We start from the raw sequence: 56,045 nt of genomic DNA on the forward strand, positions 1-56,045 counted from the left end.
AATTATTTAAGAGTGTTTGTGTCCAAGCACATAGTATAAAATATCTACACAGTATATCATTAAATCTTCCTAATGAAGTCGTTTTATGCTCATGTGTCATAAATAAATGAACAAATTATAAACAGTTCAAGCTTAGGGAAAATTATCAGCATTCCAGTTAATAATTAATGGGTCCAGAATCAGGAAAATAAACCTAAATACGGTATAAGTAACTAAAGTATATTTAATAGAAAAATACATTAAAATACTGAAGACAAAGAATGTTGCTCCATAAGCTTGTAACGCAGCAATAATCAATTTATATAAATTATTCCCAATATTAATGAACGTGGAGAAATCAGTGAATAACACATTGAAAAATGAATGCCTAGGAGATGAAGTAAGACTTCGGTCTTTTCGTAATATTTAATAAATTCCTACTTTAAACTGATGAAAAAAATGAAGACAATTCCAAATATGACAAACGAAAAGAGACATACAAAGAGATATACGAGACATTTTTTAATTTCACAAAATGGTACATGTTAACTCTACTTTGGAAAACGCGGATCACTAAGTGATTTTGCGAAACAAGAAACAAAATCATCAACACAGAAATTATACCAAAAATGCAAAGGAGTCTTCCCACCTCCGCACAAAACAACAAAAGCACAAAAGTTGTTAGGCTGAGACACTTCAAAGTAAATTATTTTATTACCTCAAGAAAAAGATCATATAAAAGCTATTTATCAGTTCCAGGAAAGTTTCCAAAATGTTTAATCAAGTCAGCATAAAAATGATACCAAAATCTAGGAGAAAACGCATAATAAAATAAAATGCTGCAAAACACAGTTCATCCTCAGTTATATCAGTAAAATATCCTAAATAAAATACTTGCCAATAGAATGCAAAAACAGAGACAGAGTAAGAAAGGACACCGAGCAGGAGTCCATGAGGTTCACAGTAAGAAAACAAGCGGCCGAGCAGCCGGAGAGAAAGCAGCCCCGGGATTCGGCCACGTGACGTGCGGTGGACCCTGCGGCAGGGACCCGCCAAGCTGCCCACCCCTCAGCCGCCTCAGCCCCTCAGCCCCTCAGCCGCCTCAGCCCCTCAGCCGCCTCAGCCCCTCAGCCCCTCAGCCGCCTCAGCCCCTCAGCCCCTCAGCCGCCTCAGCCCCTCAGCCCCTCAGCCCCTCAGCCCCTCAGCCTCTCAGCCGCCCGCGCCGCCGCTAGCTCACCCTCCCGGCTGCCTTAGGGGTTGGCGCTGCCCAGCTGGCTCCAGCGCAGCCTCCTGCCGGTCTTCCCCATTGGCGGCTCCCGCCCCTGGCTCCTGGCCTCCGGCTACTACCTGCGCGCCGTAGGCAGGGCCAGTCCGGGGGAGCGGACCTCAAGAGGCGCGGCGGGATGGCGGGCGGTGTCCAAAAGCCTCTGAAAGTCGCAGCCGGGCGCGACGGGGAGGCCCCGATCTGTCCCATCCAAGGCCTCCAGGCGCCATCACCCAGGAAGAGTCCCGGGCGGGGGCACCGCTCCCTCCACGTTGTCGCGGGCTTCGGCCAGGCGGTGATCCGTGCCCAACGCCACCAAAGGGAAGCTTGTGCCCGAGAGTGGGGAAAAATGCATCCTTCACGGGGATCTGAAAACTCCAGGTCCTCCTGCCAGGAGCCCACGGCCTCGGATGGGGCCCAGACGCGCCGGCGCTGGGGAAGCGCCCCCTGCACCTGAGCCCAAAATTGTCCCCAACAAACCCCACACCCGCAGGGCTGACGTTTGGGCTCCGGGGTGCGGTGTCGATGAAATGGGCACCGCGTGCTTTCCATGCAAAAGACACTAAGTCTGGAGTTTATGAAATTATTGAAGGAAAGCCGCACCAGTGCCAAGAGATCATGGCCCAGAGCTGGCACAACTGATCAGACCAATGCTGAGCAAAAGGCCTGAAGAAGACCATCTGGAGAAGCATCCCCAAAGCACCAGCTCGCCTTCCTTTCCGAGGCCACAAAGGCGAGAACCTCCAGAAATAGCATGAAACACGGTGACTTGGTGACACCCAAGCCTGCTGCCACCGTGGTTTCCAGCAAGGCAGAATCAAGGCATGAAGTAATCCACCCCAACCATGCTCCTCTGAGGGCTGAGCAAGACATAGATAGTGGGTGAAGGCAAGTGTTTGTCCCAGGAAAGGCCCAGAGTGGTTGCCCCCTTGAGGTCACCCGGCAGTCTGAAGGCCCAGGGGACTTGAGCAATACCAAGAACTGGCCACGGTCAGCAGGGTAAATACTGACATCTTAGCTGCAGAAGGGAGGGATGCAGCGAGCGAGGGCAGAGGCTGCAGCGAGCTGAGATCGCACCACTGCACTCCAGCCTGGGCCCAAGAGCGAGACTCCGTCTCAAAAAAAAGAAAATGAAAGAAAAAGAAAAGAGGAAGAAAGCAAATTTATTGTCTTCAGTGGTTTGAAATAACAAAAGCTGATTGCCAAACACAGTATGTGAAATAACTCCTGCTTAAATTGTTTAAGAAAGAAATGATATAGGGCAAACACAATAAATTAGTCTTGTGTGACATTTTTTGAGTACCTGAAAATTCTTCTATTTAAAAAAGGAAATTTAAAAAAGGAAAAGGAGTTTTGATTCATCTTGGCCAGCATTTAAAACACGAGCATGGCACATATGGTCCTGAAGCCTCTTCCCAGTGAGGGTCTTCAGTGGCATTTACCGCAGTTGTCAGCTGATGCTGTGTCTCTCCTGGGCCTGGGTAACTTCAGGGACCTCCACTGACAGCTTCTCCTCTCCTCAGGCTGCCAGAAAAGTAACGGCCAACCAGGGAAATAGAAATTATCGTTTTAAACAATCTTGACAAATTGTAGAAATTTTATTGGTACTACTCACATCTCTAGGTTTTTGAGCATTTTTTTTCCATGGAGATTAGATTATAAACATTGCGTCTATACTTCTACATGTGTTCATGACCCAATTGGCCTCTTTGATACTTGAGTAGTAACACTATTCTGAGGAAGTGAAACTTAAAATATATTATAAATACATATATTCTTATCTATAATTTATTAATATACATGTTCAACAATCTGAAATCTTTAAATTTTGGCAAACTTCAATGCTGACCAGTATAACATTCAATGAAATAGCTTCTTTAATTTTTAATTACTTTCTATTTAGGGCTTGTTTGTTAATCTTTATGTTTTCATGCTGTTTTAGTATGTGAACATATTGTATATATACATATTTTTTGAGACATAGTTTTACTCTTGTTGCCCAGGCTGGAGTGCAATGGCGCGATCTTGGCTCACTGCAACCTCTGCCTCCCGAGTTCAAGCAATTCTCCTGCCTCAGCCTCCCAAGTAGCTGGGATTACAGGCATCCGCCACCATGCCCAGCTAATTTTGTATTTTTAGTAGAGATGGGGTTTCTCCATGTTGGTCAGGCTAGTCTCGAACTCCCGACCTCAGGTGATCCACCTGCCTCAGCCTCCCAAAGTGCTGGGATTACAGGCATGAGCCAACGTGCCCAGCCTCCACCACCTATCTTTATCCAGATGCACGTAACTGTTATCCTCTGCCTGTCCACTAATGTATATTAGGATTGTTGGAGAAAATAACTTGTTTCTTTAGCATCACAGGTCCACAAATTGAAAGTGTGCCCCCAGGAGCTGCACTAAATGATTTGTACCCATCTGCACCTGATTTAGAACATTTAGAAGGTAAGATTCTAAACTTCAAGTTTGTGACGTTTAGGGGCCATTTTGGACTTTGAGCTGATGAGATGATACGATTTAGATAATAATACTTTGGATTTGAGCTGATGATGAGATGAAATCTTTGGGAGGGAGTAAATGTATTTTGCCTTTAGGGAGAATATGAACATTTGAAATTTAGAGAGAACTGTATGGTAGGTGATATGAAGATTTCTTCTAAGATTTTCTTCCACGGTAAACAATTACCATGCTGTAGGGAAGGCTGCATGCCATAAAATGGTGGGCCACCTCTAGGATTTGAGAACAACTCTCCATTGACAGGCAAAAAGAAACCAGAATCTTCAGTCCTCTGACTATAGGAACTGAATTCTGACAAAAACCAATGAGCTTGGAAAATGGCCTGAAATAAAATAATAGCCCTGCATCCAACTTGGAAAGGAAAAAGTCCAATTTTCTCTGTTTGCAGATGATACAATCTTCTGCTTGGAGAAACCTAAAGACTCCACCTCACCCTCTCACGGGGAAACAGACCATCACAGTGCGACAATAGCCTGCAGGAGGGGTGCACAGAACCCTGGCAGCTCATCCTGGGGACGGTGCTCTAGTCTGGGAAAAGGCTTCTCAGGGAAAGGGGCCTGTTTTGTTTTTATTTTTTCATTGTAGGAAGAACGCACGGTTTAAGTATTCAACTTGATGAACTTTTACCCATGGGTGCACTCAGGCTCAGCCCCCAGACCAAGCTGGACAAGACCAAGTTCATGCCCAGCCCCTAGAGGGCTCTTTTGTCCCCTCCCATCCAATACTTCCCCCCAGAAGTAACCACTCTTCTCAACCCTTTTGCTGTAGATTAATTCTGCTTCTTTTTGCCTTCTATAGAGGCTTGCGGAAGGTGCTCTTTTGAGTCCGGCTTCTTCACTCAACAATGACATCTGTGAGATCCTCTCATATTGTTGTATGTGGTCATAGGTCATTCTTTTTCATTGCTGTATAATATTTCGTTGCATGAGTACACTGTCATTTGTTGATGTGTTCTGTTTATGGATACTTAGGTTGTGCTAGACAGTGATAGTTTTGGCTCAGTAGAAGTTACCTTGCTATCCAGAGGCAGAGGGGATAGGGAGGAACAATTGAGAAGGCAGGAACAACATGCACAAAGGCTTTTGGCAGGAGGGAGCCTGCCTGGGGCCCTGAAGGCTGGTGTGGCTTCCTGGCATCCCACTTCTAGGCCGCTGTATTCTGAGCACCTGCTGCCCTGGCCTGGTGTGTGGCCCTCCACACTCATTCCCACCTCCTCCTCCTGTGCCTTCCTGACCTGCAGAGGCTGGGAAGCTGAAGGGGAGTGATGTAGCCACAGAAGAAACATGTGGAACCACAGCAGCTGGAGGCGGTGAGAAACGGCATCCCCCCAGACCCTTTGTAGGAAGCAGGGCCCTGCCAACACTTTGATTGCAGATTTCTCACCTCTAGAACTGTGAGAAAATTAATTTCTATTGTTTTAAGCCACCAAGTTTTTGGTCATTTGTCACAGAGGCACAGGAAACTCATGTGTCTCATGCATTAGTAAGCAGCATGGTATTCTGGATCTACTGGAACCGTCTCGCAATGAGTTCAGACAATAATTACTAAAGGCAATTGGTGAAATTAAACATCTTTCCAGCCTGCTGGCCAAGGTGAGGAGAGACAGCTTTTTACTGGTATTTGCCCGTCCTTGTTCACATTTCTGCCCTTAACCTCTAAATTCACAGAGCACAGAGAAGCATTTGCTCATCTATTTCACTCATGAAGCCAGCATTCCAGCTTGAAGGCCTGTTAGATTGCAGACAGATTGGCACTGGGATACAAAAAGGAAACACCCAAATTTCTGGTGGTAGACGGTTCAAAGTATAGTTGAGATGCAGAGAATCAAAGCAGAGAGTACAATGCAGTGATAAAGAATATCAGCCAGGCACAGTGGCTCACACCTGTAATCCCAGGACTTTGGGAGGCCGAAGTAGGCAGATCACCTGAGGTCAGGAGTTCGAGACCAGCCTGGCCAACATGGCAAAACCCCATCTCTACTAAAAATACAAAAATTATCTGGGAATGGTGGCAGGTGCCTGTAATCCCAGCTACTTGGGAGGCTGAGGCAGGAGAATTGGTTGAACCTGGGAGGCACAGGTTGCAGTGAGCTGAGAAGATCATGCCACTGCACTTCAGCCTGGGTGACACAATGAGATTCCATCAAGAAAGAGAGAGAGAAAGGGAGAAAGGAAGAAAGGAAGAAAGGAAGAAAAGAAGAAAGAAAGAAAGAAAGAAAGAAAGAAAGAAAGAAAGAAAGAAAGAAAAGACAGAGAGAGAGAAGGAAGGAAGGAAGGAAGGAAGGAAGGAAGGAAGGAAAGAAAGAATATCATAGAGTTATGCCCAGACTCTAGTCTAGTGCAAAGCAGAACACCTAGTGTCATATGGTAGTGAGTAGTACAGGAGGACTTCCTGGAAGAAGTGACAACTGAGCTGAATTCTGAAGACTGAGTGGGAGGTTGCCAGGTCTATTGGCATGCTTTTAGCTGCTAGTAACAGACAATTAAAATCACTCCCAATTTTCCCTCCAAAACATTGCCACTATTTTGGAGTTTTCTTCCAGATATATGTGTGTGTATGTGTATCTCGTAAGTTTAAAAAGTTTTAGAATAGACCAGGTGCGGTGGCTCACGCCTGTAATCCCAGCAATTTGGGAGGCCATGGAGGTTGGATCACCTGAGGTCAGGAGTTTGAGACCAGCCTGACCAACATAGTGAAACCCTGTTGTCTACTAAAAATGCAAAAATTAGCCAGGTGTGATGGCGGGTGCCTGTAATCTCAGCTACTTGGGAGGCTGAGGCAGGAGAATTGCTGGAACCTGGGAGGTGGAGGTTGCAGTGAGCCGAGATCACTCCATTGCACTCCAGCCCAGGCAACAATAGCGAGACTCCATCTCAAACAACAACAAAAAAATTTAGAATAATCTTGTACATGTTATTAACTTTCATTTTGCATTTAACTTTTTTAAAATGATTAAACTTGTCTCAGCATATTCTCATCATTAAATATTATTTAAAACTTTATTTTAAGGTTAGATAGTATTTTATCATATAAATAATTCACATTTACTAGTCCCCTGTTGTTGAACATATATGTATTATTGAACATTTATGTTCTTTCCAGTCTTTCAATATTGTAAATACGTTTTTTCATCTCTTTCTTATTACTGATTTAGGAAAAATTCCTAGATATTGAATTACTGAGTCAGAGCACAAACTTTTTTTTTTTTTTATTGAGACGGAGTCTCGCTCTGTCGCCCAGGCTGGAGTGCAGTGGCGCAATCTCGGCTCACTGCAAGCTCCGCCTCCCAGGTTCATGCCATTCTCCTGCCTCAGCCTCGCATAAACATTTTAAAGACTTCTAACATATCCAGCCAGACTGCCCTTCAGAAATATTACACCAATTTGTTCCAGCAGTCATGAGAACACTCACTTCCCTGAGCTCTTGCCAGCACTTGATATTACATTGTTATTGCATTTCAATCTGTTAATCATTTCTTTTTCTTTCTTTTTACCCTTTTTGCTTGGAACTATCTTCCCAGCCCAAGATTCAATAAACAATAACTTTTCTCATTTAAAAAAAAATTATCTAATCAGTCTAGAATTTTGGTTTTTGATATAAGAATCGTGATGATTGTATGATATTCTGCCCACCAACCAGAGCAGTGCTGGAGAGGTGCAGAGATGGCCTCCTGTTTCCTGTTTCCTCCAAGTTCTGGGTCTGTGATTTAGGGATCTGCTGCTGAGAGAGGTTCAAAACATCTTCCCACCTTATTTCATGGACTGTCATTGTTTCAAGAAGCAAATTATACCATCAGCTCCAGGAAGGTTTTTCTCCACTGCTTTATCTGTCTTAAGATCAGTCCATTGCAACCTGATTCTGCATTCTGCCATCTGATGGGCTTCGTGGTGGGTCATGTGAGGAGTTTCTATCTTTGTCTGTGTTCTAAATTTGCAGGTATTTTATTTAAAGTATGGAAGCAATTTTATTAGAAGTTACTAGCCAAGCTTTGTATTAGGTTTTAATATCTTGTAGAATAAGATTACTTTCCCTTTTTTTGCTTTAAGATTCCTCATTACTCTTTTGTATAATGTTTAATCTTCCATGTGGCCCTTTTTGAAGTTCTTCCCCAGTCCCTCATCTGTCTCTCTGGTATTTTGATTGGCATTTGCATTATATATATTAAGGAAAAGTAATTTGGTATTTTTAAAATTTCTTATTTTTTCCTGATCATAAAATTATATGTTCTTTACAGAAGATTTAGAAAATACGGAAAAGTATAAAAAAGAAAAGTATTACCTTTAATCTCACCACTTAAAGGAAAAAAACTGCAAACATTTTGCTGTATGTCCTTTCAGACTTTTTCTTAGTTTATACATGTTTGAGCATGCATAAAACTTGCATTGATATGATTATGATATTTCATCTTTCTATCCAGAAGAATAGAGTATGTCTTTCCACATTCCATTACAAAGAACCAGTTGGATTCATTTATTTATTCCACTGCTAATCTGTTTTTATTAATTCTTGTATTCTACTTTTTGGACATTTCTTTGATTTCTCACTAGTTTCTTGAGTAAAATTCTTTGTTCATTTCACTTTCTTGATTGATAATGAAAGCATTTAAAGATATGAATTTGACCTTTCTTGTAGCTTTGGCTAAATAGAGACAATAAAATCTAGAAACTTCTGAAATAAATTAAACCTAATTTAGAGAAAAAAGGAAAGTGTGCATTTTCTGTAGAGTACAAGGCACAACATATATATTTAAAATTAGGCTGTTATTAATATTATAAAATCAAGTTATACACATATTCCATATATTATTGTATGCTACCTAGAATTATCAAATACTAACAGCAGGACAAAAAAGTCCTCACTAGTAATTTTAGGTGAGAGTTTGAGGTAAAGATGTGCACATGATATCACATAGGGTTGCTTTCATATCTGTCAAGACCCTAGGTCTGTGATTTTGTGCTTTCTTATATCTACAGAGACTGCTGTGTAATTGCAGTGAAGTTTTAACATACTAATCTTCCTGCCCTTTTACATTACCATAGAAAAAGCAAAACCCAGACCTAATCAAACTGATAGCTTATTGTATCTCTACCTCAGAATATCAACTAATCCACCAGCAACCATGATGATATGGTTTGACTCTGTGTTTCCACCCAAATCTCATCTCAAATTGTAATCCCCATGTGTCAAAGGAGGAACCTGGTGGGAGGTGACTGCATCATGGGGGCAGTTTTGCCTATGCTATTCTTGTGATAGTGAGCGAGTTCTCACAAGATCTGTTGGTTTTATAAGTGGCAGTTTCCCCTGCTCTCCCCTCTCCTCATGACTTGTGAAGAAGTTGCTGCTTCCCGTTTGCCTTCCACCATGATTGTAAGTTTCCTGGGGCCTCCCCAGGCATGCAGTATTGTAAGTCGATTAAGCCTCTTTTGTTTACAAATTACTCAGTCTCAGATATTCTTTATAGCAGTGTGAAAATGTACTAATACAGGAAATTGGTACCAAGAGTTTGGGGCACTGCTATAAAGATACTTGAAAATGTGGAAGCAACTTTGGAACTGGGTAATGGGCAGAGGTTGGAACAGTTTGGACGGCTCAGAAAAAGACAGGAAGATGTGGGAACATCTGGAGCTTGCTAGAGACTTGTTGAATGGTTTTGACCAAAATGCTGATAGTGATGTGGACAGTGAAGTCCAGGCTTAGGTGGTCTCAGATGGAGATGAGGAACTTATTGGGAACTAGAGCAAAGATCACTCTTGCTATGCTTTAGCAAAGAGACTAGTGGCATTTTGCTCCTGACCTAGAGATCTGGGTGAACTTGACAGAGATGATTTAGGATATCCGGCAGAATAAATTTCTAAGCAGTAAAGTGTTCAAGAAGTGACAGCATGAAAGTTTGGAAAATTTGCAGCCTGACCATGTGGTAGAAAAGGAAAACGCTTCTCTGGAAAGAAATTCAAGCCGGCTGCAGAAACTTGCATAAGTAACAAGGAGTCAAATGTTAATTGCCAAGACAATGGAGAAATGTCTCCAGGGCATGTCAGAGATCTTCACAGCAACACCTCCCATCACCCAGAGGCTTAGCAGGGAAACATGGTTTTGTGGACCAGGCCCAGGGCTGCTCCTCTGTGCAGCCTTGGGACATGGTACCCTGCATCCCAGCTGCTGCAGCTCCGGTCGTGGTTAAAGAGGCCAAGGACAACTTGGGCTGTTGCTTCAGAGGGTGCAAGCCCCAAGTCTTGGCAGCTTCCATGTGGTGTTGGGTCTGCAGGTGCACAGAAGAGTTGAGTTTTGGGAGCCTCTGCCTAGATTTCAGAGGATGTATGGAAGCACCTAGATGTCCAGGCAAAAGTCTGCTGCAGGGGCAGAGTCCTCATGGAGAACCTCTGCTAGGGCAACACAGAAGTGAAATGTGGGGTTGGAGCCCCCATACAGGGTCCCTGCTGGGGGATGGCCTAGTGGAGCTGTGAGAAGAGGGCCACCATCCTCCAGACTTCCGAATGGTAGATCCATCAACAGCTGTACCATGTGCCTGGAAAAGCTGCAGGCACTCAATGCCAGCCTGTAAAAACAGCCAAAGTGGCTATACCCAGCAGTGCCACAGGGGCGGAGCTGCCCAAGGCCTTGGGAGCCCATATCAGAATGCCCTGGATGTGAGATATGTTGTCAAAGAAGAGCATGTTGGAGCTTTAAGATTTAATGACTCCTCTACCAGATTTTGGACTTGCATGAGGCCTGTTGGTCCCTTTGTTTTGGCCAATTTTTCCCGTTTGGAATGGGAACATTTACCCAATGCCTGTAGCCACATTGTATCTTGGAAGTCACTAACTTGCTTTTGATTTTACAGGCTCATAGGTGGAAGGGACATGCCTTGTCTCAAATGAGACTTTGAACTTGGATTTTGGGTTAATGCTGGAATGAGTTAAGACTTTGGGGGACTGTTGGGAAGGCATAATTGGTTTTGAAATGTGAAAAGGGCTTGAGATTTAGGAGGGGCCAGTGGCAGAATGATATGGTTTGGCTCTGTGTCCCCACCCAAATCTCATCTTGAATTTTAATCCCCATGTGTCGAGGGAGGGACCTGGTGGGAGGTGATTGGATCATGGGGGTGGTTTGCTTCATGCTATTCTCATGATAGTGAGTTTTCATGAGATCTGATGATTTTATAAGTGGCAGTTTCCCCTCCTCTCCCCTCTCTCCGGCTGCCTTGTGAATAAATTACCTGCTTCCCCTTTGCCTTCCATCATGATTGTAAGTTTCCTGAGGCCTTCCCAGCCATGCAAAACTGTGAGCCAATTAAACCTCTTTTGTTTATAAATCACCCAGTCTCAGGCATTCTTTAGTGCAGTGTGAAAATGAACTAATATACATGAATTCAAATGATAATACTTAAGAGACTCATGTCCAAAGGGTAACAGGAGCAGTTTTAGAACAAAACTAAAATGAAGGATCTAAAGTGCTGTACTGGGTTCTCTTGACTTAGCCAGTGAGCAATGTGATGATCTTGGGCAGGCCCCTTTACATTCTGCAATGTGGAAATGAAATGTGATGGTGGATGGAAACTCATCTTGAACCTAATTCCATGGGAAGCATTTAACATTTAACATTTCATCATGACATATGTTTGTTGTAGGCATTTGGTACATACCTTTTATTACCTCATGCAGGTATTTTGCTAAAAGGGGTTTGGTTTGTTCATGGTTTTTGGTTTTTTGTTTGCTTGTTTTTTAGAGAGACAGGGTCTCGTTCTGTCACCTAGGCTGGAATTCAGTGTTGCAATCCTCACCCACTGCAGCCTTGAACTCCTGGGTTCAAGCGATCCTCCCACCTCAGCCTCCTGAGTAGCTGGGACTACAGGCACATACCACCATGCCTGGTAAATTTAAAAAAAATTTTTTTTTAAGAGATGGGGTCTCACTATATTGCTCAAGCTGGTCTCAAACTGTTGGCCTCTAGCAATCCTCCCACCTTGGGCTCCCAAAGCACTCGGATTACAGGTGTGAGCCACTGTACCCAGGCAAAAGATAACTTTTGAACACCAACTGAGGATGTTACTTACAATGAATCTTATCCTCATTCTCATTTACTTATTTGGATAGAGTTTCCTGAAATTTGTCTCACTATCATCTAGGATCCGTTTTCTTTCTCTAACTGGGAGATTGTGTCTGGTTTGGAAACTGCAAGCCCAGTTTAGGAAAAGGGAAATAGAACTTCACTATGTTGGTGACAAAAAGCCATTCCAGAGTTCTATGTGGACATAATCTTTTGGAAGGCATGATCAATATAGGGAGTTCCATATGATTACAAAAGTAGTTGGGAGGGGTCAAATATGTGCTCCCAAGAATGGTAAAATATGCTGCATCACAGAACCAATATAAGTTAGCCAAAAATATATATATTTTTAATTTTTTTAAAAAGGCAGAATTGAAGTACCTGAAAAGAGACTTTAAGAGAGACAGTCCTAGGTCTGGGGGATTGTCCTCAGGTGGAGTTTTCAAGATAGGCCGATGAAAATATAAATTTTTCTCTTTACAAAGAGCAGAGTTTTTACTTGGAAATGGAGATAGAACTACTCCATAAGCGTTCATAAGATATCATAAATCCCTGAATCCTAAGGTCCATTTGGTCCAACAGAAAAATAGCGAGTCACAACAAAACTCTTCTTACCCAGAGAGACCAGGTTCCTGTAGTTTCCCAATATCACACCCTTGTGCAGATTCCTTTTGAGGAATCCATTAAGTTCCACACTTCCCAGATGAAGTCATCCCTGAATGTCACTGATTCCTAAGTATTCCATAACACATTGTGATGATACGAATCTATTCATTACCTGGCCCAATGGGAGGAAAAATAAATGTAATGAAAGGAATATTCATGTAAACACAAAATGCTCATGTGGAAGAGAGCTTGCAGGTCATGCAATCAAATTCCCAAGAGGACATTTAAAAATTCTAAGCAAGGATTCATCTAATCTCTGCCTGAACTTCTCCAAAGAATTCAAATTCATTATTTCACAAGGTAGCCTACTCTATTTTCTAAAGCTGTTCATTGTTAGCATAAAGTTTTACAATCTGAATCAAAATCTATCTTCAAGTAACTTTTAACCATTGGTTTATTATTTGAAGCCAAAAAGCATTAGTTTATTCCTTAACAGAAGAGTTCTTTAAGAGTTTAAAAATTATTAAATATAAAATGCACACAAAATTGCCTATAACAAATATCACTACAAATTGAACAACAGTGTACTCCTACCAAAATTAAGAAATAAAACATTACCAATACTTTTGAAGTCGCCTGTGTGTCTGTCTTTCCTGGACTTTATCCCTGTAGAAGTAATAATCTACCCTAAATATTGTGTTAAACATTTTCTTTTTTTTTTTTATAGTTTAACGAAACGTGTGTGTTTCTCTAAACTTTCCTAGTGGCTTATTTTACATTCTGTTGTTTGTTGATAATGTTTTTAATTCTATCATGTCTTTAAACATTTTAAATATAATAATTTTAAATTTTTAATCAAATGAGCTCTGCCTCTGAAGTTTTGGGGGATATATTTCTGCTGTTTATTGTTTGTGCTGATTTTCATTCACAGTGTCTTATTTTATTATTTGTTTTGTAATGTTTAAGTTTTGGACTTCTGTTTGGCTCATCTTCATCTGTGGGGAATGTGAGGGAACTGGGATCTCCAAAAGACATGTGCTCAGTTTCTAATTTCAGATTGTATTGAATAAATATTTTGAGTAATCTTTTTCACTGGAAATTTCTTTTTATTCCAGACCTCCTGTGAAAATCCTGTTGTTTTGATTACTCTTCAATGCCACTCTCCTTAGAAGATGTACCTCATTCCATGTGCATTTCGATATGCGGAAGTGTGTTGGGAGGTGGGGTCCCAGATTATTCATTCATTCTTCCTTCGTTTCATTCATTATGCAAGCAGTCTCCTAAGTAGGCACTCTGAGTGATAAACTCCATGAGACGTAGTTTCTGTCCTCAAAAAATACCGCCTTTGGTAGGGATAAAGTAAATAGACCTTAATATAGCTCTTGGACGAGCAGCCCTTGAATAAGTGCTCAAATAAATTTGTTGCAAATAAATACTTTCAGTCATTGTGTTTTAAGAATTATCATTTGTATGCATTGAGGAGAACTTCTACAGCTATTTGTCTTCAGAAAGGTTTTTTCTTTGTATTTCGAAGAATTTTGGCCTTAAAATTGCCAGCTTATTTTCAGGCATTCATATCCATTCTACTTAATTGGCATTATAGTCATCAATTGTTGTCTCTTCCAACTCTGAGGGAATTGTCATAAAGGGAATTTTTCAGAAATATGTGTTTTCCAAGCACTTGTTCACATATTTGTCTGGATCACATCTATCTGTTCTCTCAACGGCTTTCTTTAGTCGCACTTAAATGTTCCAAGACAAGGGTTCTGTCATTATTTGTATCTCTAGTGCTATTGCTTTTGACACATAGTCAAGGCTTCTCAACAGAAGTGTATCCAATTGGAATTTTTTCTCACCCTCGAAGAGCCAATTCCTTCACTAACGCAGACAAAAGGGGCGGGGGGCTCAGGCGCTGAGGATTCTGGGCACTGTAGTTCCGACGCTCCGGCTGCGCAGGCGCAATGCCGTGCCTGGAGGCCGGCCCCGCCGAGCCGCCGCCATTGCTGGAAGCGTTCCCGCCCTGCTCTGCGAGTGCCCTCAGTTGTCCTCAGTTCGGCCGCCAGGTACTCGTCGTCCCGGGCGCCTGGCCTCGGTTGCCAGCCGCCCCTCCCTTGGCGCTTGGCTCCCGGCTCCCGGCGGCGTCCGGGGCGTGGCCGTTCCCTCTAGAGCTCCTGTCCCTGAGCGGACCCGCCCACTGTTGAGGCCATTGGGGATGGGCCTCCTTCCCGAGTGTGGGTTCAGTCTCCAACTGGCCTCCCTCACAGGTCGGCCGCGTGCCCTCTGCGGCCTACTAGCCCGGGTCCAAACCCGGGAACCCCCTCCCTGCGGGCCTGGCGGCGCTGGGGTTAAAAAAAGCCGGGCGCAGGGCGTGAGCAGGGAGTCAAGTAGGGCGGGCGGTCCCCTGACCCGACTTTCCCTGTCTTCCCAGCTCCGCACCTTGCAGGCCCTGAGGAGGGCATACCTAAGTGGGTAGAGGAGAGCAGTTAGGGAAAGAGGGCGAGGTTGGCAGGAGCATGTCCGCTCTGGCTTCTGAACTGGCAGGGATGGAACTAGGTTCCACATCGGGGGACCTGCGCTGCTCAGTAACCGAGGCAGCTTTTCCTGAAATGTAGCATTTCAAATACTGTAATCACCTTTTAATCACTTGTCACTCCCTGACATGACAATGGTATTATTGCATTGGTTGGGAAATGCTGGACTGGTACATGGCGCTGAGATTCTCAGCAAAAACATGAACCCTTCATTATTTCTAAATAACTACACTGTCCAAGGAAGCAAAACAAGTAAAGTTTCTCCTTAAGTCTCTGGATACGTTTGCAATAGTTGGAAAGACAGAGCTTATAAATATCTAGGGAAATTATAACTGGGGAATATTGGCCTAGATATCTCCTGCATAATGACAAAGGGGACAGTAGAAACATATAAGGTGGCTCCTGTCGTGTACTAATAGCTGATTCGTTGTGCTCAAGTGACTTGCCTGTAGTCACAGTTCTACTGTAGCCAAACCAGGGTGAGAACCTGGGGATGTGGCCAGCCACTCTGGGATTTTATTCCTATTCCAGCTTCCTATGTATATGTAGATACTTCTTCTTGTCTGCTTGGAAAGCACAGAAAAGCAGAAAGAAGGGTAAACATCACAGCCCCAGGTCTCAGAGGTCTCAGTAGAGTTTTGTGTTACTCGCAGTCTTTTTTTCTATGCATTATATTTGCACAATTGAGATCAAGCTGAATATATTAAATGTTAAATATTGTTTATTCTAATTATAAAATAAAACAAGGTATTTATTGCAGTTTGGTTGTTAAACATATGTTACTAGCATAATCTACATAATCTACATAAAGTATTGTCAAGGAGTTTATTAATATTTACAAATATTTTTAAAATGATGACTCAGCTCACTCTTGATAAATGTTAAAGATGCAGAAAACCATTACTCTAGACCATCAGAATTGAAAATGCCTTATGTTGCTCTTTGTAGGTCTGCTTTAGTGTTCGGGGGTTGCGGGGGGGGGCAGTATTCTTGGCTCATTTTTTTTCTTTGCAACCTTGTAAAACTTGGGGGTCAGTGTATGGGCTTGGGAGGGAGAGTCAGTTTTCAAGCTCTCTGAAGTAATATGCAACATCGTATATGCATGTGCATTATTTTGTGGACAAGGTCAGATTCTCAGATGGGTCCATACCCCCCAAAAAGTTAAGATTTACTGGTATGCATAGATTGTGTAGTGGTGAGATGAGGGCTTTCAGGGTATCCGTCCCTAGAATAACGTACATTATACCCATTAAGTAATTCCTCATTCACCCCCCTCCCACTCCTTCACCCTTCAGAATCTCTATTGTGTAACAGGCAATATTTCTTAAAATACTACACTAAAACTAAAACATTATATAATTTAACATATTATATAATTAACATGTTAACATTATATTAAACTAAATATTTCTTAAGGTGTACTTGTTCAAGCTGTGTATTTCTGTGCCTCACATCTAGAGATCCTGATTTTGATCTTGGATGGGGCCAAATAATTTCCTTTTTAATAAGCATATCCAGTGAGTTTTTTGCATTCTCAGATTTGAGACTCCTCTAATTATACATGCGGCGTTTTCATTAGAAAACAGGAGAGGAGTCATAATTTTCATTAGATTTGCAAAAGGCTCTATGACAGAAAAATCTAGAGAAACACTGGTATAAGGCAAAACCATTTACTGGTTACCTTGAGGCTTCAATACAGGAATCCCCTCAGACTATTCTTTCTTTACCTCTTTTATCTCCACACTGTACTGCTTTCCTCCCTCAACTTCTCATTGTTTCTCTTCCACCAAAACCTTTTCATTGTGCCTAGGAAAGCCCCAGTGTCATGAAACAGACCACTCTACATTTTTAAGATACTCACTTTTTTTTTTTTTTTTTTTTTGAGATGGAGTCTTGCTGTGTCGCCCAGGCAGGAGTGCAGTGACGCAATCTCTGCTCACTGCAACCTCCACCTCCCAAGTTCAAGCAATTCTAGTGCCTCAGCCTCCCGAGTAGCTGGGACTACAGGCATGCACCACCACACCTGGCTGATCGTTTTGTATTTTTTAGTAGAGACAGGGTTTCACCGTGTCAGCCAGGCTGGTCTCGAACTCCTGACCTCAGGTGCTCTGCCTGCCTCGGCCTCCCAAAGTGCTGGGATTACAGGTATGAGCCACCATGCCCAGCCAAGATATTTACATATTTTCTTGATTTAACTAACCCTGGTCTCCTCCTTGAGTTAATACATTAATCTGGCAGTATACGTTTCAGTATACCCATATCTAGTTAATTTTTGTATCTCTAATATTCTTTGCATTCTTGATAACCTTGCTTTATATATTAATATTCTTGTTTTTCAGAGAATAATGGTTAAGTACTTCAAATATCTTTTCAGATGAGCTTCTGATTGTTAGACACTGTAAGGTTAGATTAAGTTCTATGTTTATTGAGCAAAGCAACTGAACGTTATGAGAAGCAAGCTGCACATTCAGGGAAGGAGCAGATTCCACATGTTTAAGCATAACAGAGGCCCTAATTGCAGGACCATATAATTGCTTATAACGCTTTTTGCACAAGGTAGAGTTTCTCAAAAACTTAATACTTATTATGTCACTGCTCTCATGAATAAAGATTCATGAGGCTAGTATTACCATCCTAGAAGAATTCATATTAACAATCTGTACTGTTTGATATCCTACATCAGGCACTCCTGGTTCTTGAACCAAACTCAGCTTCAGCAAGGCCATACATATCATTAGCCAAAGGTAGAAAAGCAGGGCCCAAGCATCCCTGGAAAAGATCTCTGCCACCCTATTCCTCCATAGGATAAAACTTTTATTAGGTGTATACTTTTTTTCAATATAAAAAGACTATAGCTTAATGCTTTGTGCACTGAATTTCATGTCTCTTCTATTATTACTAATTATTATTATTATTATTATTATACCTGCTTCCTTTTTGTTTTAAGTTTGCCTGATATAGAAATGATAAAGATCTGTTTGAATATCAGATTGGGAGGGGTAAATCAAGATTTCCAATATCATTTAAATTTTGAAGTCGTAGTGTTCTCTTACATGAAACAGATCTCTGAAAATGTTAGGAAATAGACTCTTCGTGGGAAAGGCAAGAAAAGGAGATTCTTAGAATATTTAATTGTTAGATGAGTAAGTGATTGTGGCAAAGAAAGATTGAAGTATTATTTTCTTGTACTTCACACACATGTTGATTCAGTGGAAAAGGTATGGGCTTTGGAATTAGATTGATTTGGGGTCATGTATCTGCATGGCCTTGGGTACTTTAATTTTTTTAGGCTCAGTTTCCTCATCTGTGGAATGGGAATATTATTCCTACTAGGTTGATGTGAAAATAAAATAAGAAAGTATTTTAAAATCTCCTTTTACAATGGCTAGCCGGTTAGTTGTGACTATAGTTAACAGTGCTAAAATCTTGAGCTCTGCCGGAGCAAGGGTCTTTGTCCCTCACTGATCTTAAGGGTTACTCTTGTGCTTCCTTAGGGGGGTCATGCTCACTTGTATGTCAGGATTCCAACTTGGTGAGTCGGAAATTCCCCAGGCAGGATTGGTTTCCATGGCTTATTTCTCTTCCTTAGGTATGTCTTTGCAAGACTCCACTCTTTCCAGAGAGGGGAAACCAGAGGGAGAGATTATGGCTGCTGTGTTTTTCTCAGTTGGACGCCTGGTAAGTTGGGATTCCCTGTTTTTGACCTACTATCTTGGTTTGAGAGCGTGTTTACTTTTCCTGAAGGCTTGTGACTTCTCTACTTCCCCGACACTCCTTCTGGGAACTCAACTAAATAGACCCATGAAAATTGGGTTCACAGTAAAGGTAGTAAACTATGGGACGATTCACTATACTTACTTAACCAAATATCAGGACACATGATCTTTCAAAAAATATCTGAGCTGTCGTTAGTTATGACAGACATCTTTAATTTTGATATTAAATTTGTATTGTTCCCAGGAAATTTCAGTTATTTATGGGACAGCAGAATGGAATATTTTTCAATTGGAAAATTTTATTTAGGAAATTTTGGGGAAAATATATGTACACAAACACATACCCCAGCCCTGACTCATAGGAACCATTCCCCTTGTGCCACTCTCAGTGATCTCTTTTCTACTCATTAAGAAGTGATCAGATTTAATAGATTACATCGACAGAATATGTTTAAGACAGTGCTTGGCTGTAGGGAATTTACAGTTTTATTGAGGTAAAATGTACAAAAGTAATAATTACATTATTTAGGTGAGTAGTAGTTGCTTATCAGTATGATAAAGATGAGTGCTATGTAAAGAAAGAAATGGGATGATAGTGTGGGCTAAACTGGTCATAGAAAGTTCATGAGGATAGTTAGATTTAAGCTGGTACTGAATTACAAGTGGGATTTTAATTGTCATAAAGTATTTATGAAGATAGTTCAGGTGAGAAAGGGGTTTAAGGGCAAGGCTTCAGAGGCAGAGAACAGTGGGTGAGCTTGTGATTCAAGTTGGAAAGTTGTGACAGATAGGGCTGGAAGTTAGATATTTAAGATGAATCTTTTAATGTTTCCCGGAAGACATTTAAATGTGTGTGTGTGTGTGTGTTTGAGTGTCCTTGGGATTAGTATTAATGTGATAAAAGCTGTGTTTTAGCAGTGACTTTAAAATAGATTCAGAAGAAAGAGAATACCAACAAATATAATTTGTTATAGTAATGATCTGTAATAACCCATGATTGTGGTCTTTTATTCTTTGTAGCCAGAATATGTAACATGTAAATAGTCCTTAAAACATACCCTTGAAAAGATAAATAAAACCAAAATGTTGCCCTTGATCACCAGGTATAACCATATTTGTCTGATCGTGTATCACGGGATCAACCCGTTTCTATCAGAGATTGAAGATTCACTTCATCATTAATTTTCTGGAATCTGAATATTTGTGCATTTTTAGACAAGATGTCGTTGAGGGAAAGTTAGCATAACATTTTTTCATAATGATCTTTAAGTATGTAGTTTTATTATCCATAATTTTTTTAAATGGCACAAAATCTGAAATGGATAACTACTACTAGAAGGTAAAGTAAAATTTCATTTCATTCATAAAATCAGGCCCTCATGGGCTGGGCGCAGTGGCTCATGCCTGCAAACCTAGCACTTTGGGAGGCTGAGATGGGCGGATTATCTGAGCCCAGGTTCAAGACCAGCCTGGGCAACATGGTGAAACTCTGTCTCTACAAAAAAAAGAGTACAAAAAATTAGCCGGACATGGTGGTGCGTGCCTATAGTCCCAGCTACTCAGGAGGCTAAGACAGGAGAATCACTTGAACCTGGGAGGCAGAGGTTGCAGTGAGCCAAGATCGCCCCACTGCACTCCAGCCTGGGCAGTGACAGAGTGAGACTCTGTCAAAAAAAAATAAAAATAAAAATAAATAAATAAATAAATAAGGTCCTCATGGAGATACAGTTTCTAACTTTTGGAAGAAAACAATGTTATGAGAGGTTGCTGAAATATTTCCTGAGTGACTGTTGAGCCACATCCCCCCACCAAACACTGTAATGATTTTTCAGTTGTAGAAAACAGATAGTGTCAGTAGGTTTTGAATATTATTCTTGAGCAAGATACTTTCTGAGAAATAGATTTCATCCCAATATGAAAAAGTAGAATTATGTAGTGTCTGAAGGCACTTTATTATAAGTTTATTTTTGTTTTGATAGGTTCTTTTTTAAAAGCAGTTATATCTTTTTCAATCTTAATGTGTGTTTGTCATTGTCCCAAACAAAGTGAAAGATTATGATTGCATGTTACAATGGGACTTTGATTTCAGCCCTAAGTAAAACAGTAGATGAGGTCATCCCATACACACTGCATCCACAGTGGATCGGTGGTGCTTGTTGAGGCTCTGCTGTAAGTCATAGGCAGCCTGTCACTGAGTGATCTTATCCTGTATCCCATTAGAGCCCTGAAGTTACCCAGCCAGATGAAGATCTTCACCTTCAGGTAGAAGAAACACAATTGGTAAAGGTAATACCTACCATTGTACATATAATGAATACAGAGAAAATGCCTATTTTACTGCCTCTGATTCTCAGTGTTCCCAGTTAATTGCAAGTTCACAATGATTACTTTATTGGTGTGGTAGCCCCAGGGCTGGTGGCATCAATTTAACAGATTTCATTTCTCTCAGAGGTGGCAGCCGTAATCTAGCCAGATAGTCACATCATGATTACTGATGGTAAAATATCCTATCATTACGTAGTCTGAAGCTTGTGCTGCATTGTAAGACCCAATACTGTGCCATTAAAAAATACCAAGAGTACATCAACATTGTGGAAATAGTGTTAAGATGAGTTTAAATTGGTTTAGATATTTTATTTCTTAAGGCTTTCTTATTTGTGAGTAGTGAATCCACTTCATTTTTCCAGGAAAAATAAAACTCAGAAATTTGTTGTGGTAAGAAAAATTATCCAAAACAAAAGATAAATGTAGGCCATTTCAGAGTCATATTAGACCATTGTCTTAACAAGCCTAAGGGTTATCTGACATAGCAGGGGAGGGTTATGTTGTTTGACTTACCATTTACTATTAATTAATATTTAGATCCTAAAAGTTAGATATTAACTTGTAGAAGATTGAAACATCACAATTATTTTTGCTAGGATAAAAGATAATCCCCAAAGTTATGGTATTACTGTCCTGTAGGACATTAACCAGGTTTGTATCCAATTTTGCAGTCTTATTCCAGCATTCTTTTTTCCACTATCTGTACATCGGTTTCTTGCATCTCCTTTAAACCTGTCTTGTCAAGCTTCTGATCCCTCATTAATGACTTATATAAATCTTTGACAAGTATTCACTATGCTTTTAGAAGAATTATGTTTTTAAGTTTTTAAAAATTATCCTTTGAAAGTTGGTTTTATTCCAGAGATGTTTTTTGTAAAATGTGGTTTTTACTTTTGCTTCTATGAGAAAATACATTCTGAGATTCAGTTTTATATGTAGTATTTTTGAAATGATTTTTTAAATTCTTTTTAACATACGATAGCTTAGATTCTTAAAAACTTAGAGTAGAAATATTCATAGTTTTAGACTTTGAACCATGAACCTTAGAAAATGCCATACTTTTTGACATGGTATACAGTTCATGTGGTTTATTTTTGTTCTGACAAAGGGAGTCCCTGGTAGAAGATTAATTCTGTCTGGCTCTTCCCTAAATTCTGCATCCTTTTTATTATACATACTAAAGATAGCTTAGTTTAATTTTACTTTCAACAGAGCCAGTGATTTGATAATAACTGTCAATAAGTTATTAATTTAATTGGTTTTGTATTTGCTTGATTTTCTTATAACTATTGCCGACATTTTCTTTTTTTTTTTTTTTGAGATGAAGTCTCGCTCTGTCACCCAGGCACAGTGGCACAATCTCTGCTCACTGCAACCTCTGCCTCCTGGGTACAAGCGATTCTCCTGCCTCAGCCTCCCGAGTAGCTGGGATTACAGGCACCTACTACCACGCCTGGCTAATTTTTGTATTTTCAGTAGAGATGGGGTTTTACCATGTCAGTCAGACTGGTCTTGAACTCCTGACCTCAGGTGACCTGCCTGCCTCAGCCTACCAAAGTGCTGGGATTACAGGTATGAGCCACTGCGCCCGGCTGACATTTTCAATTAGTGTTTTTTTTTTTTTTTTGTAGCATAGTCCTTTAAAAGAAGAAATTCCAGTGCTAAATGTCTTTTATTTTACAGGTACATGTTTTTTAGTACAAACGTCTAACAAAGAAACTATAGAAGATTGATGAAGAACTCTTATTGCATGATTATTATAATCAGACCAAAAGGAACGCATCAAGACAAAGAGTCTTGATATTTTTGACATATGTAAGATTAAGACATTTACGTGCTAGTGAAGTCACAAACTGAAACCAGTGAGGTCATGGACAGTGAGTATCATAGTGCCAGTATATATGTTGTAACTTTTGGTAAACAACTTAATTTCCCAGCAACAAACAACTAGATAAGCATAGCCTCAAGATGAAGAGGAGATAATAATAAGAAGCCTTTAAAAGCCTCCCAGTAACTGGGACTAGGCACCCACCACCATGTCCGGCTAATTTTTGTATTTTTAGTGGAGACGGGGTTTCACCGTGTTTGCCAGGCTGGTCTTCAACTCCTGACCTCAAGTGATCCGCCCACCTTGGCCTCCCAAAGTGCTGGGATTACAGGCATGAGCCATGGCACCCAGCTGGGTTATATAATCTTGACAAAGGAGGGAATTCTGATGAAATTTTAATGAGATCAGGGATGTGATAGGCTTAAAGCAAAATAGGCTCTGTATAAAAGAGTCAATACCATGTCCAGACTGCATAATGGACCTGGGGTCCTATTTCCTTGGAAAATACAAAGTTAAATGTAAAATGACATATTCAGAAATCCCTCATGTGAAGGTCTGCATCTGGGTTGCAAATAACTGCTTCTCAGCATCAAAGTCACTTTCATTCTTTCTGATGTGATTTCAGACTACACAATTTCTGACAGTCTATGACTTTAAAAGATGAGGTATCATAATGAGTAAGAAAGCAGTAGTTGCTCAAAATGGGTAATTATGACATTTTACAGTTGCAGAATGACCTTAACTTGTCAGTTGGTTTTATCTGTGTCTTCTATTCTAGCTTGAGGTGTGGAAGGGCAGAATTTTACTTTCTCAGTATGAGCTAATTTTTACTTTCCGGAACTCTATCAAAAAGAAACTTTTACATCAGTCTGGCTTAATGTTATTTGCCCAGTGTCTTTGAGGTAAAGAATATGAGGCTTATGATTTCTGGTTTCCATTGTATGCATCAGTGTATTATCTTAGAATCAATAATTTTGGGGTATTATATATTAGGTTTCCAATTTTATTTGTCTAAATTATGAATAGAGTTGGTCTGGGATAGTGAAATTGAAATAAATGGGTACTCTTAGCTCCCTAGGAACTTTTTGCAGTAAAAATAAAACTTTAGTTATAGTAATAGTTTCTTCAGTTTGACAAAGTTCAGTTTCTGAATAAAGGATACTTAAGTGAATTTACTTTCACAAGATCAAAATGCCCTCAACATTCTTAGAAGTTGTTTTAGTGTGTTTGTTGCCATATAAAGGCATACCCAAGAGTGGGTAATTTATAAAGAAAACGGGTTTATTTGGCTCACAGTTCTGCAGTTTGTACAAGAAGCATACTGCCAGTATCTGCATCTTGTGAGGGCCTCAGGCTGCTTCCATTCACAGTGAAAAGGAAAGAGAGCCAGTGTGTAGAGACTACATAGCAAGAGAGGGAGAGGGGAGGGGCCGTGCTCTTTTTAACAGCCAGCTCTCATGGGAACTACTAATAATAGAGGGAGAACTCACTCATTACCATGAGGATGGCACCAAGCCATTCATGAGGGATCCAGCCCCATGACACAAACACCTCCCATTAGGCCCCATCTCCAACATGGGGATCAGTTTTGAACATGAGGTTTGGGGGGAAGGCATCCAAACTACAGCAGCAGTTTTATGTTTCAAAGTTAATTCACACTTCTACATTCTACAATCAGTATTTCATTCATTCTTCACACAACACAAACCTTTGATTTTTTATGATTATTTATTTACCTGATTTTCCCCAGGGAGGGAAGAAAAAGATTGTCTTTCTGGCAGTATTTTTAATGACAGCTTTACTAGGGTGTAATTAATATACCATAAAATTCATAAAGTATACATTTGAGTGGTTTTTAAATATATTCACAGAGTTTGTAACCATCCCTGTGTGGAATTACAGAACATTCCATCACCCTGAAAAAGAAACCCCATACCCACTAGCAGTACTCTCCATTCCCCCTCCTTACAGCCTCTGACAACCACTAATCTTTTCATCTCTATAGATTTGCCTATTCTGGACATTTCATATAAATGAAATGATATGTCGTCCTTGGTGACTGACTGCTTTCATTTTAGCATAATATTTTCAAGGTTTATGTGTGTTGTAGCATGTGTCAGTACTTTATTCCTTTTTATGGCCAAATAATATTCCAGTTGTATGGATATAGCACATATTGCTTATCCATTTGTCAGTTGATGAGTATTTGAGTTGTTTCCACTTTGGGGCAATTAATAATGATGCTAATACATTTGTGTATACGTTTTTGTGTGAGCATATGTTTTCATTTCTCTTGGTATATACCTAGGGTTGGAATTTTGCTGGATCATATGATAATTCTATGTTAAACCATTTAGGGAACTGTCAGATTGTTTTACAAAGCAGCTGCCCCATATTACATTCCCCCAGCAATGTATGAGTGTTGCAGTTGCTCTACTTCTTCAACAACGCTTGTCATTGTCTGGCTTTTTTGATTATACACATCTTATTGGGTGTGAAGTGGTAGCTTACTGTATCTTAGGGACTTTATTTCCCTAATTACTAAGAACTTTCAGCATCTTCTCTTGAGCATACTTATTGGCCATTTGTATATCTCCTTTGGAGAAATGTCTATTCAAGTCCTTTGCCCATTTTTTTATTGGGTTATTTGTCTTTTTATGTTTGACTTGTAAGGGTTCTTTATATGTTCTAAATACAAATCCCTTTTCAGATAAATGGTTTGTAAATATTTTCTCACATTCTTTGGTTGGCTTTTTGAGTTTTTGATGATGTCCTTTGAAGCACAGAAGTTTTTAATTTTAATGAAGTCCTAATGATCTCTTCTTGTCTTTTGTCTAGTGTGCTTTTGGTGTCATATCTAATAATTCATAATTGGAGGTCAGGAAGATGTTCCTCTGTCTTTCCTTCTAACAGTTTTATAGTTTAGTTCTTACATTTAGGTCTATAGTCCATTTTGAGTTAAGTTTTGTTTATGGTCTGAGGTAGAGATTCAACTTCATTCTTTGGCATGTGAATATTCAGTTGTCTCAGCACTGTGTGTTGAAAAGACTATTCTCTACTCATTGTCTTAGTACCCTTATTGAAAATCAACTGACCATTAATGTAGGGATTTATTCCTAGACTGTCAGTTCTATTCCATTGATGTAAATGTCTATCCTAATGTCAGTACCATACTGTCTTGAGCACTGTAGCTTTGAACTAAGTTTTGAAAATACCTTTGAAGTACGTTTTGAAATTAGGATGTATGAGTGCCTTACCTTTCTTCTTTTTCAGTATTGTTTTAAAAAACAAATTCATTTCCAAATGAATTTTAGGATCAGCTTTTCCATTTCAGGAAAAAAAAAAGCCAGATGGAATTTTTATAAGTCTTGTGTTGAATCTGTTGATCAATTTGGAGAGTAATGTTATATTCGCAAGATTAAGTCTTCCATACTTGAACATCGCTTGTCCTCCCATTTATTTATGTATTCTTTAGTTTCTTTCAGTTTTGTAGTTTTATAGTTTTCAGTGTGCATGTTTTACACATCTTTTGTTAAAACTTCATTCCTGTGTTTTCTTATTTTTGCTATTATAAATGAATTTTTTCTTAATTTCTTTTTGAAATAGTTATTGATAGTGTATACAGATAATTGACTTACACACACACATATAGATCTTGTATCCTGAACCTTGCTGAACTAGGTTATTCTAATAGAACTAAATTGTTTGTGTATGTGTGGATTTTTTAGGGTTTTATATGCAAGATAACATTAACTGTATAGAGAGATTATATCATTTGCAAATCAAAATTTGCTTTCTCCTTTCCTGTCTGGGTACCTTGTATTTCTTTTCCTTTTCTAATTTCCCTTGCAAAATGTACAATATAATGTTGAATAGAAGTGAGAAGGAATGTCTGGGCATGGTGGCCCATGCCTGTAATCCCAGCACTTTAAGAGGCTGAGGTGGGTGGATCACTTGAGGCCAGGAGTTCGAGACCAGCCTGGCCAACATGGTGAAACCCCGTCTCTACTAAAAAATACAAAAATTAGCCAGGCATGGTGGCACACACCTGTAATCCCAGCTACTTGGGATGCTGAGACGGGAGGATCCCTTGAACTGGGGAGGTGGAGGTTGCAGTGAGCCAAAATTGCACCACTGCACTCCAGCCTGGGCAATGACCAAGATCCTGTATCCAAAAAAAAAAAAAAAAAAGAGAGAGAGAGAGAAAGAAAAAGAAAAGTGAGCAGGGACATTGTTGTCTTTGTGATCTCAGGGGGAATGCATTCAGCTGTTTACCATTAAGTATGAGGCTAGATGTAGGTTTTCATAGAGAGTCTTTATCAGGTTGATGATGTTTGCTTCTATTTTTAGTTTGCTGAATTTTGTCAAATACATATTTGAATCTATTAAGATGATGTGCAGTTGTTGTTCTTTATTCTATTGGTTGATTTTTTTGATATTACATTAACCTTGTATTCTTAAGATAATTCCCATTTGGCTGTAGTATATGCTACATTTTAATTGTTGCTGAATCCACTATGTTAGTATTTTGTTGAGAATTTTGTGTCCATATTCATAAGGATACTGATCTGTAGTGTTCTTCTGATGTCTTTGTCTAGTTTTGGTAATATTGGTCTCATAAAGTGGGTTTGGAATTTTTCCTTTCCATTTTTTGGAAGAGTTAGTGAAGGATTGGTATTAATTCTTCTTGAAATGTTTGGTATAATTCACATGAAGCCATTTGAACCTAGGCTTTTCTTTGTAGGAAGTGTACTTGTTATAGATCTATCCAGATTTTCTGTACACTGAGTCAGTTTTGGTAGTTAATGCCTTTCTACGAATTTGTCCGTTTCATCTAAGTTCGCATACCATTGTTCATAGTGTTCCTTTATAATCCTCTTATTTCTTTAAGGTCAGCAGGAATGTCTTCTTTTTCATTCTGATTTTAGTAATTTGTGTCTTCTCTCTTTTTTTTCTTAGTCACTCTAGCTAAGGGTTTGCCATTTTTTATTCTTTCCAAATAACCAATTTTTGCCTTTTTTATTTCCTCTGCTGTTTTTCTGTTCTCTATTTTATTTCCATTCTAATATTTATTATTTCCTTCCTTCTGCTTTCTAAAAAATTTAGTTCACTCTTCCTCCTCTAGTTCCTTAAGGTATAAATTTAGGTTATTGATTTCTTCTTTTTAAATTATAGGCATTTTATAGCTATAAATTTCCCTCTGAGCACTGTTTTCACTTTGTCCAGCTACTACCGTTGAATTATCTCTTTGCCCCTTCAATTTTATAAATTTTTGCTTCCTGTCTTATGGGACTCTTTTGTTAGGTGAGTATATGTTTAAATTTGTTATGTCTCACTGGTACATTTATTTCAGTTATTATACTTTTCAACTCCAAAATTTCTATTTAGTGAAATATCATTCTCACAGTTTCTTCTAAATCGTTATACATGGTTTTCTTTAGGTCTTTGAACATATTTATAATAGCTGCCTTAATGTCTTTGTTTAATAAGTACAATGTCTTGACTTCCTTGGAGGTAGTTTCTATTGATGCTTTATTTTTTACTGTGTATGGATCCATGCTTTCGTGTTTCTTTGTGTGTCTTATAATTTTTTGTTGAAAACCAGCTAGTTATTTTAAATAATATAATGTGGCAACTCTGGAAATCAGATTCTCCCCTCTCTAGGGTTTGTTGTTGCTGGTGCTGCTGCTTTGTTTAGAAACTTTCCTGGACCAATCTGTAGTCTGTATTCTTTATCATGTATAGCCACTAAAATATCTGCTTGGTTAACATGGTGATAGTTAATGATTAGGCAGATTTCTTTTTGCCTTAAACCAGTAAGTCTTCAGCGACTGCCAAAGGAGCCTTTGTATGTGTTGGGCATACATTTCCCTCTTAGGCAGGCAGGTTGCAACTCTGCCTTAGTCATTTCTTGCTTGTACAGAGCCTCAAGGTAAGCTATAGATGAGAGATGAGGACCTTCTCAGGTTTTTTCCTGGGGCTGAGTTCTTGGTGAAAAAAGAAAACAAAACCCAGTACATTGGTTACAGACACATGTCAAGTGATTAACAATAAAGTTTATGAACTCATCATCTCCTACATTCGCCATGTCTTATTATTAGCAGAATTATCTAAAACATGCTTCAAAAACCTAAAGGTTCAAAACTACAAAGGGATATATATATACATAAGACATGTATATATGTATACAAGCATACATATCTAAATGGTAGAAAAACACCTCAGAGGAAATCTTTCTTCTGATCTAGAACAGACCTTAGCCAAATATGACCCAAGTTGACTTCTTTGCCTGAGTAGTCAGCTAATCAGGGCTCTTAGTTTACTAGATCATGGATCAGAATGATTACAAGGTTACAAGCTGGAATTCTCAATATAGACTGCTTGGATTTGAATCTAAACTCTTCTGCTTCTTTGACCGTGGGCAAGACACCTAACATCTCTGTGCCTCACTTTCCTTATTTGTAAATAGCACCTTCCTTATTGTGATGATTCATTCAATACATTATAAGCCCTTAGAGCAGTTTCTGATACATAATAAGCATTATACTCACAGAAGTGGGGAGAGTAGTTTGAATCCCTTAAACCTGTTGCCCCTCTTAAATAGTTATCAACCCATGAACAATCACATTTCATCTGTAATCCTTCCCTCACTAATTATTTTGATACAAATACAAAACATTTATTATTTAATCTATATTTTATTATATATCTCTAATTGACTTTTTAAAATTCTTACTGCTGTATGATATTACTATTATTATAGCTGAAAAATGAACACTGAGCCTTTGTTTCATCAAATATTCATTTGGTATTTGTTTCCCCAGTTAATTCATATGGTGTAATTGGTTAATATGTCTCTTAGGTCACTTTTAATGTAGAAGTTTCCCCCTCTTTCTTTTACTGCTTTGTAACTGTTTATTAAAGAAACCAGGTTATTGGTACTTTAGAGCTATGTTGTCCAACACAGAAGCCACTAGCCACATGTGACAATTGACCACCTGAAATATGACTAGTCCAAATTGAGATGGGCTGTCAATTTAAAATAAACACCAGACTTCAAAGACAGTATGGTAAGATAATGTAAACTATCTCATTAATAATTTTTATATTGATGCATGTTGAAATGATAACATTTTATATATTTGGATTAAATAAAAATTATTAAAACTAATTTTACTTGTTTCTTTTTATTTTTAATGGGCTACTAGATATAAAATCACCGATCTTGCTTGAATTATATTTTTATTGGACAGCATTAATTTAGAATTTCACACAATATGGAGTTTACTGATCACATCCCCATGGAATTATTTAACATGCCCCTCTGCCCCTGTCAATATTGCCTTTAAATCATTAGTTAGATCCTTGATCAGATTGAGTTTGATGTGTTTTTTTTTTTTTGAAATAGGGTCTCACTTTGTTGACCTCCTGGGCTCAAGGGATACTCCCACATCAGCTTGCCAAGTAGCTAGGACCACAGGCATGCACCACGACGTCTAGCTAATTTATTCTATTTTATTTTTTGTAGAGATGGGGTCTTCCTATGTTGCCTAGACTGGTCTTGAACCCCTGGGCTCAAATGATGCCCCTGTCTTGGCCTCCCACAGTGCTGGGATTACAGGCATGAGCCACTGCACCCGGCTGAGATTTTGATTTTTTTTTTTTTTTTGTAAGGCGGAGTCTTGCTTTGTGTCCCAGGCTGGAGTGCAGTGGCACAATCTCGGCTCACTGCAAGCTCCGCCTCCCGGGTTCATGCCATTCTCCTGCCTCAGCCTCCCGAGTAGCTGGGACTACAGGCACCCGCCACCACGCCCGGCTAATTTTTTGTATTTTTAGTTGAGACGGGGTTTCACCATGTTAGCCAGGATGGTCTCGATCTCCTGACCTCGTGATCTGCCCACCTTGGCCTCCTAAAGTGCTGGGATTACAGGCATGAGCCACCACGCCTGGCCCTGAGATTTTGATTTTTAAAATATTTTCAGCAATGTCATTTCATATTGCTGGTATATACCACCAGAAGACATATACTAGCTAACTGAGGCCTTTCTTTTATGTTAGCAGCTGCTGATGATTCTTTAATTCATTAGAAGTTGCAAATTGTGATGTTCTAATTCTTTTGTTCCTTCTTCATTCATTAGCTAAAATACTTCCATAAAGAGAAAGCTTCCCTCCCTCAACTATTTAATTACGTTTGATTACAACACAAACTATGTGTACTTTGCATAGGTAAGAAAGGACAAAAGTTTGATTCTTTCTCTTTACTTACCAGTTTCCAGGTGCTCTCCAAAGATGATATATGAGATTTTTATTTTTATTTTTATTTTTTTTTGAGACGGAGTCTCGCTCTGTCACCCAGGCTGGAGTGCAGTGGCGCGATCTTGGCTCACTGCAAACTCCGCCTCCCGGGTTCACGCCATTCCCCTGCCTCAGCCTCTCCGAGTAGCTGGGACTACAGGCACCCGCCACCACGCCCGGCTAATTTTTTTTTTTTGTATTTTTAGTAGAGACGGGGTTTCACTGTGGTCTCGATCTCCTGACCTCATGATCCGCCTGCCTCGGCCTCTCAAAGTGCTGGGATTACAAGCGTGAGCCACCGCGCCCGGCCGATAGATGAGATTTTTTAAATAATGTATCATGAATGTAACTGTATTAGATATTTTTGAAATCCATTGCAGTTATTATCCTTATTGATGCTCAAATTGTCACATCATTGGCCAGTGGAAGCCTCTTCAAGTTGTCTCCTGTGTCTTAGATATGACCCTAGTAGTCTTTGATAGCTTCCTTGCTTTTTAATGTGTCAGGGTGTTCTAGGCCCTAGTTCCTTTTAGGGGGAAGTAATATTTAGAGCCCACAGTCTGGCTTGCATAGTGCCACCTTATTAATTATGGTTTCTGGGCCTTTTCAGTGGCTGAAGCTAGGAAGTGTGTTTTTTTTTTTTCCCTTAAAATGCTTCATGAATCTCTAGTGATACTTCCTATTCTAACTCAGAACTATGGAGTTTTTAACCTAATCTCATCAATATTACATTTCTATCTTCTTTCTCCCATGCCAAATGTATTAGTTATCAATGACGTCAGTATGCTAATTTGCTTTATCAAGCACTACACACACAGCAGTTACACAATAGTGTGTCTGCCACTGTAATTAATATGATTATTTACTGAAAACATTTTGGTTTTGTTTTTATTTTGCAATTATTTTTCTCAGGGTATACCTTGTGCAGTATATACAGAAAAATTACTGTTTCAAAGTCACTCAAAATAGTTCCTTTCTAATGAGTGAGTATGCTACCAGCTGGTTTCATGTTACTCTTAATTTTTAGAGATTGCTTTTTTTAATTTTTTATTTCATTTATAATATATTTACATGGTTCAAAAGTCAAGTCTACAAAACAAATATTCAAAGGAGTCTAGCTGTCATTCCAGTCCTCTCTACTCCCTCTTTTCTCCAATAGATAACATTGAAAATGTTTATGGCCTGTTCTTCCATTTTTTAATACATATACATATCCAGACCAAAGAACTTACCCAAAGTTCCTCGATTTTTTTTCTTTTTCTTTTTCAAAGAGAAAGCTTATAATATTCTATATCCACAATACAAATGATAAAATGTATCTTTTAGTAAGTCACAGTCTATAGATTAGAACTGAAAGAAAATTGATATTTTAGATAAGCCAGGGTTTTAAGGAAGAAAGATGATTTGGATGGAAACTGCTGGCTGTTATCAAGTATTTTAAATACTTTCTAGGGAAGGAGGAAACCATGCTGTTCGACTCCAGATAATATAGTGGAGCCAATATTTATAATTTGTAGGAAGCCAGACTTGGTCTGAAAAGAAATTCTGCTATCAGATGAAACTCTGAAGATGATATAGGCAGCATATTATGGTTTCAAGTTCTTGTCACTGGAGAGATTTATACATCCTATAAGGGATGAACTGGTTGACCTATATAATCATTTGGTGATTCTGGTTTCTGGGGCTCTTCCCCAGTTTTTTATGTATAATTCTGCCTAACAAGTCTAATTGTATAGTTTCTAAGTGATCACAATGTAATTGTTTTAGGAATCGGTGACATTTAAGGATGTGGCTATAGACTTCACATTGGAGGAGTGGAGGTTGATGGACCCTACACAGAGGAACCTGCACAAGGATGTGATGCTAGAGAATTACAGGAATCTGGTCTCCCTGGGTAAGGGTAGCTTCTCTTCTGTGTTGATTGATCTGCCCATTTGACCAGGTTTGCCAAAGATAAAGGGCCTCTAAAGTACTTAACTGAAGTACTTGATCTTAGGGGCACATTGTTGGGTTATGCTATTCCTCACTCTTAACTACATGATCTGCCCATTGTAGAGTAAGAAACACACATTTCACTGGAATCTTGGAGACTGTTGACAACCCCACAGATTTTGGAGCAAAGTTTTTTCTAGTCACTTCCTTAAATGGAAGTTATCAGTACCTCTAGAAGAAAGAAAGAAATGTATTCAATTTCTTTCTAAACTCAGTTTATTCCCACAATCTATTATCCCACCAAACCAGAATCATAGCGTTGAGTTCCTTTGAGATGTCTTTGTAATTGTCTGAAACATCACTGTACAATATGGCAGGTACTAGTCACCTGTGGCTTTTGAGCACTTGAAATTTGGCTAGTCCATCTGAAGAACTGAATTTTAGATTTTACTTAATTTTATTTAAATTCAAATTTAAATAGCCATATGTGACAATTGGCAACTGTATCGAACAGTGCAGCTCTAGAACTTCCTGTAATGGTCATTCTGCCCAGAAGATTAAGAACTGAGACTGAATTTGGCAGGAGTTCTTGCTCATAGCTCCAATCAAATCCTATTTATTTTTCTCTGGACAGGGCTTGCAGTTTCCAAACCAGACATGATATCTCATTTGGAGAATGGGAAAGGACCATGGGTGACGGTGAGAGAAATTTCAAGAATTCCCTGTCCTGGTGAGTTAAACAGAACCAAGAAGATGGGATTTATTTGAAGTAACAGACTACAGGGGGATGTTCACCAGAACATCTGAAATAATTTTGAAGATATATTTGTTCAAAGCTGTCTCAGAGGAAGAGATCCCCCATCTCACTGCCTGTCTGTCTCACCCCCATCTTCTCTCTCCCTCTCTCTCTGTCCTCCACTTTTGGGAACCATCTCATCCTATTCTGCTTTCCTGGGGACATGCTTTTCATAATTATTATTTTATTTCTTCTTCATTCAAACTTGCATAAAATATCCCTTTCAGGTCTGTCTTCTCCAGGTAACTTCATATTGCTCATTTGTTTCACCATTATCTGACATTTCTTCCTTCATTTACTGGAAAACGCTTCCATAAGGGTCCCCACTGATTTCTCTTAAGGCAAACTTATTTACTCATTATTTAGTTTTTTTCACCTGCAAGGCTACAGAAACTTTGGAGGAACCCACCACCTCTCCTCCAGGTTCTTAACTAATTGAGAATACAAACAAGGAAGCAGTTGAGAATCAAAATATAGTATTGATGTATTTAATCAATATTATATATCTATATACTGTGAACTGGCTTAGGTACAAGGGCTATAGCAGCTAATAAAATGGACCAGGTCCCTGCCTTCATGAAGATTAAATTTTGAGAAATAGATAATTTGGCAAACAAATAAAAACAAACTAAATGGTGGTTGCCATACCTCCCAGCTATGAGATAAATTGGAGGATAAGAAAGAGTAACGGGGGTGGGATGAGGACACCTGCTTCAAACAGGGTGGTCAGGGGAGCTTCTGAAGAGGTGACATTTAAGCCGAGACCTGAAGGGTCAGAAGAAGAAAACAGTAAGGGGAAGAGGAAAAGAGAAGTATTCCAGGCTAAGGGAACAACAATGCAAAGGATCTGATACAGCAAAGAATGCCATGTGTTCTGGAAATCAAAAGGAAGCTGCTGTGACTAAAGTGAGGGGAAACTGGTACAGAATAAGATTAGAGATGTAGCAGCCTGCCTGTGCAGGGCTTTGTAGATGATCTAAGTGAGTTCCAAAGCATGGAGAGATTCTACTTCAGGGTTTTTAGAAAATAACCGTGTTTATAGAGATTGAACTTGAGGCATAAAGCAGGCAGTAAGTTAAAAGGTTGTTAGAATAGTCTATCCAGGAGATGATAGTAACTTTGATTAGGGTGATGGTAGTGGAGATGGAAAGAAATAAATAGATTCTGGTTCATTTAAGCATTCATTTTATTATGATGCCATGAACAATCCACACATGAATTACATATTTTTATATATCAGATATTATTTATACTTAAAAGAGTGAGTGAAAAGTAGACATTAGAGATAGTTTTAGGTAACTTTTTAGAGAGGGAATTTTTTTCCCCTACGAAGAGGGAAAGAGAAATGGAGCAGTGGCTAAAGGAAAGAATGGAGTCAAGAAAAAATACTTGTTTTATTTTTGAGATGGGAGCTGCTATGACATGTTTGAGTGCTGATAGGATTGCCTTAATGGAGAGAGAGACATTGATGTTGCAAGACAAAGACGAAGGACTAAAGTGTTTGACAGGGTTAAAGGAGATAAAATCTAGAACGGAAAGGGGGATTTGCCTTGAATAGGTACAGAGGTCACCTCCTGTGTTGTAATACTGAGAAAGGTAGAGAAGATGGGTGCACCTGCATGTCAGTGGAGGGCAGGAAGATTGAGGCCACTATTATGATAGCTGCCATAGTTTCTAAAATGTGAGGCAAGATCATTAGCTTATGGTGAGGGAAGAAAAAGTTGTGAGAGAGGGAAAGTTATTTTTTATAGTAGTGGAATTCACCAGGGAAGCCATCTTGGCCTGTAGCTTTTATTGGGAAAAGTGTTTAATTATAGCTTCTATGCCTTTGGTACTTAGGACTGTTCATATTTCCTATTTCTTTTTGTTTCAGTTTAGCAAATTATGTTTAGGGATTGTTCCGTTTAATCTAATTTTAAAATTTATTGGCATACTATCCTGTTTATCATTTAAATGTTTATATGGATCTGAAGTGATGTGCCACTTCTTATTCCTGATACTGGTTTTTTGTGTTTTCTTTATTTTGTCTTACTCAATCTTGCTAGAGTTTATCAATCTTACTTGACTTTTTTTTTTTCTTTGAGACAGGGTCTCATTCTATCACCCAGGCTGGAATGCAGTGGTGTGATCATAGCTCACTGCAGCCTCAAACTCCTGGGCTCAAGTGATCCTCCTGCCTCATCCTCCTACATAGCTGGGATTAGAGGCACACACCACCACACCTAAGATTTTTATTTTTTGTAGAGAAAGGGGTCTCACTATGTTGACCAAGCTGTTCTCGAACTCCTGGGCTCAAGCTATCCTCCCATCTCATCCTCCCAAATTGCTGGGATTTCAGGTGTGAGCTACCATGCCTGACATTACTTGGCTTTTAAAAACATTACTGTTTTTAGTCCTTTTTCTTGTATGTTTGAGTTTTATTACTTTCTATTCTTTATTATTTTATTCCATTCTTAGAGCTTAGTTTGTGGATCTTTTCTAACCTCTTAAATTAGATACTAACATCATTGATTTTCAGCTGTTCTTTTCTAATTGTTTAGGGCTATCAGAACTGTATCACACTTTTTTATGTAGCATCTTCATAATTTTTGAGTGGAAAATATTTTATAATTTCTATTGTAATATCTTTTATCCTTGGGTTATTTTTAAATATTTTTCTTAATTTTGTGCCATTTGGGAATTTTCTAGCAATCTTGTTGACTTTAATTCTGCTATGGTCAGATGCTCTGAATTATGTCAGTCTTTGCAGAATTTTTTAAACATTTTGTGCTCTTGAAAAAATATATAGCCTATAGGTATTGAGTATTGAGTACAATTTCTAGATGTGTCAGGAGATTAAGTTTGTTAATTATGTTAAAATCTGTGTACTTAGAGCTTATTCTATCAATTGAGAAAGATTTTTTAAAGTCTGCTAGTGAGACTATACATTTGCTTCCTATTTAGTTCATTTACTTTTTTTCTTTCTGTATTTGAAGCTGTGTTATTATGTAAATACAAAGTTATAATTGTTATCTGTATGGTAAATTGGCTTTTTGTCATTATGAAGTATCTCATTTCTTAAAGGTTTTTGCCTTAAAGTCTGTTTTGTCTGATACTAATATTACTACAGCATCTTTCTTTTGGTTGTTGTTTGTATAGTATATCTTTTTTCATCTGCTCACTTTCACTTTCTGTGTATTCTTGTACTTTTTGTCTTTATTTTAAAAGTAGTATATTGTTAATTTTTTCTTTTTTTTTTTTCGAGACTGAGTTTCACTCTTGTCGCCCAGGCTGGAGTGCAATGGCGCGATCTCAGCTCACTGCAAACTCTGCCTCTCAGGTTCAAACGATTCTACTCCCTCAGCCTCCTCAGTAGCTGGGATTACAGGCATGCACCACCATGCCCAGCTAATTTTTGTATTTTTAGTAGAGATGGGGTTTCACCGTGTTGGCTAGGTTGGTCTGGATCTCTTGATCTCAGGTGATCTACCCCCCTCGGCCTCCCAAAGTGCTGGGATTACAAGCAATAGCCACCATGCCCAGCCTCTTCTCTTTTTTTTTCTAAAAGTATCTTCATTTGGCCTTCATTTTGGGACTATATTTTTGGTAAGTTTGAAATTTTAGATTGGCAGTTATATTCTGTCAACATTTCAAAGGTATCATTTATTGTTTTCTGTATTATGTACAGTCTGTTGAGAAGTGAACCATCTGTCTAAACTTTTATATAAAAGGCAAGGCAGCAATATTGTCGGCTTTGTTGGATCATAAGGACTCTCTGCTGCAACTATTCCCCTCTGCCATTGTAGCACCGAGGAATCCATAGGCAACATATTAACCAAGTAATGTGGTTGTGCTCCACTAAAACTTCACTTATGGACTCTGAAATTTGGATGTCATACATTTTTAATGTCTCACATTCTTTTGATATATTTTTCAACCATTTTAGACGTAAAAATTGGCCAGGCGTGGTGACTCATGCTTGTAATCCCAGCACTTTGGGAGGCCAAGGTAGGCTGATCACTTGAGGCCAGGAGTTTGAGACCAGCCTGGGCAACGTGGTGAAACCCCATCTCTACTAAAAATACAAATTTTAGCTAGGCATGGTGGCACTGGGCTGTAATCCCAGCTACTCGGAAGGCAGAGGCACAAGAATCACTTGAACCCAGGAGGCGGAGGTTGCAATGAGCTGAGATTGCCCACTGCACTCCAGCCTGGGTAACAGAGCGAAACTCGGTCTCAAAATAAGTAAGTAAATCAATCAATAAATAAAAATATATAAATATCATTCTTATCTTGCTGGCTATACAGAAACAGATGATGGGCCAAATTGGTTATAATTTGTAACCTTTGATCTAATTGTTGCTCATTAAAGGACATCTATCTGTCTTTGGCCAGGTGTTGGGAGGCTGAGGTAGGTGGATCATTTGGGGTCAGGCGTTCAAGACCAGCATGGGGAACATGGCAAAACCCCATCTCTACTAAAAATACAAAAATTAGCCGGGCGTTGTGGCACAGACTTGTAATCCTATCCACTACACTCCAACCTGGGTGACAGAGCAAGACACTGTTTAAAAAAAAAAAAAGACAGATTTTTTTTTTTGAGATGGAGTCTTGCTCTGTCGCCCAGGCTGGAGTGCAGTGGCGTAATCTTGGCTCACTGCAACCGCTGCCTCCCGGTTTCAGGTAATTCTCCTGCCTCAGCCTCCTGAGTAGCTGCGACTACAGGCCCCTGCCACCACGCTCAGCTAATTTTTGTATTTTTAGTAGAGATGGGGTCTCGCCACACTGGCCAGGCTGGTCTCGAACTCTGACGTCAGGGATCTGCCCATCTTGGCTTCCCAAAGTGCTGGGATTACAGGTGTGAGCCACTGTGCTCTTCCCTGTCTCTTTTTGGCTGCTTTTAAGAGTTTAGTTTTCAACGGTTTTACTACTGTGTACTTTAGTATAGTTTTCTTCATATTTCTCACGCTGAAGATTCATTTGGCTTCTAAGACTTGTGACTTGATTTTTTTTTATCTCTTGTGGAAAATTCTAAGACATTATTTCTTTGACTTAGCTTCTGTCCATTCTCTCTCACTTCTCTTTTTAACCTTCTAGGACTCTGGTTACATCTGTGATAGACCTTTTCACCCTATCCTGGATGTCTCTTCTGCTTTTCTAATGTTTGCAAGTTTTTCATCATTTTGTGTTTCAGTATGGATACTTTGTACTGACCTATCTTCCATTTTGCTAACTCTCTCATGTGCTGTCTCTATTGTGCTCTTAGCCCATACTTTGAGTTAAGTTACTATATTTATTTTTTAGTTCTAGAATTTTCATTTGGTTCTTATTTTATACTTTACAAATCTTTGTGAGATTGTTACTCTTATATTCTTAAATATAGTTATCCTAGTTATTTTAAAGTTATGTCTGAGACTTCAATTATTTGGATTCATTTTAGATCTGTTTCTGTATATTTGTTTTGTCTCTTGATTTTTTTCCCATGTGACTTTTGATTTTTGTCTCCTTTTTTTGGGGGTGGGGGGTGTCAGACAGAGTCTCGCTCTTTTACCCAGGCTGGAGTGCAGTGGCGCAATCTCAGTTCACTGCAACCTCCACCTCCCAAGTTCAAGTGATTCTCCTGCTTCAGCCTCCTGAGTAGCTGGGACTACAGGCATGCACCACCATGCCTGGCCAATTTTTTTGTATTTTTTAGTAGAGATGGGGTTTTGCCATGTTGTCCAGTCTAGTCTCGAACTCCTGGCCTCAGGTGATCCGCCGTTGTTGGCCTTTCAAAGTGCTGAGATTACAGATATGAGCCACCATGCCCAGCCTTGTCTCCTTTTATGCCTGTTATTTTTGATTGGGTATCAGGCATTGACTATGAAAATCTATAGTAATAATAGGAGGTTCTAGATTATGTAATCTTTCCCACAGAGGATTAATGTTTGCTTTTGTCAGACTGCTAGGCTAGGGACTATAACAATCTTCATTCACTTTAATTCAATGAGAAATTTAAATGAGGTGGGTTTTAGTCCTTGAACCAGCTGATCTATTTCTTAGTCGTTCTATTTGTAGGGCTTATCACCTTAAGGTTCCAGCCAAACCCTAGTTGTTCCAGAATTGTCCTCCTTAATGGACCTAAATCTGTCTCTGTCTTTCTTGCCCTATGAGTTTATTAAGAGTTCTGCTTACTTATTCAGCCTCTCAGTCATTTCTTAGAGAATTAACAGGCATTTGAAGGGGAAAACGGCACCAAATACCAGGATTGTTTTTCTGGGTTTCATTTTTCTCCTTGTAATTTGTTAAGTCTTTTTAGCTTTCAGATGCTTTCAAACAGACTGTTCTTTTGTCCAACATTTCAAATTGTTCTCAGCAATAAAGTTGGTCCAAATGACTTCCTCTGACATCTCCAAAGTGCAGACCTCTCAAATATAAAAGTTTTTATTCTGTTTTTCATTCTTGTTGTCTGGGAGTAACATTTTACTTTCACTCAAGAAAGATGAGAATTTAGTGCATATAAATTAAGTTTCTACAAATAAATTTATTGAGGAAAATTTCTAATTACTAATATAACAACAACCTTTTTGTACTCTAAGCTTTTATAATTTTAGTGCATTTTGCAGCAAATTTTTCTGCTTTCCAACTTCATATTCTTTTGACCTTTTTAATTTAATATTAGTTTCTGAATTCCAAATTGGTGCTATAGATACGTTTTCTGTAGCTTTTCTTATTATTTATTTATTTATTTATTTATTTGAGATGGAGTCTCACTCTGTCTCCCAGGCTGGAGTGCAGTGGCATGATCTCGGCTCACTACAACCTCCGCCTCCTGGGTTCAAGCAATTCTCCTGCCTCAGCCTCCTGAGTAGCTGGGATTACAAGCGTGTGCCACCACACCCAGCTAATTTTTGTGTTTAGTTGAGACGGGGTTTCACCATGTTGGCCAGGCTGGTCTAGAACTCCTGACCTCAGGTAATCTGCCCACCTCGGTTTCCCAGAGTGCTGGGATTACAGGCGTGAGCCACTGTGTCTGGCCTTTATTTATTTATTTATTTATTTGAGACAGGGTTTCACTTTGTCACCCAGGCTGTAGTGCAGTGATGCAATCATAGCTCACTGCAGCCTCAACTTCCTGGGCTCAGGGGATCCTCCAGCTTCAGCCTTCCAAGTACTTAGTACTACAAGTGTGTGCCACTATGCCCAGCTCATTTTTAATTTTTTATAGAGATGGGGTCTCACCGTGTTGCCCAAGCTGGTCTTAAACTCCTGAGCTCAAGCAGTCTTCCTGTCTCATCCTCCCAAAGTGCTGGGATTATAGGCATGAGCCACCACACCCAGGCTTATAGCTTTTTTTCTGACAGCAAACTTTTTTTTTTATCAGATATTGGCAATATAATATCCTATGACAGCAAAAAATATGCTCAAACTAATTAAAACTATTTAAAAGTAAAAGAATGATAAATAGCAACAGCATGACAAAGTATTAATTTAAATTTTATAAAAGTAAAATAACATAGACAAATCATACTGCTTAAAAGTGGGTTTTAAAATCATAAAATTGGCTGGGCACAGTGGCTCACGCCTGTAACCCCAGCACTTTGGAAGGCTGAGGAGGGTGGATCACTTGAGGCCAGGAGATGGAGACCAGCCTGGCCAACATAGCAAAACGCTTTCTCTACTAAAAATAAGAAAAATTAGCTGGATGTGGTGGCGCATGCCTGTAATCCCAACTACTTTGGAAGCTGAAGCACAAGAATCACTTGAACCCAGGAGGTGGAGGTTGCAGTGAGCTGAGATCGTGCCATTGTACTCCAGCCTGAGCAACAGAGCGAGACACTGCCTCAAAAATTAAAAAAAAAAAAGTCATAAAACCATTCTACCATGGACAAGAGTTTTTATTGTACTTATATTTAAACATTGAGGCATAATTACCTGAAAATGAATTACAAGTTTTAAAAAGCATTAAAGTGTCTTAAAAATAAAATATTAAATTGCATACACAAACACATTGTAAGACCAGTATCCTACAGTGTAATTTTTTTAATGAATTTTTGACAAACTATCAGAAATGTTCTTAGGGCCATAAAAAAAGTTGCAAAATCTACCCTTAATTAAACAATAATTACCACTATTTGAAATATCAGTAAGTATAAATATTAACTTTTGACTAGTTTGTTGTTCAGTTCTTTTTGAAAATCAAAGTATTTTTTTCCATAAAAGTTTTATTAAAAGGTATGTACAAAGACTTGAATAAACTATTCTGCCAGTGAATTTGAGAAAGCCCTCACAACAAAGCTAGTCAATCAAGAATGAGAACAAATAGAGGCCAGGCACGGCATGGTGGCTCAGGCCTGTAATCCCAGCACTCTGGGAGGCTGAGGTGGGTGGATCACCTGAGGTCAGGAGTTCAAGACCAGCCTGGCCAACATGGCAAAACCCCATCTCTACTAAAAATACAAAAATTAGCCGGGCGTGGTGGCACACGCCTGTAGTCCCGACTACTCGGAAGGCTGAGACAGGAGAATTGCCTGAACCCAGGAGGTGGAGGTTGCAGTGAGCCGAGATCACACCACTGCACTCTAGCCTGGGTGGCACAGCAAGACTCTGTCTCAACAAACAAGCAAAAAAAGAACAAATAGAAAGTATGGTTGGGGACTAATGTCTGGTTTGTGGAGTAAATAGAAAGCAAGGAAGTATGACAGTTTTTGAGGTTGTCAAAAGTTGAAAAATACCATCTAAAGTAGTTGGCTCTAAACTATGAATGGACTTTTTTTTTTTTTTTTTTGAGACAGTCATGCTCTGTCACCCAGGTTAGAGTGCAGTGGCACAATCTTGGCTCACTGCAACCTCCACCTCCTAGAATTAAGCAGTCCTCCCACCTCAGCCTCACAAATAACTGGGACTACAGGTGCACACCATCATGCCTGGCTAATTTTTGTATTTTTTTTTTTTTGTAGAGACAGGGTTTTGCTATATTGCTCAGACTGGTCTCGAACTCCTAAGCTCAAGCAGTTCTCTCACCTTGGCCTCCCAAAGTGCTGAGATTATAGGCATGAGCCACTGTGCCCAGCTGAATAGACTTTTTTAACGGGAAAGTTTCACTGAATTTGCTACTTTAGTTTTTGCTAAACCAGCCTCCCTTAACCCTACCTTCTTCTCACTAGAAAACAAGTCAGTGTGAAAGCAATTAAAACCATATATTCATTATCCATGTATTTATTACTTTTATTATTCTGTTTAGTGAGATTGCCTCAGCTTAGGAAAGGAATTACTTGACTTTTCTCTTTTTTACCCCAGACATGGAGCCCAAACCTGCAACTAGGAATGCTACACGAACAAAGGCTATTTCTGAAGATTTATCACAGGAGGCCATACTAGAGAAACTTACAGAGAATGGTCTGTGGGATTCCAGAATGGAAGGGTTATGGAAATGGAATGATAGAATATTGAGATTACAAAATAATCAGGAGAATCATTTGAGTCAAAGAATAATTCCACTCAAGAAGACCCCCACTAGTCAAAGAGGCTTTAGATTTGAATCTATTCTTATTCCAGAACCAGGCATTGACACAGAAGAGCTTCACAGCAGATGCCAAACACAAGAGGAAAATTTCACAGCGAATTTAAATTTGATTACAGATACCCATTTGGGGAAGGTAATTTGCAAGGAGATGAAAGGCAGCAAAGCCATAAGGCAGACTTCAGAACTTACTTTGGGGAAAAAATCCAATAATAAGGAAAAACCCTACAAATGTAGTACATGCGAAAAGGCCTTTCGTTATAGATCATTGCTCATTCAACATCAAAGAACTCATACTAAAGAAAAACCTTATGAATGTAATGAATGTGGGAAAACATTCAGCCAGCCTTCATATCTCAGTCAGCACAAAAAAATCCACACTGGAGAAAAACCCTATAAATGTAATGAATGTGGAAAGGCCTTCATTGCTTCTTCATCACTTATGGTACATCAGAGAATTCACACTAAAGAGAAACCTTATCAGTGTAATGTGTGTGGGAAATCTTTTAGCCAGTGTGCCCGTCTTAATCAGCACCAGAGAATTCAAACTGGAGAGAAACCCTATAAATGTAGTGAATGCGGGAAAGCTTTTAGTGATAAATCAAAACTTGCAAGACATCAGGAAACTCACAATGGTGAGAAACCCTACAAATGTGATGATTGTGGGAAAGCCTTCAGGAACAAGTCATATCTTAGTGTACATCAGAAGACCCACACTGAAGAGAAACCATATCAGTGCAACGAGTGTGGGAAGTCTTTTAAGAATACCACAATTTTTAATGTGCATCAGAGGATTCATACTGGAGAGAAACCTTTTAGATGTAACGAATGTGGAAAAGCCTATAGAAGTAATTCAAGCCTTATCGTACATATAAGAACTCACACTGGGGAAAAACCCTATGAATGTAATGAATGTGGGAAAGCATTCAACCGCATCGCAAATTTCACAGAACATCAGCGAATTCACACAGGAGAAAAACCCTATAAATGTAATGAATGTGGGAAAGCATTCATTAATTATTCATGCCTTACTGTACACCACAGAATGCATACAGGAGAGAAACCTTATAAATGTACCGAATGTGGAAAGGCCTTCATGCGTTCTTCTTCTCTAATTATACATCAGCGTATTCATACTGAAGAGAAACCTTATCTGTGCAATGAATGTGGGGAGTCTTTCAGAATAAAATCACACTTAACTGTACATCAGAGAATTCACACTGGAGAGAAACCATATAAATGTACTGACTGCGAGAGGGCATTCACCAAAATGGTAAATCTCAAGGAGCATCAGAAAATTCATACTGGAGTGAAACCCTATAAATGTTATGACTGTGGAAAGTCCTTTAGGACTAAATCATACCTTATTGTACATCAAAGGACCCATACTGGAGAAAAACCATATAAATGTAATGAATGTGAGAAAGCCTTCACTAATACATCACAGCTTACCGTGCACCAACGAAGGCATACTGGAGAGAAGCCCTATAAATGCAATGAATGTGGAAAGGTTTTCACAAGTAACTCAGGCTTTAATACACATCAAAGAACACATACTGGAGAGAAACCATTTAAATGTAATGACTGTGGGAAAGCATTTAGCCAGATGGTACATGTCACAGAACATCAGAAAATCCATAGTGGAGAGAAGCCCTATAAGTGTGATGTCTGTGGAAAAGCCTTCAGGAGGGGTTCTTACCTTACAGTGCATTGGAGAACACACACTGGAGAAAAACCCTACACCTGTAAGGAATGTGGAAAGGGTTGTATTACTCTATCACAGCTAACCCTACATCAGAGAATTCATACTGGGGAGAGGCCCTATAAATGTGAAGAATGTGGAAAAGCCTTCAGAACTAACTCAGACTTTACTGTACACTTGAGGATGCATACTGGAGAAAAACCCTATAAATGTAATGAATGTGGAAAAGCCTTCAGGAGTAGTTCAAGCCTTACTGTACATCAAAGAATACATCAGAGAGAAACTCAGTTAATATAAAGAACAATAAGTCATTCACCTAGATGTCAACTCCACAAGATGAATCTTATAAACTATATTTTATGAAAATAGGAAAATCTTCATTAGGAATTCATCAGAAAGTATACAGAGAAACTATAAACAATTATGTGGGAAATCATTTAATGATATTAAATCTTAGAAGTTATAAGGAAACTCTCACTAGAGGAAAATAATGAACAAATGAAAGCGTTCATCCAGATTTCATACTTTACTCATTTAACAAATTATCTTTAGTTAATTGCTTATATATGTATTTGCCTATTTTTCTATTCATTTATTTGTCTTATAAACCTGGAGGTGCTTTTTATATATTTTAGATATTAATCCTTTGTCATTATGTAGCAGATGTTTTTCTTAATCTAGCATTTGTCTTTATACTTTATAGTAATGGCACAACATTTTTATAGGAAAATATATCATTTCCTTTTTAGATTTTTTATTTACTCATTTTACTTAAAAGAGATCTCCTTAATCCCTAGGTTATACATAGTATCCTAAATTTGTTTTTAAGATTTTTATATTTTATTTTTTACACTTAAGTCTTTAATCCCTCTGGACTGGATGGTTCTTCATAGGAGAGCAACTGTAGGTGATCATTATCCTGTGAAAATATTTTGAACCTAAAAAGCACTCAGGGAAATGCAAATTGAAATGCTCAGTGAGATGAAACTTCCCCTTCATGGATTTGGCAAAAATTAAGAGATCTTTTGCTATTGGGGTTTGGGAAACCATGAACTATTACTTAAAGGTTGTATAACATACTTCCACCAGCAGTCCAACAATATATATTTAAAAGTCTAAAACATAAATACTCTTAGACCCAGCAGTCTCACTTTTGGAATCTGTCCCATAGAAATAAAAGCAGCATCAATGCATAAGAATATAAATAAACATGTTTGTTGAAGTATTGTTTGTAGAGGGGGGCAAAGCCCCAACTGCAAACGAAGTGAATGCCCATTAATAGGGAACTGGTTAGATAAATTGTGACATACCCATATTGTGGAACAGTGTGAGAGTAATTTTAAAAATGACTTTATACTAGCTGGTTTCAATGTATTTCCACAATGTATTGATAAATAATTGCTTTACAACAAATGTATATATACAATATATCATTTTTGTTAAAATCACACCCATTTATTTTGTATTTATGTGTGTGTGTGTGTGGTTAGATGCACATGGAGACAGGTATGGAAAAATATACACCAGGCTGTTAATATTGATTACCTTGAGGGGAGTGAGAAAAGGAGAAGTAGAGATAAGGGAAGGGGAGACTGTAAAAACAAAAATGTAAATGCTGCCTTTATGGTATAAAACTGTAAATGTAATATTATGTATTTATGTGAACTTTTGAGAGATTAAAGGATGGTCTCCAAAAAATTAATGATGGTTATTTCTGTTTTAGTGGAGTATCAGATTTTTTGTTTTTTACTTTCTTTTCTGTGTTTTTAAGTTAATTTTTTCTTTGCAATGAACCTGTAATATTTACATAAAAAGGAAAAATATTTTTGTTGTGCATTTTATTTATTGGACACCTTCAGTGTGCCAGGACCATTTCTGTGCTGGATATACAATGAGGGGGAGAGGTGCTCATGCATCTTAGAGCATGGAAATTGGTTCTGATGTTACCTAAATTCCAAAAAAAGTTACTTAGCATCTTATTCCTAACACCCACTGAGTTTCATTTGTAGGAGGTGATAGAAATTCCAGATGGATGAAAAATGTGCCCAAGAATATCTGGAACTTGTGCCCAGGCTGTAGACCAGAAGATGTCAAGCCTCAGAAAGAAGTTCCACTTTCAACATGCCACCAAAGAAAAGGTCACAATGGCAACAACAGGTGTCTTTATGGAAGAGGCTGTGTAAAGCCTCTGAACTTTGCATGATGAAGTGTAGCGAGAGAAAATAGCGAATAACTCCCAAGTCTATAAATGAGGGCTTGGAAGTTCTGGGAACACTATGAAATACTTCTGCTAGGAGGGGCCTAGAGTAACGATGGGAACCCAGAAGCTGTGTCCTTGATACCAGAAGGCCCTAACAGACCAAAGACCTGACATCCAAAAAGAACAAGGCATGATGAGTTACTTCAGGGAAGCTAAGAGGATCAAATACCCATCTCACAATGCCCGGGGTAAATATGTATTTAACATTGGGAAGGAGATTGATGTGAATTATCTTCCATCATAAATGAACAATTTGACATTCTGGTTAAAATGACCATTTTTGATTGAAGTTTAATAGTGAAACTTATTAACTATTACTAAGAGACCAATCCTCATTGAGGATAGTTAATGTGCCACTTTCTGAATGAAAGGTTTGAGAGTCAGACCTTTAAGAAGCCCTGCTGTCACAGAGTTGACATGGCATGATGCCAACTTTGTTGGTTCCTCCATTCTGCCTCCGAATCCTCACTACATCTAACCCCTCCCTCCCATTCCTGCCTTAGAGGCAAGCGCTTCAAGAAGAGGAATGTGGTCAGCAGGTTCAAATGACAAAAGAACTGAAAAGTATCCATTGGGTAAGGGGCTGGGGATGACCCACACCAACCTGACTAGAGCAGTTTCAGTGGCACGGTGAGCTCCCAGGGCCTGGTTCTTGTGCATGCCGCTATTCCATTATGGGTTTAATTTGCACTTCCTCAATGGATAATGCTGTTGAGCCCCTCCTTTCGATAGGTGTTGGCTTTTTAAATATCTTCTTTGGGAAGTACCTGTTCAAGACTTTTGCCATTTTTCAGTTGGGAACTGATTTTTGCTCATTTGTAGGATTCTTTACATATTCTGGAGACGGGGTTTTTTTTAGATGTTTGTATTACACGTATCTCATGTGCAGCTTACCTTTTCACTCTCTAAATGACGTCCTTTGATGAACAGAAGTTCTTAATTTTGATAAAGAATAACTTTTCTTTATGATTAGTGCTTTTTTGCCCAGTTTAAGAAATATTTTCCTAACTCAAGGTCATAAAGATATTTTTCTACATTCTCTTCCACATATCTACTGTTTTATGTGTATGATCCATCTGAAATTAATATTTATGGTATGGAGTAGAGGTCAAAATATTTTTCATACAAATAAGCAATTTGTTCAACATCATTTATTGAAAAGGCCATCTTCCTCTCTTTCCTTTGTTTTGCAGTTGAACATTTATGATAAATCCGATGATCATGCATGTTAGGGTCTTTTGGACTATGTTTCATTGTTGTATGCTTTTATTATTGTAACAATACCAAATAACTTAAATGAAAACTGATAGTACAGTTGACCTTTGAACAATTCGGGGGTTAAGGGAACTGACCCCTCACACAATAAAGAATCATTGTATAACTTTTGACCTCAAAAACTTTACTAATAATCTACGTTTGACTAGGAGCCTTGCCAATAACAGTCAATTAACACATATTTTGTATATATATAAGATACTGTACTCTTACATAAGCTAGAGAAAAAATATGATTAAGAAAATAAGGGAGAGAAAATATATTTATTATTCATTAGGTAGAAGTGGATCATCATCAAGATCTTTATCCTCATCGTCTTCACGTTGAGCAGGCTAAGGTGGAGGAAGAAGAGGAGGGGTTGGTCTTGCTGTCTCAAGTGGTAGAGGTAGAAGTAAATCCATGTATAAGTGGTCCCACACAGTTAAAACCTGTGCTCAAGGGTAAACTGTATGTTTTCTAATTTTGTTCTTGTTCAAAATTGTCACTTTTAGGTCCTTGGCATTTTCATATACATTGTTGAATGATTTTTTTTTTTTTCAGTTACTCCATACCAAAAAGCTAGGATTTTGTTGGCATTACATCAAATACATAGATTAATTCTGGAAAAGTGAAGGTATGAACATGAATATTGAGACATTTAATCTATGAATATTCCAAAACATTTCATTTATATAGATACTTTAAACATTTTGGGATTTGTTTTGTTGTTGTTGTTGTTTGTTTGTTTTTGAGTTGGAGCCTTGCTTTGTCACCCAGGTTGGAGTGCAGTGGCACAATCTCGGCTCACTGCAACTTCAGCCTCCCGAGTAGCTGGGATTACAGGCGCCTGCCACCACACCCGGCTAATTTTTTGTATTTTTTTTTAGTAGAGGGGATTTCCCCATTTGGCTAGGATGGTCTTGAACTCTTGACTTCAAGTGATCCACCTGAGGCACGTGGATCCTGAGGAACTAACCTCAAAATTTCAGCAATTTTTATATTTTTGCAACAATTTTTTCAGTTATAGAAGTTACTAACCATTGTGTGGCTGGACTCGGCCGCCGCTGTGGTGTGAGGCGCGTTTTCGGGCTTTTGCCGTCCCCGCACCTGCACCGCGGCTACTGGCTTGCGGTCAGCCGTTCCACAACCAGCCCTTGGGCCCCCGCCCGCCACGGACATGCCGCGCCTCTACATAGGACGCCTGAGCTACAACGTCCAGGAGAAAGCCATCCAGCGCTTTTTCAGTGGCTATGGCCTCCTCGAAGTAGACCTCAAAAATGGCTACGGCTTCGTGGAGTTCGAGGACTCCCGCGACGCCAACGACGCCGTTTACGAGCTGAACTGCAAGGAGCTCTGCAGCGAGCGCGTAATCATAGAGCACGCCCGGGGCCTGCGTCGCCATCGCGACGGCTACAGCTAGGGAAGCCGCAGTGATGGAGGTGGATACAGCAATCGGAGAACATCTGGCAAAGGCAAATACGGACCACCTGCTCGTACAGAATACAGGCTTACTGTAGAAAATCTTTCTAGTCTGTGCAGTTGGCAAGATTTAAAGGATTTTATGCGACAAGCAGGTGAAGTAACCTATGCGGATGCCCACAAGGAAGGAACAGATGAGGGTGTAATTGAGTTTCGCTCCTACTCTGACATGAAGCGTGCTTTGGACAAACTGGATGGCACAGAAATAAATGGCAGAAATATTAGGCTTATTGAAGATAAGCCACGCACAAGCCATAGGCGATCTTACTCTGGAAGCAGATCCAGATCTCGATCTAGAAGATGGTCACGAAGTAAGAGTCGCAGGAGCAGCCTCAGTAGATCTCGAAGTATCTCAAAAAGTCGCTCCCGTTCCAGGTCGCAGAGCAAAGGTCGATCACGTTCTCGATCAAAAGGCAGGAAATATAGATCAAAGAGCAAATCTAAGCCCAAGTCTGATCGGGGCTCCCATTCACATTCTCGAAGCAGATCTAAGGATGAGTATGAGAAATCTCGAAGCAGGTCTCGGTCCCGATCCCCCAAAGAAAATGGAAAGGGTCATATAAAGTCAAAATCCAGATCAAGGAGCCAGTCCCGTTCCAATTCGCCGCTACCTGGTCACCCTCAAAGGCCCGTTCTGTGTCCCCTCCACCAAAAAGAGCCACTTCAAGATCCCGTTCTAGATCTTGCTCAAAGTCAAGATCAAGGTCCAGGTCGAGTTCCAGAGATTAACTCAGAACTCTCTTGTTGTCTGCACACTATTATGGAACACTTTCCTACTTAGGCAGTTACTCTTCCATGTTTATACTTGGCCTCTTCTGCAAGAGGAATCTCTTGAAAACAGGGGCACACAGAAATTTGATTTGTGGCCAAATTGGATGAAAAAGATGAGGTTTTTCAAGGAAATGGTGGCATGAAGACCCTCTCCCTTCTTTGTAGAATTAAGATAACTTTGATTTTATAGCTTTTGAGCTAACATAACTTTTGTAAAGATTAAGCTCAGTTTGTTTTTTTTTTTTTTTTTTGGTAAGTTTTTCAGCAGGATTTGCTGGCAGGGTTTTTTTTTGTTGTTTTATTTGTTTGCTTATTTTTAAATTAACTGTTTTGAGCTTTGAATACTTACGGCTTTAGAGGGAGAACCCAATTTTCAATTATGTTGGCTTTTTATAAAGCTTGAGTTATGTAAGATTTAAATAGAAGTTTGCTACCAAGATGATTGCCTTATTGAATAGGTCACTATTAAATTCCTTTAAATGTTGATATCTGCCATTTGGGGAAACAACGTAAATTCTACTTTAGTGTAAACAAGACAAGCCTCAGACCAGCAACAAATTATCCGGTTTGGATAACATTATTTTGTGCTGTTAATCAAATTTGCCAAAGTCTTTATCTGCCCCTTTAACAAGTTGAGTAAAAATAAAAGGTATTTTAAAAAAAAAAAAGGGAAGTTACTGTATTTTTTCAATTGTAGAAGTTTTGTTAGATTAGTACTATGCATTTGATGTTTTTGATGCTATAAATGCTGTTATTTTAATTTCATTTTCTGATTGTTGCCACAATATAGGTATATCTCATTCATATATATATATGTATATCGAATAGATTTTTTAAAGTTGATCTTATATCCAGTGACCTTGCTAAATTCACTTATTTATAATTGTTCATTCTTTTTGACTTTCTGTGTACACAGTATGTCATCTGTGGTAAAGTCAGTTTTACATCATTATAATCTTCATACCACTTTTTTCTTGCTTTATTGCACTGGCTAGGACCTCCAGAAATAGGATTTGTAGACATCCTTGCCTTTTTCCCAGAATCTAAAGGAAAACAAAACATTTTACCATTTGGTATGACTTGAGGTGTAAATTTTAGATAGTCTCTATCACTCAAATTAGTTTTCTGAGGTTTGTTATCAGGATGGGTGTTGAATTTCATCAAAGACATTTTTTGCCACTATTGAGATGATTATAGTTTTTCATTCTGTTAATGTGTTTAAATTATGTGGTTTGATTTTAAATTTTAAAAATTGTCATAAAATACACACAAAATTTATAATCCTAGCCATTATGTGTATAGTTCAGTGCTATTAAGTCATATTGTGCAACTATCCATCTCCAGAATGTGTTTCATCTTAGAAAGCTGAAACTGAGGCCGGGCGCAGTGGCTCATGCCTGTAATCCTAGCCCTTTGGGAGGCCAAGGCGGGCGGATCATGAGGTCAGGAGATGGAGACCATCCTGGCTAACATGGTGAAACCCCATCTCTGCTAAAAATACAAAAAATTAGCCGGGCATGGTGGTGGGCACCTGTATTCCCAGCTACTCGGTTGGCTGAGGCAGGAGAATGGCGTGAACCTGGGAGGCGGAGCTTGCAGTGAGCCCAGATTGCACCACTGCATTCCAGCCTGGGGGACAGAGCGAAACTCCATCTCCAAAATAAAAAAGAAAGCTGAAACTGAATACCCATTAAACAATGACTCTCCATTCCCCATTTCACCCCCTAAACCTGGAAACCACCATCCTATTTTCTGTCTCTATGAATTTGACTGCTCTAGATAACCTCATATAAGTAGAATCATACAGTATTTGTCCTTTAGTAACTGGCTTATTTCCCTTAGCATAATGTCCTCAAGATTCATCTATACAAATTGATTTTTAGATATTAAAGCAATTTGCATTCCTGGAATAGATTTCATTTGGTTATTGTGGGTAATATTTTTAATATATTATTGAATTAAATTTGTCAAAATTTTGTATAGGATTTTATGTCTATGTCCATATTGTCTTCTGTGTTTTCTTTCTTGTAATAGCCTTGTTTGACTTTGTATCAGAATTATGGACTCATAACATGAGTTGAGGATTCCCTTTATTTTGTTTTTGGGTTTTTGTTTGTTTGTTTTTGGTCCTCTGGAAGAGTGTGGGTAAGATGTGTAAGATTGGTATTATTGGTTTGGGTATTATTTTGCCATATTTTTGTGTGTAAAAATTACCAGAGTAGCACCTGGGAAAATTTTTGTTGGAAAATTTTTAGCTATGTATTCAATGATTTGATAGACATAGGGATTAATCAAATTTTATATCTCGTGTACATTTTGGTAAATTCTTTTAAAAATTATGTCCATATAATTTCACCAAAATATCTAATTACTGGTTTTAAATAGTTTGTAATATCTGTTCTATTTTTAATATCTTTAGGATCTAAAGTGATGTTCCCTTCTTCAGTCCTGGTGTTGGTAATGTATGTACTCTCTGTTTGTTTTCTTGATTAGGTTTTCTAGGACTTAACATTTAATTTTTTTTAAAAACCCACCTACTTTTATAGAGCTAATTTCTTTTTCACTAATTTATGCTCCTTTATTTTCTTCTATGTATTTTATTTGGATATGATTTTCTGGGGTTTTTTTCTAGCTTCTTGGAATGAAATCTTAGATAAGCAATGTTCAAGAATTCTTTTTTGCTAATAATTGTATTTAACACTATACATTTCTTTAAAGTACCTGTTTAGCTGTATCAAATAGATTTTTATCACCTTTATTGGGACATAAATGATATATAATAATTTGTACCCGGTTTAACTTTACATTTTGATAAGTTTTGGCAAACTTATACACCTGTATAGCCACCACCACAATCAAACAACATTTTTCTCACCCCCAAAATTTTCTGTATTCTTTCCCAGACAATGCTTCCCACTCTGTCTCCATGAAATCATAAATCTACTTTTTGTCAGTATAGATTAGAATTATCTTTTCTAGACTTTCATACAAATGGAATGATACAGCATACTACTCTTCTGTGTCTGCCTTCTTTCTCTTAGCATAACGTTTTGAGATCCGTTAATATGGTGTGTATCAGTGTTTCATTCTCTTATTGCTGAGTAGCATACTGTTATGTTAATATATGACCACAATTGATTAACTCACTCGATGATGGACAGTTGTTCCCAGTTTGGGGTTATGATGAATAAATCTGCTATGAACAGTCATATACAACTTTTGGTGTAGACATATATTTTTTCATTTATATTGCATCAATTTCTAGGTTTGGAGTTGCTAGTTCATACGATAAACATATATAAAGCATTTGTGGATTTTCTATTTATCTATTTATCTATTATAGATATCTAGTTTAATTCCAATGTGATCAAAGAACACACTATATTATTATTATTATTATTATGATTATTATTATTATTATTTTGAGACAGAGCCTCAGTCTGTCGCCCAGGTTGGAGTGCAGTGGCACAATATTGGCTCACTGCAACCTCTGCTTCCCGGGTTCAAGTGAGTCTTGTATCTCAGCCTCCCAGATAGCTGGGATTATGGGCGTGTGCCACCACGACCAGCTAATTTTTTTGTATTTGTAGTAGAGATGAGGTTTCACCATGTTGGTCAGGCTGATCTCGAACTCCTGACCTCAAGTGATCCACCTGCCTCGGCCTCCCAATGTGCTGGGATTACAGGTGATGAGCTGCCGTGCCCGGCCTCATACTATATTATTTTAATCCTTAGAAGTTTGTTGAGACTTACTTTATGGCGCAGCCTCTATTTTTTGGTTAATGCTCCATATTCACTTGAAAATAACACGAAAGTAAGAATTTTCACTTGAAAATTCTGCAATTAGATGTTAATGTTCTATAAATATTAATTAGATCAAGTTGGTTAATAGTTTTCTTCAAATCTTCCACATTCCTAGTGATTTTTTTTTTCTTTGTGATGGAGTTTCGCTCTTGTCATCCAGGCTGGAGTGCAATGGTGCGATCTCGGCTCACTGCAACCTCTGCCTCCCAGGTTCAAGGAATTCTCCTGCCTTAGCCTCCCGAGTAGCTGGGAGGTGCATCCCACCACATCTGGCTAACTTTTTGTATTTTTATAGAGACGGGGTTTCACTGTGTTAGCCAGGATGGTCTCGATCTCCTGACCTCGTGATCCACCTGCCTCGGCCTCCCAAAGTGCTGGGATTACAGGCATGAGCCACTGCACCTGCCCAGTTTTTAAAATAAATATTTTTAACTTTTCCCATTTTAATTTCAAGTACAGTAAATATCAATAGATGTAATCTATATAAAACTCTTTGGGTTCCTCAATAATTTTTAAAAGTGTAAAGCAGACCGAGTGTGGTGGCTCACGCCTGTAATCTCAGCACTTTGGGAGGCTGAGGTGGGCGGATCACCCGAGGTCAGGAGTTCGAGATCAGCCTGACCAACATGGAGAAACCCCACCTCTACTAAAAATACAAAATTAGCCGGGCGTGGTGGCACATGCCTGTAATCCCAGATACTCGGGAGGCTGAGGCAGGAGAATCGCTTGAACCCAGGGGCAGAGAGGTTGCAGTGAGCTGAGATCATACCATTGCACTTCAGCCTGGGCAACAAGAGGAACATTCTGCCTCAAAAAAAAAAAAAAAAAAAATGTAAAGCAGTCCTGAGACTGAAATGTTTGAAGATAATAGCCCTTTAAATTCCCTATGAATTTTTGACTCATTGGAACACTCTTGAAATTAATATTTTGCCATTTCAAAGCAATGAAAAAAACTGATAATTTAATTTCATTTACTCCTTGCCTTTTGTTCCATTGTTGTCATAGATCTTTATTTCTATATTTATTTTAAACTCCCAAAGATATTATTACTATTATTGTTTTTAAGCAATGTCTGCTTATATTTACTCACATATTTAGCTATTTTTGTGCTCTTAATTCTCTCCTGAAGCTCCTTGTTCCAGTTGCTGTCATTTTCCTTCTGCCTGATTAACTCTTCTGGCATTTTATCATAGTCTTCCAGTGGATTCTCTCAGCTTTTCAGATATATATTACATTCATTTAGGAGGATAATTTCTCTTGAAATAGAGTTCTAGGCTGCCATTTGTTTGTTTGTTTTTGTTTGTTGGTTTTTGTGGGTTTTTTTGAGACGGAGTCTTGCTCTGTCGCCCAAGCTGGAGTGCAGTGGTGCGATCTCGGCTCACTGCAAGCTCCGCCTCCCGGGTTCACGCCATTCTCCTGCCTCAGTCTCCCAAGTAGCTGGGACTACAGGCGCCCGCCAC

At 38.9% G+C, this 56,045-nt stretch overlaps 1 protein-coding gene and 1 pseudogene across 3 annotated transcripts; both read left to right on the forward strand.

The window, feature by feature from the left end:
* The first annotated feature begins 14,387 nt into the window (after positions 1–14,387).
* ZNF624 (zinc finger protein 624) lies at positions 14,388–45,578 on the forward strand. Of its 3 annotated transcripts, XM_032138168.2 has the most exons (6): positions 14,388–14,474; positions 18,532–18,620; positions 20,879–20,944; positions 32,874–33,000; positions 33,673–33,768; positions 43,093–45,578. In XM_032138168.2, exons 2-6 carry the CDS (start codon positions 18,534–18,536, stop codon positions 45,312–45,314), a joined length of 2,598 nt encoding a protein of 865 aa, XP_031994059.1. In that variant the 5' UTR covers positions 14,388–14,474; positions 18,532–18,533; the 3' UTR covers positions 45,315–45,578. The 3 variants fall into 3 exon arrangements, with proteins under 3 accessions (XP_031994059.1, XP_031994060.1, XP_058287712.1); XM_032138169.2 differs by lacking the exon at positions 20,879–20,944 and having other exon boundaries at positions 14,402–14,474; XM_058431729.1 differs by lacking the exons at positions 14,388–14,474; positions 18,532–18,620; positions 20,879–20,944 and adding an exon at positions 31,307–31,396.
* Positions 45,579–49,708: 4,130 nt separating this feature from the next.
* Positions 49,709–50,750, forward strand: LOC116458487 (serine/arginine-rich splicing factor 6-like; annotated as a pseudogene).
* The last annotated feature ends 5,295 nt before the right edge of the window (positions 50,751–56,045 follow it).

The sequence above is a fragment of the Hylobates moloch genome, unplaced genomic scaffold (genome assembly GCF_009828535.3).
Source record: "Hylobates moloch isolate HMO894 unplaced genomic scaffold, HMol_V3 SCAFFOLD_19, whole genome shotgun sequence".
NCBI lineage: Eukaryota > Metazoa > Chordata > Mammalia > Primates > Hylobatidae > Hylobates > Hylobates moloch.

Bases quoted from the DNA above. Each gene is read 5' to 3' on its own strand.
- ZNF624 (XM_032138168.2), top strand. From the start codon at position 18,534: ATGTCTTTGCAAGACTCCACTCTTTCCAGAGAGGGGAAACCAGAGGGA. The intron at 20,945-32,873 runs GTAATACCTACC...TAATTGTTTTAG, and splicing joins AAGAAACACAATTGGTAAAG to GAATCGGTGACATTTAAGGA. The intron at 33,769-43,092 runs GTGAGTTAAACA...TTTTTACCCCAG, and splicing joins TTCAAGAATTCCCTGTCCTG to ACATGGAGCCCAAACCTGCA.